At 35.3% G+C, this 72,089-nt stretch overlaps 3 protein-coding genes and 1 long non-coding RNA gene across 6 annotated transcripts in view; 3 read left to right on the plus strand and 1 right to left on the minus strand.

The window, feature by feature from the left end:
- Positions 1-8,267: 8,267 nt before the first annotated feature.
- Positions 8,268-19,244, plus strand: LOC126969206 (BRCA2-interacting transcriptional repressor EMSY). Of its 2 annotated transcripts, XM_050814529.1 has the most exons (6): positions 8,268-8,430; positions 8,569-8,743; positions 10,942-11,236; positions 11,665-11,821; positions 12,947-14,791; positions 14,861-19,244. In XM_050814529.1, the coding sequence occupies exons 1-6, from the start codon at positions 8,370-8,372 to the stop codon at positions 15,313-15,315; spliced, it is 2,988 nt and encodes a 995-aa protein (XP_050670486.1). In that variant the 5' UTR covers positions 8,268-8,369; the 3' UTR covers positions 15,316-19,244. The 2 variants fall into 2 exon arrangements, with proteins under 2 accessions (XP_050670486.1, XP_050670487.1); XM_050814530.1 differs by lacking the exon at positions 14,861-19,244 and having other exon boundaries at positions 11,665-11,817; positions 12,947-13,308.
- A 6,832-nt stretch (positions 19,245-26,076) lies between these two features.
- On the minus strand, positions 26,077-45,368 carry LOC126969248 (aspartate aminotransferase, mitochondrial). Its single transcript, XM_050814619.1, has 9 exons — positions 45,156-45,368; positions 43,278-43,434; positions 42,112-42,255; positions 39,786-39,992; positions 30,024-30,119; positions 29,433-29,583; positions 28,340-28,514; positions 27,310-27,460; positions 26,077-26,369 (listed from the first exon to the last, which is right to left on the minus strand). The coding sequence occupies exons 1-9, from the start codon at positions 45,245-45,247 to the stop codon at positions 26,247-26,249; spliced, it is 1,296 nt and encodes a 431-aa protein (XP_050670576.1). The 5' UTR covers positions 45,248-45,368; the 3' UTR covers positions 26,077-26,246.
- A 1,646-nt stretch (positions 45,369-47,014) lies between these two features.
- On the plus strand, positions 47,015-48,036 carry LOC126969287 (uncharacterized). The gene is made up of 2 exons (XR_007730366.1): positions 47,015-47,587; positions 47,962-48,036. It is a non-coding gene; the product is annotated as an uncharacterized LOC126969287 (long non-coding RNA).
- A 3,727-nt stretch (positions 48,037-51,763) lies between these two features.
- The window catches only part of LOC126969218 (centromere protein I-like), a 22,565-nt gene continuing 2,239 nt past the window's right edge, over positions 51,764-72,089 (plus strand). The window contains exons 1-13 of one of the 2 annotated variants that reach the window (XM_050814555.1): positions 51,764-52,081; positions 52,165-52,317; positions 54,020-54,105; positions 55,088-55,195; positions 58,692-58,838; positions 60,242-60,304; positions 61,932-62,044; positions 63,340-63,500; positions 66,523-66,680; positions 67,704-67,850; positions 68,871-69,003; positions 70,314-70,482; positions 71,312-72,089. The exon at positions 71,312-72,089 is cut by the window's right edge and continues 2,239 nt beyond it. In XM_050814555.1, coding sequence (XP_050670512.1) covers positions 51,913-52,081; positions 52,165-52,317; positions 54,020-54,105; positions 55,088-55,195; positions 58,692-58,838; positions 60,242-60,304; positions 61,932-62,044; positions 63,340-63,500; positions 66,523-66,680; positions 67,704-67,850; positions 68,871-69,003; positions 70,314-70,482; positions 71,312-71,693 — 1,989 coding nt within the window. In that variant the 5' untranslated portion in view covers positions 51,764-51,912 and the 3' untranslated portion in view covers positions 71,694-72,089. Of the gene's footprint in view, positions 52,082-52,164; positions 52,318-54,019; positions 54,106-55,087; positions 55,196-58,691; positions 58,839-60,241; positions 60,305-61,928; positions 62,045-63,339; positions 63,501-66,522; positions 66,681-67,703; positions 67,851-68,870; positions 69,004-70,313; positions 70,483-71,311 lie in introns of both variants that reach the window. The other variant, XM_050814554.1, reaches the window with a different exon arrangement.

A 72,089-nucleotide genomic window follows, 5' to 3' on the forward strand; every position in this document is an offset into this window, starting at 1 on the left:
GAATAAATGTGATTTCTTTCCAATTTTAACATGTTTTTTGTGAAGTGTACAAAAATCTGTAATTTTAATTTCTGTTCCATCTTTTATATTAATTTCTTAAATTTTATATTGAATTTTACTTCCACAATGGAATCATCAATTTTTAGAAAATTTTTGGTTATCCTCGAATAACCCGCTTTTGACATTGTCCAGTCCAGTTTACTACGAACATACAGTAGAACCGTGCATAGTACAGTAGTATAGATTTGGGAGTATAACAATGACTTTTATAATTCCGCAATAATTGAGGTTATTTTTCGTAGCTTACAGACTTTTCCAAAATTTTACGCAATAATACACTTGCGCCTCTCTAAGGATCACTCTGATCAATTGTAGTGTGATGAAGCTGTTCAGCTTTTTAGCTATAAGTTTTACTTATCAGGCTCAAATTCTAGCCGACCTTATTACATTCTTATCATCACCAGTATCAGGTAACTAATGTAAGGTAATAATCAGGTAACAGGTAAGTAAAAAGAAATTTTTACTTTGCAGTCCAACAATGCAGCACCGGGCGCTGAGCTACATACACTTTTATATGAACTTTTGCCCAAGAACCACCTGCACCTACTGCTATCACAGGACAGCAATCTTTATCCACTTCTCTGTTTAAAATGGCATGCCTTTTTTCTTCTATACCTTCTGCAACCACAGAAATGCCAGTGAAGTAGTGGCACTTCTTTAATTGCATATTGGCCATATTAAGCGTACTAAAAATTTCATTTAACAGCTATGAATGTCCATTTCCTGAGCAGAAACCTACCTCAGATTCCTTCCACAAACGCTTTAATTATACCTTTTACAAATTAATTTTTTCACTCTACACTCAGTCAATATTTATGTATATTTTACATTCGTGATTGAATGCAAAATGTATCATCATCACGACAAAGTCGTTTCCCGCTATCTGTCCCTATGTATGTATGTATATAGATCCTTAAAACTACGTAATGGATATTAGAAGATGTAGTGTTGGAAGGCCCCCCACAAGATGGCCCGGAACATGATGATATCACTAGACCGATCGTGATGATGATCTTTGGGGGAGTAATTTGTCCCGTAGTGGACGTCTTCCGGCTGAATGATAATGATGATGATAATAATAGAGAAACACTGATTATTTTAGAGTTTCCTAATGTGATGTCGTAAATGAACCCATTTTTTGCGCATACATTGCAAATGCTGGCTGAACCGTACGAGATAGATCAAAATGTGCTAGAGTATAGTACAACATTTTTGTTAGGCGAAAGAGTGCACGATGATAGGTATGTCTATCTCTTAGGGATAACCCACAATAATCATTTTATATCCTTTACTATTTATGAGAAATAAAGGCTTATTTACGAAGCGAATTTGAGCAATACAGCATTAATCCTTATAAAATTAATTATGCCTACATTGTGCATTTAATGATGAACATGGCCTATTTTAGATGATATTAAGGATTTAAAATTTACATTATATTGATACATAAAATTTTCAGTAGGTAATGAAAATAACTACTCAAAATCCGATTCGCAAGCCGAGCGTGAGCAGAGTCAAAGTATAGCAACGTAACAAATCCGTGTATCAATAGCCAGGGTGAATAGCTAATTATGAGCGAGTACGGAGTAAGTCGAAGTCGATAAATGAAACGGGATTTGTGGCGTGCGCGTAACCCATCATACGCATTACTCACACAATACACGGGCTATTCACGCACACATAGATCTTTGTATTCCGGGCGCGGCGCGACGGCAATAGTTTTTTACAGACTGAGCGTTTGGCGATTAAATAAAACAACTGCTTGACTGTGAGGAATATGTGGAAGATATGATTTATTTGAAAGTTACATGATATATATATACAAAATCCTTAAAACTAGTTACCCAATTACAATTGTTACTTAAAAAATATTTACAAGTTCAGAAAATACACACCAATACTAAAGCTTACATTTTAACCAATAGTAAAACGTTTCATTCAATAAGAATTAAGAATAATATTATGTGTTCTATCTCGCTCTAAAACTAATGCTATCGCAGTAAGCCGGCCAGAGAGCGCGGTTTGCGTAAACTCGCGTCGAACCTCGATCATACGATGTCAATGAGCATTCAGCACCTACGCTGTCGCTCATTGATTAAAATTGCATGAATAGCGATCGACCCCCGAGTCCCGACGCTTCACTCGTCAGTCGAGTTCGCTCGGCCTCGCCGTGCGGTTGTGTAACGCGGAGCATATGACTGATCACGTGAGTATATCTGCGGCCGTCGAGAGAACGTGACGATGCTCGTACATTGATGAGCTGATTACTGGTGATCTGTATGATTCTATGGGTTGATGTACAGCATTATGAAATGGTTCTTATCAGAGCTAATATTACGTTATATAAAATAAAATGTTCTTTTCAGAACGAATCTTTCGGCATACGCTTATTACAGTTATTATGCACGATTACTATTTCTACGATCTATAATGCTACGTTACAAGTTAGATATTAGACATTTGTATTAATTGATATTATTGGTTGTAGGTACAGCTACAGTTTCTTCAAATACCTATTTTTCAAATGACGCTTGACCCGTATATTACCCCCATATTTTATATTTGGCGAGTATTTATTGCACTTTTGTTTATTAAATATTTACTATTCTGCAAAAATCTAACAAGAAAAAACTGTCTAAGATAAAGTCAATACTAATAAAGATTAAAAAAAAATAACATTTGTTCTAAATCTATGTTACATGCACATACCCTAATATGGCACATGCCACAAATAACACCGTAATAAGTTTCGAGGGCCATATCTATACATTTCTGCTTTTACTCCAGTAGTTTAAAATATTATTGGTCAACAGGCAGCAACGTAAACATTTTTTCAGTTTAAGCTGCGTATGTTGAATTTAGAATCAGATGGACAATGACATCAGTGGAGTAACACGTAAAAAGGGGGTTGCTAGAAGTTTTACCTTTGTCAGTCCGTCCCTATTTTCTGATCTGTTCAGTAGGAGGTTTTTTACGTTTCTTTATTGTTGTTTATTATTGGTTTGTGTGTATATTTGTTACACCTTAAAGTTCTAGATGGATTTGGATGTAATAAGTTATGGGCACCTTCATTGAGAGAAACAAACACCCAAATATAATATTTTTATTACTTAAAATAACTCGCTTAATTGGTTAATAAATTTATTCTAAGAACTCAACCTAACACAATTTGTTTATTCTGTCAACCGTTTATTTTATTTTTGACAGCTCACGTCTCACCTCTTACAATTACCGTTTTTTTTTTTCAGAATAATGTACTACAGGATCATATACCTATTGTATACTTGCTCTATGTACAGGTAACAGGATATTAAAGGAAGAGGACGATATAAGTGCTCACCAAAATAATTTTGATACCCTAAGACTAAGTACCAAGAAAAATAAATTAAGGCATAATAAATGAAAACCACTCTATACCGAGGTCCCTAACGTAAAACGTTTTAAGTTCCAATTAAATATGCATAGTACACACATCAGACTAATTTTACGTATTGTTTATGATATTCTTTTTGCTTGCCAAAATGCCTAAATTCCAAATATAATATAAAAATAAATAATAAAGTATTATCTAATAATCTGCGAACTATAATCGACTATGATACCTTACGGGAGCGTCACATATTGTCACGCTTCCTGGGCTAGTGCAATGATATTGTAGTATTAGCGTCAGCGAAAGATATGGTGAGAGATGGTCAAACAATAATTCTATGAATAATAAATCCGTTTCCCAACAACTCACCATTACTTTCAAATAATAAACTGAAGCGTACCTAGCTTTCCTAAAAATCACCAGTCAAACAGACAAGTTAATCAGCGACATACTACAGCTGCTGTAATGAAGAATAATTAAGTGATGATTGGCAACAGATAGATGTAACTGTCCTGCATTTCTGAAACAGTTCGTCTGCAAACATTTACTGGGTTTAGCTATCAGGCTTAAGTACATAGAATTACCTCCCGAATATCCCTATCCCTGTCTATATAGAGAAACAGAGGGTGGCAAGTAAAATCCAAAAAAGCTTTGTTGACTTAGTTTCTTAGACCTTAATTTTTTTTAAGTGAAAACTTCTTTAGCGAGAAGTAACACTATTCTTGGGATGGATGTAAGATGTTAAACTCTTGCCAGGACACACGACCTGATCGAAAAATCCTTATACCGAGGGACGTGAGTTTTTTGTGATAATTATAAACTATTTAAAATATAATTACAAATATATAATTTGTATGTTGAATTATGTAATACAAACTATCATATTTGTGTGCGATAGCGCAATAAATGAATATTGTATGTAACCACATAAATACTAGTACATTTATACTGATAAATTAATTAATTCGTGCGAATTTATCCCCTAACCATTCCAAAATATGCATATCATTAATGTTTAAGTTTTCACTTCGGCCGATACTCCCGGTAATTTAGTTTGTTAGTTTTTTTTAATTTATTTAGTGGCACGAGATGCAAGTCCATGGGCCTTTTTTTGTTAATTTTTTTTTTATATTAATTTTGTGGCACGGGATGCAAGTCCATAGACATTTTTGTTAGATTTTTCCGTGATTGCCTGATTGTAATTATTGTGTTCCTTAAAGTGTCATTTATCATTTTGAAGTACAAATTAATCTAATAAGTACCTACCTATTGATATAAAACTTCATTTCGTTGCATAACCGTGAATTGAATATTTATTTAACTACTTTTTATTATTTTAATTGCCCTGTGCTGCCTCGGGGCGTAAAAAGAATAGGGTAGTCCCAGGTCCAAGGGTGTCGTAAGAGGCGACTACGGGCTTTTTGAAAGTGGGAGAGTCACGCTGCTGTCTTATGACGTCAGCACAATCGGGCCAGACTCGTCCGGGTTACTTACCACACTCGCACAGAATACCGGCGTGAAGTAGCGGCCTAGTGCCGCTATGTTTCGCATAGGTTAGTGTCGAGGACCGGAGGCCAAAACTTCCATCATTTGGGCTTCCCGAGAGCTTATGCAAGTGGACCTCCAGCTTCCTCACTGGGCGCAGCATACAGGTCGTTATCGACGGTTATTGCTCGAATCCCAAGCCCGTGAACGCTGGAGTGCCCCAAGGCTGTGTGCTATCTCCCACGCTGTTTCTTCTGCATATCAATGATATGTTGGACACCACCAACATGCATTGCTATGCAGACGACAGCACTGGTGATGCCGTATACACGGGCCATGCAGGTCTCTTTCGGGAAAACGTCGACCAGTGCCGGGTGAAACTTGTGTCTTCTATCGAGTCCTCTCTCGAGAAGGTCGCGGAATGGGGTAAGTTGAACCTTGTCCAATTTAACCCCCAGAAGACTCAAGTTTGCGCGTTTACCACTAAAAAAACCCCATTTGCCGTATCACCGCTCTTCGAGAACACTTCCCTTAAAGCCTCGCCTAGTAACGGAATACTGGGTCTCGAAATCTCGAGCAATTGCCAATTCCGTGGCCATCTGGAGGGCAAAGCCAAACTGGCTTCAAAGAAACTGGGCGTCATAAATAGAGCACGGCAATACTTCAAGCCGGCCCATATTCTAGCGCTCTACAAAGCGCAGGTCCGGCCTCACATGGAGTATTGCTGTCATCTCTGGTCTGGCGCACCCCAGTATCAGCTCGATCCATTTGACCGCGTGCAACGCAGAGCAGCTCGAATTGTCGGGGACCCAGTACTCTGTGAACGGCTGGATCACTTGGCGTTGCGTAGAGACGTCGCTTCATTGTGTGTCTTCTACCGCATTTATCACGGGGAGTGTTCCGAAGAGCTGTTCAACCTGATTCCTGCCGCCGAATTTCACCTTCGCACGACACGCCACAAGTTACGATATCATCCCCACCATCTGGATGTGTGGCGGTCCTCCACAGTGCGGTTTTCAAGGAGCTTTCTTCCTCGTACCACGAAGCTGTGGAATGAGCTTCCTTGTGCGGTGTTTCCGGGACGATACGACATGGGTACCTTCAAGAAAAGCGCGTACACCTTCCTTAAAGGCCGGCAACGCTCTTGTGATTCCTCTGGTGTTGCAGGAGAGTGTGGGCGGCGGTGATCACTTAACACCAGGTGACCCGTACGCTCGTTTGTCCTCCTATTCCATAAAAAAAAAAAATAAATAAATTCATAAAACAAAACCTTATGTTTGGTAAGCAATATTATATTTGGGTTAAAAAAAAGTGATCCACCGTTGGCTTTTTTGTCTCAAGAAAGTCTACTAAAATGAAATATTGGTAGCATCTATTTAGTAAGTTAGAAGCTATAAAATATTTGGACTGAAATTAACTTTTATGGCATTCAAATATTTTTGTGCCATGCGATAAAAAGCAAAATAATCTTCACTTCTACAACACTTTATGAACCACAATTCGGTGAGCATTTATCCGTTTTGGCAGGTAATTCGAATTTATTAGAAGCGTAGATGTATTTTATATGTCTTATATACGAGAAAGACAGACGAGACCATTTCCGTACAAGCTATCGGCCTGTAACGGCCTGGTGTGTGTTGTGTAGCGATACAAATCTCACTTTTGTAAAAAGACTCCCTAGTAGTAATAGATTAAGTAGAAGTGGTTTCGTGTCTTCATCTTCAGAATTACACATTCCACACGTAAGTACGACTTCAAATATTTAGGTGTTAAATGCAATATTTTAGAATTATCCTTAAATTCTTACAAATTAAAATAACCATTATATACCTGTGTCAAGATATTTTTTAGAACAATAATAAATATTTTTTGTAGGCAGTACTGATGCGCAGATGGTATCTGTAAAATTTCAAGCATTGCAATTCACAGATTGTAATATAACGTCTTATCCACATGCAAATACCAAACGATGGCGAACGAAGGCCATACAAAGGTCTCCCTTTTTTTTCTTTTGATTTCGCTAACTGTTCATACTCTTTCTGTCTAGTTGCCTAGTTTCCCTTCTGCATCATACGTTATTATGTGGATCAGACCTCAACCCAGTTTTGACAATCTTTTGTTCTTCAGTCCAGTATATGATTGGAAATAACTGAATAATCGGCGCTCAAGTCACAGCCGATCGACTTGATTTCGTGGCTTTGCTTAGAATGTTGACTTTCTCTGCATCTTCTACAGTATATATCATGGCGAGTGTCCAGAGGAGAGTCGTAAGGTTAATATCAGATTTCACCAACGGACATCACTTCAAAACGCGAAATTTCAACGGCATCAAATTGATGTCTGGCATTCCGCACCGCCACATTGTGGATTCATCTGCAGGCTGCTTTTACCCCGAATCGATACCATGAGTCTAGAGCGTACTCCCATCTCACAGGCCGAAAACACATTTCTTGACCTCTGGTATTGCTGGGTGGCTGGTTTTATTACTTTCCATCAGGTAAACTATTTGCCTACTTTCACTTCATCTTATATAAAAACTATACTCATGTTCAGTTAGTTGTGCCCACAGTAACAAGCTTGTTCCATAATATACATTGCTAGTGTGCATACAAACAAACTATATTTGTATAGATCGGAATAAGGGCACTAAACTCTAGATTTTATTCTATACGCGAAGAAAATATATATAACTAATCTGGCTCTTGTTCACTAGTTCACACACAAATTTATAGTGTTGATTACAACGTATTGTTGTTTCTCTAATGCTACACTTTTAATAATACCTATATAATATAAACTTGTGCGGCGTAATTAATGTAATAAATATAGTTTGGAACCCGGAAGCAGAAGTCATCAGTGTTATGCATACAGTTTCAACTATGATATACTTGGGTATTGGAACTATAGATAATATTAATTTATTGATACTGTTAGTCCTTAGTAACAAAAACTAGGTTAAAAATAGCACAGACGTTCGAATTTGTTTATATTTTTAATCGAATTGTATTGTATTAAATTGATTTAAGAGTATAAATTTGATAAAACTTGATTATTTTTCCAATCTATTAAAAATGTATAATTAACTACATGAATACTTTATTACTTTTTACTTTATTTATTTCTTATAATTATTTCGCTTTTATGCGGTAGCTGTAACAGAGACATATGTATATTATGTGTATTTTTCTCAGGCTATACTGAAGAATAGACGAAGTCTTTGCTAGCTTTAGTTTTTTTAATGAATATTTAAGGAAAAGAATAAATATATTTGGCAATTATTTAATCCATAGACAATAAATACTCAAGCATCCCCAAATTTTGAAATGTCAAATTAAAATAAATTGTCGTTTGAAGTAAACAGTATGAGTATTAGCCAGTAGGACTTTTATTAAAATATGCTTCAAATCATAAGACCAATAAGTGTTTTTATGGTGTTTATTTCAAAGGAATAATCATGTGGCCCTTGCTGCTAAACATGACCCGCGACGAATGTCGCCGGACGCTTCGGAGACTCGGTATATATTTAGTTCACTAAAGGCACTCATTTTCCCTCCTGCGGATATCTTAAGCTCAATTTATGCTTTATAATGAGCTTGATTGTGGCTATTTCTTGTACTTTATCTAGTCAATTATAGCATGTTCACTGTTTACAGAATTAGAAGCCTACTCGAATATGATGAGTGTGTTTAGAGCACAAGGGGCATTAGAAGAAAATAGAACAAAATTACTTGAAGAGCTACGCGCCGTTTTACATATAAGCCACGACCGACACAGCGCTGAAGCGCGTCGCGTGTCCAATGATGAGTTACTAGCTACAATTGCAGAACAGTAAGTTTAAATTGTGGTAGTTTACAGAAGTTTTAAAATTTATAGCAAGTATCACTAAGTCAAAGATGGCTGTTATGCTTCATATATTAAGAATAAATGTTAATGATTCCTCATAGAGGGTAACCTATTCAATGAGTATAATTCCTGTATATCCTATAAGACTTAAGTAATAGTGAAATGATAATTATTATTATTATAAACATATAATAGTAACAACTAGTAGCACATCTTAGGTATCACAGCCACCTAGATATTTTCAATAACACTTCTTTAATTTAAATAAAATATTCAGATTCTTTTTTTTTGGTAAACATATTTTTCAAATTTAATTGTCATTATAATACGACAGATAACCCTGCTAGATTTTATTAAAGAAAGTAATTGAATCTATTTTAAAGAAATTCTAAAAATAATTTATTCATCATTCTAAACATCTAAATTTTTTATAATTTTTATTGATCAAAGAAAATAGTTTTATTAATTCTATATCTTGAGCCCTACAATATTATTTGTAACTATAATTGCTAGAGGTTTCTATTATACCATTATTTAAGACAATAAATGTGATCAATTGCCATTTGTTCTTATTTGATCTCAATGCTTGTAGATTTTAAAATTTCTGCGTCGTGGCAATCTGTTATTTCAAACAATAAGCCAATTGTTGGGAGATAATGGCTCTCAAGTATGGACACACATGACCCAATAAATTATTTGATATTATCAAACACAAATATGACTATAACTAATCTGAATTAATTATCACACAGATATCCAATTTCGATTTTTTACCAAAAAAGGCTAATTAAACTAGAAAAAGATTTCCTGGAAATGCATAGAAAGGTGATTGATTTTTCGTTACAAACTCATAAACAACCTTACAGACTGACCATATCTTCTCTAAAATATTGGCATTACTGTACCAGCATATAATTGTCTAATAGGTACTTATTTCCCTATATTTATTAAATTTTATAGAATTAACTACAGCTTAAACTTTCCCATTCAACTCATGTGTGGAAATTATAATATGATATTTAACCTATCCATTCTGGAAGACTCAGATTCCGGGGTATGCCTTAGATACCAAATCTGTTTTTTTTTTGGTGCTCACACAGGGTTCTGTCAATGCATATTATTTTATGTGTAGAAATAGAATTTTTTTAATAAGCATGATTTGAATGTAATAGAAAGCTATTCAAACGAGCTATAAGACCATGCAAAATAAACCATCTTATGAACAAAATAAGGGTCAGAGTCTGTCATAATACTGATATTTTTTCAAATTTTAATTTTTATAAACAAACAAGTGTCCTTATCATTAAAAAGATTAAATATAGATCAATACATATTTAATTAGTAGCAAATTTTTTTTTTTTATTTTTCTAAATTGTTTTTAGCATTACTTTTTTAGTTGTATATCTTTAATTTAGATAACATAATGTAAATAGTAACGTATAATTGCTTATCATATTTATAAATTCCTAAATAAATTTTATAAGAAGTAATTATTATTTATAATCTTTATATAATATATTAATATAGCTTGTGTGTAATTTAGATCTTTTTTAAAGAAACTTGATGGGCATTGTAAGTTCATGCATTCTGAAAATTGCTGTATGCTAAATGGACAAACATTGTTACCAATGTCAAATAAATCCAACTGGCACTTCATAGATCAATCAAATCAATATCATTTTATTCAATCACTTTATTATTCTTACACTTATGAATGTCAAAAGTTATATATTTTACCATTTACCATGTGCTAAATGGAGAAAGTTAGCTTTAATAAAGTTAGTTCTTTTAAATCAACATTTACAGCTTCATCATCTATAAATTATTTTAATTACTTACACAAATAAGTTTAAATAAATGTATATTAATAAAGAAACTATTACAGTGGATGCATCAATCCACAGTAAATAATTGAAAGTATTATGCAAGTAGGAATACTTTAATTGTAACAACATGAAGCAGATTCCAAGGACAGTATCAGCCATGAAAGACTTGTGGACCAGCCCCTCTTCCCTCTCAACCACATTTTAGGGAACGAAAGTGCCTCACAAAGGTGCCACAATCAATGATACCTAGCATGACATAGCTTGCTATAAGAATTTATCAGAGTAATCTTATAAACAAGCATTCCCTTTGAATTTTTAATTTAATTACATTTTAAAATCCAACATTATTTATTTTAGCTTAGCTGGCCCCAACACAGGCTTGAGATGGATCAGCGAAGGGCGCAGAAAAATCCCACTATTACCACGTGGTATACCACAAACAATGTACACTGAGGTTGCAGACAAAGTGTCAGAAACAACAGTGCTAGAAAATAAGGAAATTCAAAATAGGATTGAAATTGAAAAACTAGAAGCGGCAAGGACAGATCAGGAATGTTTACAAGAAACAGATGGTCAAACTGAGTGCCCTATGGACATAGAGAGTGGTGAAGATGCATATTCACCTATTGCATTGGAAGACCATACCGCTAAAGTAAGTGAATTTGCCTGTAGTAGTCTACTACAGGCAAATTCAGATATATCAAATACTACTAGTAGATCGCAAACTCACACACTACACCACATCACTTCTAAAATCATAAGTAAATATGTAAGCATTTATATTCATAGATAATGGTTCTTATATTAATTTAAGAAAGGAGTAGTTTACTCCTCTCAAATATTTCATAACTCATTTAAACTCTGATGTAAAGCTTCCTTATAAACCTGTGTTGTAACTTAGTTGTATTTGTATGTTCACTTGTATACCGCTACTCAGTCATGCTTTGTGTGAAAAGTGCTGCTAATTTGTATTTTTATGTATCTGTTTTGTCTATAAATATATATTATATATTTTCATATTTTTCATCTGCAATAGCTAACCGGTGAAATAGTTATTAGAGTCTCAAAAATTCCTTTCAGATTTGGGATACTGAAATAATATGTCGAAAAAGGAAAATACAGGATGAATCATATGACGATACAGCTGTAAAAAACAAAAGAAACATCCCTGTGAATGCAAATCAGAGGCATTTAAATTTATCACAAGTGTACTCAAAGTTCTCTCAGCCTGCAGTCAGTAAGTTATTATTTATAAGTATATAATATGGTGAGACAGCAGTCAGTAAAAATATGAATACAAATGGTCCTTATATATATATATATATATATATATACTACCAGTAGGAGGCTCTTTTGCACAGGATGCCGCCTTGATTATGGGTACCACAACAGCACTTTCTTCTGCCATGAAGCAGCAATATGTTAGCATTTCGGTCTGAAGGGCTCCGTAGCTAGTGAAATTACTGAATAAATGAGACTTAACATCTTATGTCTCAAGGTGACGAGCGCAATTCTAGTACCACTCATAATTTTTGGGTTTTTCAATAATCCTGAGCGGCACTGCATGGTTATGGGGAGGGCATATCAATTACCGTCAGCTCATCAATGAAATTACCTTATTAATTTTGACGTTTCTCGTTTTTATCGGCATAAACGGCCGTATCTTTTTTTACGTTAACTTAGAAGTTTGATTTTGTCACAGCTTCAAGAGACTGTAGACTTGAGTATATTGTTTTAAGTTCAACTCGATATCTCCACACGATTCCCAGATAAAGGGTCTTGAGAGACAGATGGGCGGACGTAAAATAAATAAAGTAATCTTATAAGGGTAACTCAACATCTTCTTACTCTTAGTAATATTTAATTAAAATGCCCTAGATTGACTGCTTGTTCCGACAACAACATATTTTCAGTTTATATTTGGAAAAATAATTACTCTACTAACCACTATCTTATTTGGGCTTATTTATTATCATAATAATAAAAACACAGTGAATTTCCTTTTTGTTGTAATATAAAACTTCCTGCATAATGTTGCCACTGACTGATGAATATTGTATTATATATAATTAGCTGTTATTTTGCAAAATGCCATGTTTATACTGATTACATATTCCTATTAAGAGTCTAAAAATAATATTTTAATGATTAGAAAATATTTATAACTCCTGTGATACAAATTACATAATATTATGCTTTTCCTGCTTACATTCATTCTACCTCTTTGCCCAGTTTTATACATAATTCTTGGATGGTTATTGATAATCATTAAATTTACCAAACTAAAGTACATACTAAAAATGTTATAGTACCATATGATTATTATGTCTCAACTGATTATATTGTAATAACCATTTTACAGGTAAATCATCAAGTCAATCGAAACACTCTTACAACACAGTTAGCAAAGTGTCAACAAGTAAATCGAACCAAACACGCGCACCTCGTACACGCAAGCCTAGACAAAACAAACAACAAAAGCAGCCTAAGTCAACGACTAAACAAAACAAGAAATCTAAAAATGTGGCAATATCTCCCAATAATCAGTATAACCCAGTTTCTTTGCACTTAGATATTTCGGCGAACCCTAACACTTTCCAAGCAAGCTACGCCCAATCTGTACTAGCTAATAAAAATAGAAAAGATTTCACAGATGACAACACTAAAACAATACCGTCGGGAATTTCCAATGATTCACATACTATGCGACTGATCACACAACCGGAAACTATTCCACATGAGCCCGTAGACTCAGAGAATACACATCCAAATAATCCAATCATATTAGAACCCAAAACAATATCTGTATCCAAGCCAAATGTTTCCAAGCCCTGTCAGCTGGTGTTGCAAAAGCGAGATGCTGAAAAAAGGATACAAGTGTCGGATTACAAAATCGTACAAAAATCTAATGAGAATGTTAAGCTGCACTTAACAAGTCGACCTCCGGTTTTCGTTGCTCCGACTTCTACGCCAAGAACTATGAATACACCTGGGAAACTCGTCACTACGAAGGTTATAGGATCAATACCGAAACCCCGAACTACACCTGCCCCTGTTATATCTGAAAAGATGGTGGTTGTATCCAAGCCGCTAGCAGATCACAGAATAACTCATCCTAAAATAAATATCACTTCATCTTCCACTAGCACTCCCATTAAAACCTCATTAAGCGCAAGTTTTCCTTCAAAGACAACAGAATCTTTGACGCCGAAAGGAATACCGGCGACGGATTTGAGAGTGTCGGCAAAAACATTCGTTTTAAATCCTAAGTCTGCACAAAAGATGGTAGTCCTGCCGGTAAAGACGAGTAAGGAAGGTCAGCCAATGTTTCACTTCAAAGGTATACCTACTCCAATGAAGCTTGTCTCTGTTAGCTCGCAACCAAATACTTCGATGTCAAAATCAAACCCACTTTATCCTAAGCCAGCGGTTGTAAATACTTTCCCTACGAACGCTAAAATATTAGGAGTTGAGCCAATAAAAACAGCAAATCTAGCCGATATTGTTCCAGTCAAAGGACTCACCCCAGCTACCCAAAAAATTACAAATCCAATGGTACGGCCGGTCAATCCAAAAGGTAATGTCATAGTTGTGCAAAAGAGTGCGACTATCGGTAAAGCCTTGACGTTCACTAAAAATGGCAATGACATGTCAAAGATAATTATGGGCAAAAATGTGAATAAATTATTGCAAGCTAAAAAATCGGAGCCCGGCGATCCCTCAAAGCCCGGCAACGTGATTGTACTAGAGCTAAATAATGAGCAGTCGGGACGGACGACTACACTGTCGGAGATATTAGACAGTCGGGGCACAAGTACGGCCCGCGAAATGGAACACAGCAGTGGAGCCATCACAGCAGACACCCCCGTACTATTTGATAATCAGATCGTCGAAGCTAATTGCAATCAAAACAGCCTAGATTCTACAACGAGTATAAGTGACATTGTTCCTATGCAAGATGCTATTGAGAAAAACAATAAATCAAACTTTAGCCATAGAGAAGATTTAAAAAATTCTTCGAGTGTTACTGAATGGGAGATGGAATTAGAAACAGTTTCTAGAAAAGAAAAAGATGAAGACGATAAATTGAACTCGCTTCATCTGGATCTGGGAATGTCGAGTGAAAGCGATAGTGAATACATAGTAGGGGGGAAAGGGAAGAGTGAACATTCGTCCCAGGATAGTTTACAGCAAGAGACACAAAGAGGTAAGTTTTGTTCTTAGCTATATCCCCCTTGTCATGCTGATTTTCGTTTAATTCTGATGCCATTTTTAGGGATGAGCAGGGAAATGTACAGCGGCTCGAGTGGAATATCTCTGGCGACGAGAACCATGCTCAGTCAGCTGCAAGACGAAGAATCGAGTAACGATTCTTCGTTCGCGCTCAAAGCGAAAAAGTCGGACGCGAAAGATATTAAAATCGATAAGTCTGACTTGGAGGCTCTGTCTAAAGCGAAAGCGAAGTTGACGCAAAAGGTGGCAGAAGCCCAGTCGCGACAGAAGCGAATTGACGTGTACAGTACAGCCATCACCAGCTCCGAAATAAACTTAGATTCGTTTTCGTATTTAGATGAGGGTTTGATGACCGGAGATGACGTATTCGCACATGACAATAAGCGGGAGAACCGTACGGACGTTCTAGACGAACACTTGAGTTACCTCGGCGAGGACTCGGCGAACTCAACAGACTCACAGACAGTAAGTGAAAGTTTGACAAGTAATGAGCAATAGTCGTGTATTGGTTTGTGAAAAGGACATGTGATGTGAACTAATTGACTGCCTTTTAGCATAATGTCAATTGCCTTGTTTTCTGTGAAAATATTATATAGATATTTGTTTTTGTAAGATAGGTCTGTGTGTGAGTGTCGAGAGGCTATATATTGTCGATTTGTGAAGAATTTTTTATTAATATTTCAAAAGCTTGATATTTTTATAAACTTGTATGTATGTACATTGCGTATTTTTATTGGTTTTTGTATGATTAGTTTAATTTTAGTGTATAAAAATTTGGTACAAAAGTATTTTATTCGGCAAACTATATAGGTGTGATGATCGTTACTGCTAATTATTGATACAAGAAAACTGTAATTTTTGTGCTACAGTTTTAACTGTGTCAGATGTCTTTCGTGTACTTAAAGGGATGGCATATTCAATGAAAAAATAATCAGAATTTGTACTACAATATACCCACCCTTTCAACAATATAATATTATTTCTCACGAAGGCCAAACCGCAGTTTTTATCTGTATGATTTTGTAAGTAGTAACTAACGGTAGCGGTTTTATCCCGCAACTGATTTTAAAATATTAGGGCGGGTCCAAATATAACGCATGAAACCGAATGAATGCTATAGAACGAAAGAGAATGTATAGCGAGGAGAGGAGAGATATGAAAGAAGGGTGGCACTTTTTTGTTATCGTTTGCGTCTTTGTTAGGGGAAAAAGCCCTTCAAAATAGTTTGCGGATAAAAACTCCGCCAAATTTCTGTATACAGAACTTATTGGCACGATAACGCGTTAATTGCAAGCTGATTTTCTCATTTAAGATATTTTTTATGTAAGAGACATCATTCTTAAATGTAAGGGTCTTAACTCTCCTCACTATACAGTCTCTTTCGCCCTCGTTAGGCTGTGGACCCGGGATAAGGTTAGTGAGTGAGTGGTTCCAATACTTGCGAAATTTACATAGATGACATTCTTTTCTCATTGTATTACAGCAAGTTTCTGTCAACAACAATATTTACTGAAACGAAATCTATCTTCACTGTTAAATTCATGGATAATTTCGAGGTTTTTAATTATAGTGTTGGATACACGTCGCGATTAACCATCAGCGGCTATAGCGGTTAACCGCTTGCTGAGAAAGAAAAGCCACAGTGCGGCCGAAACTGTGGTTACCGAAATATCATGTCATATGCATTAAATGTAAAATGCGAATATATATACATATCTCTTTGGAATGTATAAAAATGATTGTTATATCATATTATTAATAAAATACTTAGAAAGTTTATAATGCTCAAGCTATATGGTATTCCTATTATTTATTGTATATGTAAATTATAAGATAATTAATTTTCAGTCCCTGTAATTATGTCAACATTTCTGTCCTTGTACGAGAGTAAGAGATTTTAAATTAAAGTTATTGGGGTTGAGCAGGTTATCGAATGTAAAGTAGATCCTGTAGATGGAGCCACAACCTGAGAGTTGTATCAGACATAGCAAAATTTCGGTCGATGCGTCTCTCGGACGGTTGTCTCGGTACCTAAGAGGCGCGGGTTCGAGACCCGCATCGACCAGGAATTTTGGTACAAATTAAATTTGTAGATTTTAAATTAATAATTGAACGATATTTTTTATACAGAACTGATAAAATAATTCACTTGTTAAAACTAACTTTTGACTTAGCGTCTTAAGAAATATATTATGCTGATAATAAGATATATTAATTATACTGTAAGATGATACTATCAGCAATTTTATTTTTGGTCGATATCAGTGTAGCAGGTCTACATTATAATGTACCATGGGAAAGCCCCCACATAGTTTACAATGAAAATCCAGTTGAGTATCATAATATTAAATTGATAAGCGAACTGAAAGTGTTCAGCAAGTGTTATTTTATGTCAATAGTTCATTCAAATTAGAAAAAAAACATTTTTTTAAATTCAAATTAGCATTTTTTATTCACTTATTGAACGTCCAAAACGACCAACCGATCCATGCCTTCTTAGAAAATTCTTTTCAATTTCGTACATTGTACATCGCCCAACAATAGACTCACTCGAATTAACCGAGTAGTAGGCATAATAAGTTTAAAAAACCGCAAAGTACACCGGAAATGTGTTACATCAATATAATAAAAATATAGTTTTTTTAAACTTTAATTTTTTTTCTTCTTTTAACGAATGTTAGTATTATTATTAACAAGCCTGGTGCTCCTGGTAAGTCTATAAGGGCAACATTGTTTAGTGATCGGTCCTTTATACGTTCAAATTAACGTAGACTGGATGTTTTGAAATGGTTAAAAATCACTTTAAAGGTGTCTGTAACATACATAGATACACGTGAAGCAATAAAGGACTTGTCTGCGAACGAACAATCGCGCACGAAAAATCTCCCTTCTCGTCGCCTCGCCCACATACTTTGTGTCTTTCGCTACATAGTTTTCTTTCGCCTAATTCGTTATATGTGGACCGGCCATTAATAATAATAATAAATGAATAATGTGTTCATCGATCTTTATAATTAGAAATAATCATAGTATTTATATATAATTTAACAAATTGGTATGTAGATACTATAAAATAAATAAAACAGAAATAAGAGCATTTCAACTTTTCGATTAACATAAAATAATGAAACGAACCGTGTGTATTTTAATAAGTATTTTTATATTATGGTGCGTACAGATTGGTGAAATATAACATGAAATGTATCATGCAATGAAAGAATTCGCCGTAGACATCGCTGTAATGCGCGTGTACGGCGAATTCATTGCAAGCCGAACGAACATTCGAGCACGTTCGTGACAGAATGGCGGAAACACGTACGCGAGGTTTGTAGTGAATGTGCGGTACGAACGCGCTATGGTCCACGGGTGCAGCGAACATGCAATGAAAGGTAGAATGATACATTTCATGTTACCTTACACCAGTCTGTACTCACCTTTAAATCAGAAAGCATTTAAAATGTTAGGCTTAGACACAAACGGTATTAGATGTTGTTTGGTCATGAACAGGAATGAATACGTTTTAAGTACAAACTCCGATTACAATATTATGGATTCTTGAAATTCCCTGCGCGAACGATATGTAAAGGTTGTTTAATTCATATACTTACAATATACCGGCGTATAGACGAACTGATAGCCCGATAGTGATGTAAGTAAATGTAAAAAGTACGACAATGTCTATACTAAGGAGCTTATATACAAAATACTAAGGAGCTAATGTCAAGCGTGGCTGGCTGTTCAAAATCGGTCACAGCCAAAAAAAAAATTACTTTCCATTTCTAATTTGTTCCATTCGTTGAATATTTTCTCTCCCGTACCCTTTGTTTGTCTATAGCACGGACGAGTAAAAAACGTAGGACTCCGCTTCGTGATATTAGCAAGTGAAGCACCGTTATGCTAGTGTGTGTGCGGTTACGGGGGATACTAGTTAAACAATTATTTCTCCCTGATATCATCATATATGGCCACAAATACTTATATAGTATCGTTATCACAACGCACGACGGCATTTTTAATAAAAATAATTTATTGAGACGCAAACTGATCTGTCAAAGACGATGACAATTCTCATAATGGCCGCCTTCAGCCTGTAGTAGTGTGAGTGTGTGCGTCGGGCTATGTATTTACACGTTAATCGGCTTGTTTTCGTGCTACACTGTTATGTAAGGTGACACGGAGTCCTTATTTTTTTACTAGTCCGTGGTCTATAGTAGTATATTGTAAGTCTATGGTCTATAACTAAATAAGGTATTTTTTGTGTTTTATTGATTAGAGCCCCTCAAAATTAAATAAGTTATCCTTTACAGCTAATCATCTAGATGGCTGTTTAGCGAAAACACTCGATTGTTTTGCATACAGTTGGGCTATTATGTATTTATATTACTGATATATCTACCAAAAAAAAAGAACATACTATAGTAAAAACTTGTATGCACACAAGAAGTTATATTTCTTTGGCCTAACGAAGCAAAAATCATTAAAATGATTTATTCTTCATGCTATTCTACGATTTAGAAAGAACAATTTTGTAAAAATCTTGCAAAGATGGCTTTGACAATTAATTAATGAATACGGCTGTATTGGCATGAACCCTTTGCCTGTCCTAATTAAAAAGTAAATAACGAATGACGCAAACGTCAGAAAATTTTAGGAACCATCTTCAGGATGCGCGCGCATCTTAAATTTCACTCTCATAATTTTTTCAGAACGCGCTTAAAGAAGTATAACTTTAACAGTCGCCTAATAATATTAGGAAATATTATTTTTCGTATGATGATAAGTTTACTGCAGGGCATTTGAAAATTCTAATCGAGTTTGTGTAAATTTATGATTTGAGTGTATTTATATTGTTGAACTATTTAACATCCTATCTTATATGATGCTAATCGCGCGCCCCCACATTTATCAGCCGAATCTGATAGTGAAAATATGTAACACCTTGCACTTTTTAATAGGAAAGTGTTACAAACTAATGTTCACATATTTTTATATAAATACAAAAAACTTTGCTCCTTATAATATCTAAGCTTAGATGATTTATACGTCTAGATACAGCCTCTTGCTACTAGACAACCGATAAAAACAGGCCAGGTTTATTACTTTAGTGTGTGTGACAAGCTACGTCTTACACTCTTGATTTGTAAGTGACTTTTAGTTAGTGTGCGTGCATTGCTCCAAATAGAGGTTAACTTCCAACCTCAATTTTTTTCAACGTTTTTAAAGCTGTCACAGTCTATCTAGACGTATAAATGATCTAAGTATATAGACACAAGTTATGGATGTGATAAATAGGAGTATGTATAACTATATATATACTATTAACGCACAACTATCAATAGATTAAGTGTTATAAGATTTCAGTGTTTGTTTTAACTACATTTATCATCTAGTCTGCAAACTAACAATTCTGCAACTGTTAACATTTTAAACCGCGTTTGTCGCTCACATGAAGGTACTACAAAATCGATAGCAATAAAAAAGCGTGGAGTCGTGCATGATATTATATTTTTAACGGAAATATACATTTTTAAACCGTTGTAAAACAAGTTTCTATCAAGTATTATAATTTATGGGATCGTATTAAATTATAAAAAGTTGTTCCAAATTCGACACTGACCACATTGTGTCGGTAAATCTTTTATGGCACTGTCTCATTTCACATTTTATTTCAATATTTCTTGCCCTATGTACTTCCTGCCAACCATCAAAATTGACGAACTGTCCATTTAACCTGCAAATAAAAAAAACAAATATTGACATGAACAACTATTTTTAACTAAAAAAAACACCTCAAGGTCATGTGCAAAATTCCAAGTTGAGCGTGAGAACTTTACGGCCCGGTTTGATGAATCGAATCTGTCAGCAAAGTACTTTAGTCCGACAACTTCGCGCGCGACCGTCCCACGGAGTGACAGATGGTGGTGGGGACATGGTAATAACATGTCATCTTAGTACCCCATCCCCACCACCGTCTGACAACCCGTGGGACGGTTGTCGGACGGTAAATTGCTTTAGCCCAGTACCTTATTTCAATAGAAAATTTATTAAAAAGAGCTGCAAAAGCTTATCGCTTACAAATACGCGGTTTAGTACTGACTGAAATACTTTCTCTAAATGATCTTCGATAGTGTTTATTTCTGAACCGTACTCAGTTCTAGTACCTTCATTGGAGAACAATAATTATTTACCCCCTTATTCAGATTGGTCCGCTAACTTAAAACAGCCGCTAAGGAGTGTTTTTTCTCGTTCTGTCTTAGGTCAATAGAAGAAGACAGAGTGAGAATTAGCAATGCTTTAAGCAGACGATTATGAATAGGGGGCTTAGTGTTTTCTGATCTCAGTTAAATATCAAATCACAACTGCATTAATAGCCTTAGCGGGTTTAACAATGGTGCATAAAAAGGTTTGTTACGTGTTAGTCAAATGTACACCTGTTTCTAGTATTATGTTTTAATTGCCCGTATTAGATAATGCAATACGAGAGTGGATTTAGTTAATAGATATCAATACGGGCGTGTGAACAGGGTTGTAACATAATTATAAAATAATATATTTATTACTAGTGATGCTTCGTTATATAACTCGTAATTACGTAATATATTTTGTGAATAAAACATGTCTTATATTTAAATCGTAATAGTAGGTAATTTTTTTTTTCTTAATAACCACGGATCGGCAAGCAGACGTTCCTAAATGCAATGTTTAATAGATTGTAATACAAAATACAGATGCCGGACGAGTCTTGAGCACGCTTGTCATTGGTCGTTCTGTAGCGCACGCAGAGCCGACAAAGCCCTGATTGGCTCACAGTCGATCCTTGTCATCTATTGGAGTAACACGTGCGATTTAGTTACCGTATACTTTCACGCAATTTGTAATTAATTTTAAACGTAACTCCTCCCACCAATTTCTTTTATTAGTGCTTACAACTTGAGCCGCGAGTATACCTACATTGTCCTTGTGAAGTTATGTCTGTACGGCAATTGATGAAAAATAGCAAAAACTCCAAGGGATTAATGTAATTATGTAAAGTATGAATACAGGTGCTTTAGAACTAGATTGATGCTAGAAAGTTATGAATAAATTACAAGCAGATATAAGAGTCTAAATGGAATACTATATTGCTACCTAATCCTGTTATATTTTATATGGTGGCTTTGGTGAACATACCTAAAGATTTCTTCACAAGGCACTCTATGTATGTAATGATAAATAGTGCCATTAATTTTAATGAAAAATTGTAAATAAAAAAGTTGTATCAATAAATACTAATGAATTAGAATATTTGTATCATAGTAGTGAAGCAAATAGCAAATGAATACATTTTGCAGGTGTATATATAATATATTAAAGCGAAATGTGCTGGATTTTGAACGGAGATGCAGGTGAATGCTTAAGATTGTTACCAAGATGCAATCAAATTGTGCGTATTTCAAATTTGTTTAAGCTGAAACACCTAAGGTGTTGCCATTATTGTTATGTGTGTAAATTTTTCTATATGGCAATCTTAACGATTTACCTGCATCAGTTTTGAAAAAAAAAAATAGAATAATTATCATTTCATGTAAGTCCGCTGTATATACGATGCATATATTTATATGTAAGTTTCGTTTTAGAATCATAACAGGAAATGTTACAATGTCCGTGTTCATTGGCATCAAGTTAATTTTATCTACTTAAGTTTATATTAAAATAAACAATTTCAATATATGTTTTTTATTATATATGCACGATCCTTCAAACACTTCGTTCAGTAATGAGTGCCGTTGTCTTATCTGTGATACGAGGTATACTACACGGCCACATTATCTCTGGACTTGGAAACATGGAGCCCCCTCCCGTTCGTCCTGTTGCGTCAGTACGGATTGCAGTTTCATTACCGTTAGGTACATGTTGTGATATTTTCGATTTGCTGTCACTGTTTTGGTTGTTTTGTTTTGACTGTTGTTGTTAATAGTTCTGTAGTTAATATTTTTCTGTGCCGCTAAGTACTGCCAGAAAAGTTCACTGGTTTTTCTTAATTATAATCACAACACAACACCTTGACATCAATCTAGAATACTGAATATAAATCGTTGTTAATCTATATATATATATTTTATTATTATTTCCACGTATATAGTCACTCATCACGATATCTCTGGGACCATCATAGACTTGAAATTTTGTAGGAATATTCTTTTCACCGAGTAGAGGTCAGCTAAGAACGGATTTTACGAAATTCCACCCCTAATTATTTATGTTTCCAATATTTGTTTTGTATGGACATATTTTCTATGAGAGAATTTATTGACGTACGGTTTGACAGTTCTGCCGTGAAACAATTTCATTATAAGATCTGGAAGCATATTTTACGAAATAATAATTGCGAAATATTATTGACAAATTCATAAAAAATCAGTATTTTATTTATTATGTACAGAACGTCTGTCGGGTCAGCTAGTTAATTAATAATAATATTCTAGTGGTGCTTGTTTTGCACACTGTAACTGCTGGCTACCTCATATCAAGCCGCCATTATTTACCATTCTCACTGACGCAGAGTTCTGTACGCCTCCCCATACCATAACTGACCCTCCACCACAATACGCCTTCCTCTACGTTTTACTCCTATCATCTAAACTCATCAACGACTCATCTAAATAGAATTTACTCCAACTCGAGATCGCCGATGGCATGTGGCATGAAGAGGGCCTCGTGCAGGCAAGTGTGAGTTTATACTTGCGAAGAGCTAGACAGGACAATACTAATCCTGTTTCTAAGCATGCTGTTGACGATAAAACGATCATGTCTGGTCAGAGTATAGTTTACGTTACTGTCGTAATAACGTAATCTGTCCGGTCTTCTGATACCCCTTGACAACTCGGTGTATCACAGATTTGGATACTCGTAATGTTTGGGCCATATGCTTATAAGTGTGCCCAATTTTAATTAAAGTAACAGCCTAGCAACTTGGTCTGGAATTCTCAGTTTATTTGCGGTAATGATTAGCACTAAATACGATAAACAGGGCAAAACTTAATAAAATTGCAATAAATAAAATACGTACTACTTACATGAATAGCAAATGCGATTCGTAAGAAGAAATATTATTTTGTACAAAAATTTATATCTACCCACTATATCGTTGAAACATTGTCTGCCCATGCAATGATTATTCTAATGTAATACTTAATACGTGTGTTTTTTTTATAAGTTAGATATTTGGAAGAGGTCTTCAGTTGCTGTGTATGTTTTTTATAGAAGCCATTTACTAACAACGGATTTACACGAATATGTTACAAGAGGATATCTGTGACATTGTTGATTTATTTTATTCTAATGATGACTTTCAATTACTTGATGATGTTGAATATCTAGAGATGTTTTAAAAGTTGGAACTGGGTATACTCTGAGATTTTCTTTTGCATTAATTTTTATCGTATGAGAGTGTGGTGTGTTTTCTTACGGAATGAAGTATAAAGAGCTGTAGAACTTCAGATTCTTTGTAAAGCAAACTCATACAGTACCTACGTAAAAGGTTTACCTACATGTTATCTTGATCACAGCTCTTTGGGCTTGTTCTAGTTCTAGAAAGTTCTTTGCGGCACCTCCCCATATTGAAATGCAATGCAATAGCTAATGATAGACTTGCACAGAGCAAAGTAAATTAATTTTTGTGTAACACTATCAGCGGAAGAATTTATTTTTTTAAATATCAATATTGACTCCAAGATAGTTAATATTATTAGACCTAGATAAAGTTGGGCAGTCACACGAATAAGGTGAAAATTTATTGGTGCAGGAGTGAACTTAAACAGGAAAATGTCTGGTGATGTTTGACCTGGAGATGATTTGGAAAAGACTTTTTAAGGGTCAGAAGATTACTAGAAAGCCAGTAAAATAAGTTTCTGAGAGCTTGTTCCGCTCAAGTAATAGTGATAGGCCATGGACTAGGATTACATAGGGCATTAATATATATCATGAACAGGGTGGGGCCTAAGATAGAACCTTGGGGAATACCCAGTGCATAAAACATACACAAATGAGTAAGTTTTATGCACTGGGTTCTATCAGAGAGATAATCTTTCAACATGTCTAGGACGTGACCACGGATCCCCATTATTTCCAATTTATGTTGCAGATGCGGAACAGAGACAGTACAGAATGCTATGGAAAGATCTAAGAAAATTCCTATGCCTTTCCTATGTATGTCGAGTTTGTTAACAATATGGTCGACAAGAAATGACAGAGTCCTCAGTTGATTATTTTCTCAAACACTCTAGATAGAGTTAACAGCACAGACATTGGCCTATGGTTATTAACATTTTCTTTGTTTCAACTTCATTGATTCATCCTGAACTATTGTTCAAAATGCTATTGCATTTTAAATACTTTTGAAAACTGACCAGTCATAATAGATTTCTGATTACAAATTTTGGTTTTGACTGGGACCAGTACGTTGCAGCAGTAATGTGGTCGTTATTCCATCCCATCTAATGGCAGCATCTTTACGTAAGCTAGAGATGACTAGCCACTTCAGCTTCATCCGTTCGAAGGAGTATAAGAGAATTCAGGGATGTTCATCAGTTATCTTCAAGGAATGCATCACTTTACTGCTTTGCTTTGTGGTTAGTTCCCTGCCTATATCAGCAAAATAGTTGTAGCTATGCAATAGCTTAAAAATGCTTTTAATCACTTTTTAGATTTGTTTGGGGCTTTTTTTTTGCTTTACAAAATTCTTATAAGTATTATAATTCTCAGAAACATTCATGTGAAATGTTTCTGTTGCGAATGTATTTATGCAAACCCTGAGTAAGTACACCATGGTTTTATAAATCTATCTTTAGATGGAACATGTCTTATTGTGTGCTGTTTAAGGATTTCGCCAAGTTTTATGACAAATAGTTTACCTCCGTTGGCACTGGAGGTGCTTAGTACTTGGCTGAAGTGTATGGAATGGCTGTATGAATAGCGGAATATTCGATGATGTCGAAATTATGGAATACACAACATAATTGTGAGCCCGTTGTGAAATTATGTGACGCGTGTAGCCAATAACTTAAGGCATTCAGGCGGCCGTCGAGCCATTCATTATGTATTTAGACGAACAAAATAAGAAGAATAAACACAAAAATATTTATCAATCTATAAATTTAAATGGAATATTGATCTTAATTAATACATTTTTAATAGACACAACACTAGTCTATTTAAAACATATTATTAAAGAACACAGATGTACAATTTCAGTAATATAATATTAATAAAATCTGCATATAAAAATAAAAGCTTTATTAAAAACTGATAAATATTAAAAAACAATTGATTATAATCTCAGCGGAGTTCATAACTACCGTGATATGGCTAGTAAAGGGTGAAATACTTTAATCTGGTACAGTACAGTGTAATATTCACTTTAATCTTATTATTATAAGGTCGGGTATCGTTTAAGCGGTCACTTTGTGCATCGCTTCGGCCACGTAGTTCACATTCTTGGACGAGATACCGGCGACAGAGATACGACCGTCCTTGGTCAAGTAGATGTGAAAGTCCTTTGTGAGTCGCTCAACCTGCAATTATATCAAATCGAATCAAAACGTTAAATAATAATGCGAGATCGAATCAGAAATGATCCGCAGGAGAACCAAAGTGACCGACATAGTCCAAATGATTGCGAGACGGAAGTGGCAGTGGGCAGGGCACATAGTTCGACGGACAGATGGCAGTTGTGCAGTAAAGTCCTCGAATAGAGACCACGTGCCGGAAGTCGTACTGTTGGTAGGCCCCAAGATCGACTCAAGATGGACTGATGATCTGGTAAAGATCGCCGGAATACGTTGGATGAGGGAGGACCTATCGTCGTGGAAATTTTTGGGGGAGGCCTTTGTCCAGCAGTGGTGATGATGAAATCAAAATGTTTATTGAACTCATAACATTGATTAACAATGGCTTAAATTCAGTCATACACTTAATTTCATAACAATAAATAAAGAATATCAAACAGATAAAAGATTTGCAAGTCACATATCTAGACACAAATAACCCATTTGTTATATCACCACCGAAGACCAAATCAAATCAAAATCACTTAATTCATGTCGGTCAAGGAAATGACACTTATGAATGTCAAGTCTTATTTTCTTTCACATTTACCACCACTTTGGAAAAGGTTATGCTTTAACGAGAAGAATTGGCAAGAAACTCATTGCCACTCCTTTAAATCAACATTTAAAGCTCATGGTTGATGATGATGCACTGACTGACATCGTAAAACGAACGTCAAATACGAGACAGCTGATCGATGTCGGCCATGTTTTTTGCCAACGAAGACTTAAAATATGTTTATCGAAGGGTCCTATCTACTATAAGTCACGTCAGCTTTACCATTTTTAACAAGCGTCTTTTAGCGATGTTTTATACCTACGATAAGTCATTAAGAATAAGAGACCGTAACTATATACAAAACATGTCTATGTAGTCATTAGGTCCGGTTCAGATTGACAACAGTACCTGGTCTGGTTTGAGTCCGGTGTAACAGAACATGCCGATCTGGTCGGTGATGTGTCGCCAGGATTGCTTGTTGCCCGCGCCCTCGATGCCGGCTCGCAGGTGTTTACGCATCGTGATGATGCGGTCCGCCATTGTCTTCACATCTGCCAACCTGGCGAGCGAATCAAACAACACATTAGATTCAGTTCGCTTTATATTTTAAAGCTAAGGAGTTTTTTTTTCTCATTCTGACTTAGGTCAATAGAAGAAGACAGTGAGAATTAGCAATGCTTTAAGTTAGCATACTATGAATAAGGGGGTTATTGTTTAGACCAAAAAAGCCTAAAAGGTTTTTACAAGCATTGAAACAGTCACCGAATAAATATTAAATAAATAGTTATTTCAATATTGTCGTTAAGACCTTTTCGGATAACGTTTTCAGGGGGACTGTTAAATAAAACGCTTTATAAAGGATTACAATGCGTGTAATTGTATGTTTAAAAAGTGTTTTATTTCAATGTGTAACGCTCGGGTTAATCAATGAAAATACTAAGAAGTTATATTTTTCAAAAGGTTGTCTAGAGCTGCCAGGCTATGATTCCATAATTAAAATCAACAACTACTCACAATAACAACAAAAAAAAAATAAGAAAACTAACAGCAACGGATTAATAATAACTTAAAATTAAGTATCTTTCTTTCTCTCTCTAACTTTCGAACGCAATCCAAACAAGAATGAACTTGTCCACAAAATGGTGGACCAAATGTTGATAACTGCTGACTGCTTTTCTGTACCACGCAACACGCAATGACACCTATCGTCGACCAACTGACGCCATTACTGCGTACGACCGATAGGGACAGAAATAGTAATCGCTCGCTATCGCAATGTAACTCAGTAACGGTTCGTTTGTTTACATTCTTTATCTCCTCCCGTTGGCCTTAGTATAGCCATAGCAACATCACTATAAAGAAGCTCCGTCTACCCGTGTTTATTTAATGTTGCCATTGTATCTCCGCGCTGTATAATAAAAGGTGTTGTGGTACTCACCACTGCTGCTTCAGGTCGGGTTGCGTGAGGATCTCGGTGACGAGGCGGGCGCCATACAACGGGGGGTTGGAGTACATGGTGCGGATCATGATCTTGACCTGCGACATCACCTTGGCTGCGGTCGCCTCGTCGCCGCACATGAAGGTCAGGGCGCCGGCTCGCTCGCCGTACAGACCTGCCCAGATGTAGCGACACTGGTTACAAAGTATTCGTGTGCGTTTTTGAAGTGCACTACAAAAGTGCAATTAATTAATTAATTTTTGGCTGCAGTGATCATCTAAGATGTAGAATAGACCAAATACTAAATCCTCGGCTTTAAGACGGCTTTACTCACGGTCACCGGCGCACTCGTGCCCCTCGCCCTGTCAAGCCGCGCACTGCGAGCGCAAATCCGCAGTTTGAGACGTCATCACCACGAACTCAGTACAATTACAGATATATTGAGGACCCACGAATGTCCGAAACCTGTCTGTTCATCATGAAACATCGACAAACCGTGAGTAAAAGCCGTTTTAGACAAATCAAATAAGTCGGTGTGTGTCCCATATATATTTGTATATGTATATAGTGTATATTTCAGCTAAAACTTCACACCGCAGGCCCTTAGAGTTTGTAGGTCGCAATAGGTACAAAGCTCCCATCGTGCACCATAGTGCACAGGGAGCTTTGTACGGTATGGTGGTTTGTATGGTGGCTGCAAGTTGCTACTTATGCGGGTGTAGAAGATACGGGAGTTGAAACGTGTGATGCCTAGAAATGTGTGATTATCATTAATCTAAACTGATTTGGATTTTTCTAGAAAATTATAGAATGTTCTAAAATTTTTTAAGAATTATTTCTGAACGATCAAGAATGTTCTGGAAATTTCTAGATTGTGTGCCACTTTTCTTATCAAGATAGAATTTTCTAAAAAATACCTGCAAAGTCGCAAGGTAAAACGTTCCAATTTTGTGGAGTTAATTCAAAAGAATCCTGTTTTTCACATGGTCAACACTATGTAGTTTTTAACGCGTCGGACAACCCAATACTGTACAATTAAAAATGACCCAGCGAAGCGGGTATTCACAGCTAGTAAAGTAACACTGCATCTCACCCATATTCTTTGCGAAGCTCTGAGAGAGCGTGACCTGGTGGCCTTCCTTCACGAACAGCCTGACGGCGAACGCGTCATTGTCGACGTTGCCAGTTGCGAAACCTTGGTAGGCCATGTCGAAAAATGGGAACAATTTGCGTTCTTTGATTACCTGGTGAAACAAAATATATATTTTACTTTACAAAAGTACTTTGGTATGAGAAGTTTAGTAGCAGTATGTAGCTACAAGTACAGTATTCGTAAACGTCGAAACAAAATGAGGTTAACAGTTAACTTTATTTTGAGCAATGCACGCACACTAACACAGTGTCATACAAATCGCGAGTGTAGCACGTAGCTTGTTGCGCACACTAATGTTGTAAACCTGACCTATTTTCATCGGCTGTCTATCAGCAAGAGGTTCTATCTGAAGATCTAAAAGTTTTTACATTATGTATACACATAATGATAAACTTATTATATAAAAAAACATAAGTAAAATATCTATTTGTAAAAATTTTGCTTATTCTTGGTTTATTCTCAGTTATTTGTAAGGCCGTACATGAATTATTTAATTGTTCGATATAAGCTCAAAATATATTTGCTACTTACTTGAGAAAGCTGTTTCCATTCTTCGGGTTTAGGGTCGACACCAGTTGGGTTGTGTGCGCAGGCGTGAAGGAGAATAATTGAGCCCTCTGGAATTTTCTGGAAAATATCAGAACAGATAGAACTTTAGTATTATTCATTGACTAGACTGAACCTTTATAAGTTTAATGGAATGGTTAAAAATTTACTGTCTTATTAACCTCTACGAGGCCCGTGAAACAGTATTCGGTTTCATCATTTTTCGACTAACTGACAAGCGACCAGCGTCGGGTCACTCCTATACCTACTCTTTTGATGGTAAACTATTGCGATATTATTATAACTATCTCTTTTTCACTTATTGCAATGAGCTCGGAGAGAAATAAGATAGCAAGCAAGCTTTAAAGAAGGCGGGGCTTAGTATAAATTAATTAATAAAAGCTGTGTAAAGTTAGTCAAAGTTTAAAATTACTTTTCCCTGTCATGTTATTCTATACTGACAAACGTAAGATATAGACCAACAGTGTTAATACAGAAATTAATTTAAACATGGCTTAGACACGTGGTTTGTCAATTAGTGAGCTAACTATAACGACGTCTAAAATGGAGTTTATCTTTTTGTATCAGTGTTTAGCTAAATTTAAAAGTGTTTATTACAATTAAAGGAACGGAACGCAATTTTTGTCAGCTGTCATCTATCTGTCATCATAATATAAACTAAGTCTTCCATGTGAATACGATGAGTCCCCATTGCTCGAATTTGCAGGTAGTGCGTAATTTTTTTGAAGAAACTAATTTAACTAATAATTATTGATTTTATATTAATATAATAAAAACTGTAAATGTTTTTTCAAACAAATATCGTAAATGTATACAAAAAATTATAGATAAACTTAACAAATCATATATTAAAACCTTTCTCGAAGCCCACGCTATCCATTGGAGAAAACAGCGTAAAAATCGGTGCAGTAGTTTTTTTTATTTTATCGAACAGACAGACAGACGCGGCGGAGGATTTTGTTTTATTTTTAATGAATAATGAATAATAAGGGACGAGACGAGCAGGACGATTAGCTGCCCATTGCAATGCAGTGCCGCTCAGGATTCTTGAAAAACCGAAACATTGTGAGCGACACTAAATTGCGCTCGTCACCTTGAGACATAAGATGTCAAGTCTCATTTGACCAGTAATTCCACTAGCTACGGCGCCCTGCAGACCGAAACACAGTAATTTTTTCACATTACTGGTTCACGGCAGAAATGGGCGCCGTTGTGGTACCCATAATCTAGCCGGCATCCTGTGCAAAGGAGCTTCCCACTGGTTTTATAATATGTAGTGGTAACACCATAGCCAGGTGTAAACAGGTTTCTGTTTACACCTGGCAACCCCTATGTTTTGGCTGACGGAGAGCTGGCAACCATATTTTATTCAATTGTTTACATAATTTCCTTTATAATGACGTACAATTTATTTAAAAAAACATATTGGTGCAATTTACATCAGAAAATTAATTACACTAAAATAAATTACAGGTACTTGCGGCAATTTTTTTATAGGCAACCAATAGCTAATACATTGTATAGTGTTTACGAAAAAAAACATTCATTTAAAATTTCTTTTATCAAAAAAACACCTACCTCCACAATTTAGCGTTGGGATTTTAGGCTATTGTAATCTATCCGTTAGATACACCTTAGACAAGCATCGAATACTGTTTAAATATACTTAAGCAATGTCTAAAGATTGTTTAACGTTAAAAAACAGAAATACACAGATTTGTAGTAGAACTTTTTTGAACGAATGTTCAAGACAACGTTTTTGTGATAACCAAGTTTTAAACTTGGAATAACTTTACTTCGGGTTTATTATAAACACAGAGATCAATCGATCATACGAGATTATTAAAAAAAATTAGTACTCTAATCTAATTACAGTGTTTTTAAGTGTATTTTAACTTCAAAAATTCAAACATTTAATTAAAAATAGGATATGATATCACTTATTGAAAGTCAAAAACTACCACTCATTCGAAAAAGTGTGCCTCAGACCTGAGAAGAACGGGCGTGAGATACTCAACGGACTTCTTTTGTTTCATCAAAATATCGTACCTACAATAAAATTTACTATGTAAAGCCTAAAGCCGGTCACTCCATTTCCCAATCTGTGTCATTAAGAAAGTAATTTATGTTATAGTAACGTTTACCACACAAACATTTTTTAACAATTCTTTTCAATTTCGTTTCAACATTTTCTGGGATCTTGTTGTAAAAGCATATACATCGCCCCACAAAAGACTTACTACCTCGACTTGGCCGAGTAGTAGGCATTACAAGTTTGTTTGTTCCTGCTCGTAACATTATGACAGTTCCTAGCAAATTCCCTTACGTGCCAGATAGATACATAGCTTTATCAGAATATATTGAGCGGCAAGAGTTAAAATGTTTATACGAAAACTTGAGAAAATAATACTTTGATAGTAAAAACATTGATAGACATGTTAGATAGTATTTCTAATCAACGCGATTTATGTGCGTATCAGTGCGATTGTTAATGATAATGTAAGTACGTTAAATCCAACAATGACGGTGTAAATAACTGGAATATTAATAATTTTATTTGTAGGATTGTGATACCAGGCGCGATTAATAGATACGGTACTTATCGAATAGATCATACTTTATCTACTATTATTTTCAACCAATGACCAAAGCTTACAAGAAATTAACACGAGGATCGCTATAGGATGGAAAAAATACAGGTCCCGAAAGACCATTATGGAATCGAAAGACCTAAGCATGGCTTTGAAAGGGAAAACCTTTTAGGCATGTGTCTTTCCATATTTGACTTACGGTTACGAAACATAGGCACTGACCAATTCTTTAAGACAAAGATTAGCCAAATGTCAAAGGGCAATAGAGAGGTGCATGTCAGGCTCGAAAAGAAGAGATAGGGTAAGAAACACTGTTCTCCGATCAAAAACGAAACTCACCGACATACTGGAAAAAATAGACCTACAGAAATGGCTGAAAAGAATGGAACCAGGCAGTCACGGAACGGTATCCAAGGGATTGTATGCGAAGCTGAGGCAGGCAATTTACCAGATGGGAGGATGAATTAAAGTTAACAGCGTGTCCTAACTGGATGAGAGTCACGCGAGATAGGAAACAATGGAAAACTTTAGAGGAGTCCTATGCCAACAGGCACGCAGAAATTAGAGATCTTTTTGTAAATTTGATTTAAAAATTATTGTATGTACATAGTTTCGGAATAAATGAGCTTGATGATCGATATGATGATATTATTATCTACTATTAAGTAACTATATCTACAGGCTCACTATCACATATCAACATAAATTTTTCACAATACTAAATATAAATATTTATGTGAATTATGTGCCTTTTACCGCCAATTTTTAGTATTTAAGGACGTAGTGAGGTACGGCAGTGTACATTATAATATTATTATATCTCAAAGGTTTTAGACAACGTTTTCAATGAAAGCTCCCAGATGGCTTAGTTTTTTCCGACACCTCAAACAAATATCGTTAATGTATACAAAAATCTATACATAAACTTAACAAATCATATATTAAAAGCTTCCTCGAGACCCACGCTATCCATTGGAGAAAACATCGTGTAAATCGGTGCAGTAGTTTTTGATTTTATCGCGAACAGACAGAAATACAGACACGGCGGAGGATTTTGTTTTTTTTAATGAAAATAAGGGACGAGACGAGCAGGACGTTTAGCTGATGGTAATTGATGCGCCATGCCCATTGCAATGCAGTGCCGCTCAGGATTTTTAAGAAATCCAAAAAAGCGACACTAAATTGCGCTCGTCACGTTGAGACATAAGATGTCAAGTCTCATTTGACCAGTAATTTCACTAGCTACGGCGCCCTGCAGACCGAAACACAGTAATGTTTTTCACATTACTGCTTCACGGCAGAAATGGACGCCGTTGTAGTACCCATAATCTAGCCGGCATCCTGTACAAAGGAGCCTCACACTAGTTTTATAATGTGTAGTGGTAACACCATAGCCATAAACCTCAATTATATAATAGCCCCAAAATATTATGATCACCCCATAACAATTATCAGTCGACCGTGACATTACTATGTGACGCAATGACCCAACGACAACATCTAGTAGCTGTAATCTTTATCTGTTATCAATCACGTTGCCGGCGCGTGATTTTAACAAAATCTGTTTGTTTGCTGATATTTTTTGAAGTTATTTAGGCGCGTTATGGAAAAATGATGAGAGTGAAATTTTAAGATGCGTGCGCATCACTGTAACACAAAAGTAATAGGGTGAAGTTGATTCCTGAAATTTTCTTCGTCCATTATTAGGACAGGCAAAGGGTTCAAGCCCATACAGCCGTATTCATTATTTAATAATTAATTGTCGAAGCCATCTTTGCAAGATTTTTACATAATTGTTCTTTCTAAATCGTGGAATAGCAGGAGGAATAAATCATTTTAATGATTTTTGCTTCGTTAGGCCAAAGAAGTATAACTTCTTGCGTGCACACACACACTTTTTTTATTACAGTATCAATCTGTTCTTTTTATGAATAGGTAGAATTATCAGTAATATAAATACATAATAACCCAACTGTATGCAAAGTAATCGAGTGTTTTCGCTAAACAGCCATCTAGGTAATTAGCTGTAAAGGAAAACAGTAATTTAATTTTGCTTAAAGTACACACTCACTTTTCTATGGAAGAGGAGGTAGTACGGGTGACATGATCTTATGTGATCACCGCATCTATTGTAACAGAGGAATCACAAGAACGTGGCCGACTCTGTAAAGCGTCGAACATTCCATTGTTTATTTCATTATCTGTATATTTTGTGCTGTAGATATAAAAAGGCATTTAAAAGGCATTTATTTCCTCAAAATTGATTCCTTTAGAATTCTTTTTGATGTCATTTCTAATAACTACTAGATACTAGTACCGCTTCGGAAACAAATGGCACTCTGAGAGAGAAGAAGCGGCGCAAGAAACTCTCCCAGCATTCTTCTTTGCGCTCTTTTCAATAAAAATATACAATATTGATTTCTATCGCTATAAAATAATCACAATCTAGTCCCAGGCTGTCCAATCATTTAGATATTCAGCAGTGGAGTAATAGGATTTACGACAGAGCCATTTTTTTTATAAAACATTTAAATTTATTTATAGATAATGCCTGAACAGTGGCTGGGACTTTATTATAGAAGTGTATACATTTACCCTTAAAGCTATTATGTATCTATATGTTACTAGGATAAGATTTGACAAATTCGTTGCGCGACAACGATCACTTCCTGTTTCCTGCATATTTTTGGAGTGAAGGCTTGCTTGCGCCGGCGTCGTGTGTCGGGTCGTGCCTATCCCTCAAATCTCAAATATGTGCGAAGGGGACAATGACTGGCGTCAACTCGTGAACGGGTGTTGCTTGTGCTGCCAGGTCGACCCGTTATTGTTTATAAATCATTGTATCTGTTGGATGCAACTACTAAATGTGACAGTAATCACGACCATCATGTTCACGAAGCATCCTTACACAAACAATAAGTTCGAGCTCTAAAGGTTGATGTATCCGATATACGACAATTTTCATTTATACATTTAATCCTTTATTACTTTTCATGAAATAATTTATATTATTTAAACACGACTCATATATTGTATGCAGCACCTTACAAACTAATTTATTATTCATGTTACAGCCATTGTAAAATACTGTATTTGATTGAAAAGAGTGGCCGTTGAGTTTCTTATATATTCTTCTCGCGAGCTCAACTTTTAACGAACATCATATGGTAAATTCAGCGGTGATACTTATAGTGACGATTCAGAAGCGTTTACTTTAAGCCTATTTGAATAAAGTTTACTTTACATTGGATAATGAATGATACTGAACCGTCACCCTCCGCTATACATATCCGGCTCGTGTAGACAACGGTAGCGCTAACAGTCAGAGCAAAATTGACCACAGTAATTTATACACAATTATAATTATATTATAATAATATATTGTAAATGTTATTGCTTTATGAAGATTGAAACATTCAAGGTTATGAAACATCAGAAACAAGAAAGGTATCGACCTTGGGATTATAATAAAGATAACTAGCTGACACGACATACGGTGTTCTGTATATCTATACTAATATATAAAGCTGCAGTGTTTGTTTGTTTGAACGCGCTAATCTCTGGTACTACTGGTCCGATTTGAATGATTCTTTCAGTGTTGGGTAGTCCATTTATCGAGGAAGGCTATAGGCTATGTTTTTTTTTAAATTAGGGATCCGTAATAAAATTGCTATTTTGTAACACAAGGTGTAAAATCGAAAAGCTATTTTTGCGTGCGCTGCAAAAACTATTGGCAATAGAACAAAATGATGTACCTACAGGCTATAATATAGGCAATATTTTATTACTTATAAAACTATCGCGTGAATTAGACTTTATATGGCAAAACAACGTTTGCCGGGTCAGCTAGTAATAAATGAAATACTGTTTTTATGAATTTGTCAAAAATATTTCATTCAAGAATTTTTTCGTAAAATATGCTCCCTGTTGTTATAATGAAATTGTTTCACAGCAAAACTGAACCGTGCGTCAATAAATCTCTCAAATATGTCTATACAAAACAAATATAAGCAATAAAAATACTTATGGGTTCCCTGCCATTAACTCACCTGCGTAATTTAATCGTTATTAAAGAGTTATCTAGCCTAATCCTTTTCCAGAACATAATGTTAAGATTACAACTAATTGTATGAATGCTTTAACAATGTATTATACAATGTTAAACAGAGGTATAATTTCAAGGATATCACAGATAAGCTTATTTATACAGTCAAACAGACATCAATAAAAACAAGAATTGCAATTTATAAAAAAAAATGAGCCAAAGTAGGCTTTATACATTTATTCAGGCCATCAACCTTATAACCGACGGTTAATAAAGTACTAAGGGTTTCTGATAACACATTACGTATACAGACTATTACGACACCTCCGCGGAAAGTTCGCTCATAAAATTGTTGACGGATGCGCAAAAAAAATCGCCCACACTCACGGACGAGTAAAATAAGATTCTTCTTATTACATAACAGTGAGGCACCAAAACAAGCCGGTAACCGTGTAAATACATAGCCCCACGCATACACTTACACTAATACAAGCCGATCGGCCGCCATTATGAGATTTGCCATTGTCTGTGACAGATCAGTCTGCGTCGCAATAAAATATTTTAATGCCGTCGTGCGATGTAATAAAATGAAAAAACAATACTATAAAAGTATTTGTGGATATATGATTATTTAATGGAGAAAAAATTGTGTATTTGGACCGTAACCGCACACACACTAGCATAAAGGACCGCACACTCACTTGCTAGTATCACGGCGGGGAGTCCTTCTTTTTTTACTAGTGAAAGAAGAAGTAGTATGAAAGATGACAATATTTTATAAAATTTACATAGATAAATTTTAATAACTAATTATCAACAGTTGCATACAAGACTTTATCTAAACCCAGAATATGAATCCTCTAAAAGATTCTGAAACAGTTAGCTTTACTGCTAACATTAAAACACCAGTCGTAGTAGTAACCTAATATCATTCGTTACTGATTATATACAAATAAACTAAGTATTAATGAAACAATTATTTATTTTAGTAGTAATTTACATTTTTTATGGTGCAATAATTAAAATTCACTCGAATATAATGTTATTTTTCAGCGTTTAAAATGAATCGCTCATTTTTTGTAAACAAAACAATAAAAATGGCGGGGATTCGAATAACCTACTTTTTTTTTTCGGCGCGCGACGTTCTGGTGGTGTGGAACGCGCGTAAACGAAATGTTATTTTTTTTAAATTCATACAGATACAGGATATACACGTAGGAAAAGGAACTTTAAGAGATATTAGATCATTCAGGAATGAGGAGTCTATACGACTGGTATAGAGGACATGAAAAGAAAATGTGATCTAGATCACATTTAATTTATTCTTCTTTAACGTGTGACGGCCTAAGATGACAGCCAATATTGATAAGCACTGACCTGTATAAATACTACTGGACAGGCTCTTCCATATTTTAAGACAGCAAATTTTTTGTGCCTATTTGAAGCGCCACTCGCGAGCGTCCCGAGAACTAATTTTGACGTATAATACAAACAGATGCGAAGCAACGTACAATATTTGTATACTGAAGTATTTTTGCATTTTGAATTAATTTATTTCGTTTTCAGTGTTATTAATACTTCAAGAATCAACGTAATAAAGTACACATTTTTTTTGTAAATAGTTTCCCACCATATATCGATGTTTGCTGAGGTTGTCATCACTTGTTTTAGTACCGCAGATTCTCACTACATGGCCAACAGCGCACAAATGGCGAATATCAAACTGACACAAAAACACTTTGACAGCCGCCAGTCCAGTGGTATATAGGGTATGTTTCGATATGCACTGCACAGTGCTATCACTGTACAAAAATTCGTTCCGTTGGACTGCCAGTACTGCCTACTGCCGCAGTACCCTAAGGAGATATATGACGTCACAAATCGCCGCCATATTCTACTGTGAGCACTGGCGTTTACGACGTAAGGTACTCGCAGTACTTTGATCACGCGATCAGTCAAAACCATTCGAGTGCCTAAATATTAATTAAAATATTTTTTGATTTGACAGTACTCCAACAAAAGTTTTTTAAATGAACTAGAAAACTTTAATACACTCATTTGAATGCTGCGTCAAAAAATGCGACTGACAGTATACGGGATTGCGTTCCGTTTTAAATAGTAACCAGTATAACTGGCTATAAAGGAACGGCTTCACAGTATACTAAATTGACGTCATACTGTACAGTGGTCGCAATGCATATCTGAACATACCCATAGTAGGTAGAGGTCAGTGTTGGTAAGTCATTACTACCCGGTTACATTATCTCTAGACATGACGTCGATTTGTGTGTGTGTGTGTACGGTGTGCAAAACAAGCACCACTAGGATATTATTATTAATAAAATATAAACAACGACATATTTTGTCAGTATTATAGATTGATGTAAAGGTGTTGTGTTGTGATGCTGATTATTATTATAATAATGATGAAAGAATCTAAGTATAAAATATTTTATTTATATGGTAGAACTGCTATAGCAACACAGAATAACAGAAACTACAGAACTATCAGCAACAAAAGTCGAAATGTATCAATGAAAACTTCAAAAACAACGCAGTGTTAGCACGAAAATATCACGACATATACCTTAACGGTAATGAAAATGCAAACCGTACACACGCAACAGCGGAGCGCGAGGGGGTGAAAGGGGAACGGGAGGAGGAATTCGATGGTTTGTGGAATGAATAAATCAAGAAATGAGGTCTTCCATGGATTCCTCGGATATCGAAAGTGAATTCTATTTAATTAATTAATTTTAACCTGATTCCTGCCGTCGAATCCCACCTTCGCACGACATGCCACAAATTAGGATATCATCCCCACCATCTGGATGTTTTCAAGGAGCTTTCTTCCGCGTACTACAACGCTGTGGAATGAGCTTCCTTGTGCGGTGTTTCCGGGACGATACGACATGGGTACCTTCAAAAAAAGCTCGTACACCTTCCTTAAAGGCCGGCAACGCTCTTGTGATTAAAACTCTTGAATCATGATATATATTTTTCAATAATACATGTAAAAATGCATTCTGTTACTAATGAGGAAGTAATTATTTATATATTTAATATATAATTAAATCAGATAATACTCACATGGATATCTTCAATGGCGCCTTTGAGATCAAAACTGTTGGTAGTTGGGTCGAAGTATCTGTACTTTTTGTGCGCCAGTTTGAGCATGTTGCAGATCTGCGGGTGGTTCCCCCATGTGGGTGTTGAGAGCCAGATCTCCTGGTTCTTAGCGTAGTGTTTGCTTATGAACTCCAGACCCAGCCGTAAAGCTCCAGTGCCAGAGAGTGTCTGTGGTATAAAAAAAATAGCTACCAAAATGATATATATAAGATAAATATATATATATTTTTTAATGACAATAACGGACGAGACAAGCAGGATGTTCAGCTGATGGTTATTGATACAACCTGCCCATAACAATTCAGTGCCACTTAGGATTCTGAAACCCAAAAATTCTGAAGGTCATTTGAACATTTGCAGTTGTCACCTTGAGACAAGATGTTAAGTCTGTTTGCACAGTAATTTCACTAGTGATGGCGTCCTGCAGACTGAAACACAATAATGCTCACACATAACTGCATATACCTATAATCTAACCGGTATCCTGTGCAATGGAGTCATTACTTTAAGAATGTAACTTGGTTGCCAATGAGATCAGTTGAATATTAAAATTGTATACCTATATATACTTTCAAGTGACATAATATGGGTTGTTTACTCAATATCTTTTGTAGCTTGAGCTAAAATACATTAGAGAATGAAATTCCAAATATTTCCTATAGCACTTGGCATATATCCAAATTCATTGGTTGTTAGGCAAAATATTTTTGTAGGTCAGTCAATGTCAAGATTGTCCATCATTGTTGGTCCAAAGACAGATCCAGTAATAAAAGACAATGATGATATGACTATTTTAAGCAAATAGAGGGTGTTTTTTTAACCTAGATAGAACTTTAAATTGTAAAAAGTAACACAAAAAATTAAATTTTGATAAAACATTTTTTTTTATTTGTTTCAGTATACTCTGACAAATCAGCATGAATAGACTCACGCTTGAACAACGCTACGAAATTATCCAAATTTACTTTGAAAATCAGTCGTCGATTCGCGCAACTTATAGACGACTTCGTCATTTTTATGGCGTACATAATCGTCCATCTGAACAAGCCATTCGTCGAACTGTGGATAGATTTCGTACCACATACTCTCTAGAGGATGCAATAACACCAACACGTCGAAGGAATGTGCGTAGTGAAGAGAATATCGCCGCTGTAAACGAAAGTGTGGAAGAAGATCCAAATTTATCGATTCGTCGTCGGTCGCAGCAATTGGGGCTCTGTCCGTCCACTACGTGGAAAATTTTGCGCAAAGATCTCGGCCTACACCCGTATAAGATCCAGCTGGTGCAGGAATTGAAGCCACGAGACCATTATATGCGTCGTTCTTTCGCCGATTGGGCTCTAGAGCAGTTGGCAACTGACCCGTTGTTTTATCGCAAAATTGTGTTCAGCGATGAGGCGCATTTTTGGCTTAACGGGTTTGTTAATAAGCAAAATTGCCGCATATGGAGTGAGACCAATCCACAAGAGACCATACAGACTCCATTACATCCAGAAAAATGCACCGTTTGGTGCGGTTTTCACGCTGGTGGCATCATCGGACCTTATTTCTTCAAAAATGAGGCCGGAGCTCGCGTTACGGTCAATGGAGATCGTTACCGCACCATGATCAATGATTTTTTGTTTGAAAATATGGATGACATTGATCCGGAGGAGATGTGGTTTCAACAGGATGGCGCTACGTACCATACAGCGAACGCAACCATCGACTTATTGAAATCAAAATTTGGCGATAACTTGATTTCGAGAAATGGACCTGTCAATTGGCCTCCAAGGTAGTGCGATTTGACACTTCTCGATTATTTCCTGTGGGGCTACGTGAAGTCACTGGTTTATGCTGATAAACCAGCAACAATTGACGCCTTGGAGGCCAGCATTGTTCGTGTTATTCAAGACATACGGCCAGCAGTGCTCGAAAAAGTGGCCCAAAATTGGACGTCCAGAATGCGCTTCATCAAGAACAGCCGCGGTGCCCATATGCCCGAAATCATTTTCAAGTGTTAATGTCACGTATTGATCTTTCGAATAAAAAAAAATTTTTGATTACAATTTAATTTTTTGTGTTATTTTTTACAATTTCAAGTTATATCGGGCTTAAAAAAACACCCTTTAAATATTTAGGCTGAGATGGCGTTGAATCTCAGATATCTCAGAACTTTAAGTCCATATTTATTTTACCATGCCCAATTACCACATGAAATGAATGACGAAAAAGGCAAAAGATCTATGAACTTGGTACTTAGTTTAGGTTTACTCTAGTTTAAACACTCAAAACGAAATTAACTTACTTGTACTGTGCAGTTTGACTTATCCTTGAAAATGGGGCTGTCTTCTCCAAAAGCCAGCTTGGCAACAGCATCGGTGTATAAAGCCTCACCTCCAATAGGGGCATATTCATGGTTCAAGTTTTTCTTGTGAATAATGTCTTCAGCCTTATTCATAATAACATTATTAGTGAAATATTTTAGAGCAAAAAGTACTTTTTTTCAATGCAGGTGAACCATTATTCTAGTACATCTAAACCAGAGACTATTTAAGTGTCTCGTTGATTAAGGTTTGTACACAAAACTGCGATACGACGCGATGCGAATTCGCAACGCAGAAAATTACGACACGAATTGCTGCGATGCGATTTCGTGCGGCAAGACGTCTCCCAGGGTGACCATTCCTTCGACGGCCGTTAACCGTACTAAACGTATTTTGAATTGAAAACTAGGTCGTGACATGGATCGTAAGAAGAAGTGTGCACTTTTATTATTGCTTATTAGATACAGGACAAAGAAACAAAGAAGATTTTGGGTTCATCCATTTATTACTATTATGAATCCCGATGGAAACTATTTTCTTCAAAAATATAAAGCTTTGAACACCGACGAAAAAAATTTTTTCGAAAAAATGGAAAATGGCGTCAACAAGTGCGACGCAACATCGCAGGAATGCTCGATGCGAATCAATTCGCAAGTTCTTGCGATGCGTAGAGGGAGCTCGCAGATTTGTGTACAAGCCCTTAGTAGATATTTATTGTCTACTGTACTTAAATGATTAATATACTATTGTCAGATGTTTGCAATGTGATAATCAGTTATCCACAAATGACAGGCACAGAACAACCATCATTAATAGCTAAAAAATGGCTCATTGCTCAAATAATCCTGGAATGCAGTCCAGGCAGGCAAGACACTTGTTATTACTATGTGTGCTTGTGTTACAGGGTGGTCTTCGAAAAAAATTCAGATACATTGCAAACATACTGCACTTCGAACTGCCTGTTGTAAAACAAAAGTTGAAGAGGCTTCCCAACTTTTGGTTATTTATTCTTAAATGTCAAGTGCCGACAAATTTAATAGACAATCTGTTCCTAGATTATAAGTCTAATGTCAATTCTTAGGCTTGTAATGCCAGGATTTTTTAAAACAACTATCGATGTGATCAAATGATTAGATTGATTTATTACCTTTCTAACAGAAGGCAAGATAAAAGGTTTTCCCTCATCATCTCTGTAAGCACCAACACCAAGGTTCACTTTTTTGGGATCAGTATCCCTTTTGTAGGCTTCAGAGATTCCCAGAATTACATCGGGTGGACCCATTTCCACATTGCCCCACCATGAGCTGTTGATTTAATAAGATGATTCCAAAAAAAGAAATGCTATATATACTGCCACAAACTATGTACACCACTAGGTTTTAATTACCAAAAAAGAATGTCAGATTATTGAGAATACTTAATAGATGGTAAATAAGCAATCAATTTCTTTGTACTAGAAAACTACAGAATAAATTAATATTGGACTATTTGATAATACACCCAAATATTGGTCAAACTACTACATTGTTTTATTAATGAAAGTGTCACAATAGAAACTACAGCAAACTTATATCATTACAAACTTATTATATTCAATTCTTCCTACTATGGCTCCTGTGAAAGGTATACCACAAGTTTGCCAATGTCATGTTAAAGTAGACCACCAAGCTTAGAGAATTTTTGTATTCTAATTTGATAGGTAGTGATCGGTGCTAAAGATTGAAACAAGTTTTATTTTCTTATTTTATACCTGAAACAAATATACATGCTGTTAAGACTAAAAAGGACATACACAAATATAATTACATAAATTATTGCAAGTACTTAATGATATTTACAACTTAATCTTATTCTTTTTATATTACACAAAATATTTACAAAAGAAGTAAAAACTAGGGAGAGGAGACATTTAAAGGAAGTTGGGCGGGGAACTTCAGCAGGTATAAAGTTGTATAAAGAAGATTGCATTAAGGGACAATTGAAGAACAAATGATCCACATTTCCTTCATCTATACCACATTTTTTTTTATGGAATAGGAGGACAAACGAGCGTACGGGTCACCTGGTGTTAAGTGATCACCGCCGCCCACATTCTCTTGCAACACCAGAGGAATCACAAGTGTTGCCGGCCTTTAACGAAGGTGTACTTGCTTTTTTTGAAGGTACCCATGTCGTATCGTCCCGGAAACACCGCACAAGGAAGCTCACAGCTTTGTAGTCCGAGGGAGTAAGCTCCTTGAAAACCGCACTGTGGAGGACCACCACACATTCACAAAGGGAGTTGTCTCTAATCCTAAGTTTAGCTAAAAATACTGGAGTACAATCGTGGTTAAGGTTTAAACGACAAACAGTTGATATCACTGTTTTTTAAATTTGGAAAACCAAGGTTTTTGAGGGATTTCAGGTAGGAGTTCTCCATAAAATTTACCTTTTGAATATTACAAACTTATATCATTAACTTATTGAATAATGTTTTCTTTTGACTAGGTTGACAAAATAACAGTAGTCAGAAACCATGTTGCAGGAAAAAAAAATTTTTAATCTCATAAGATTATCTCAAGATTATGATGATGAGGAGCTCACAATTTCTCAAATTAAATAGAACAAGTCTAAGCATAATAATGATTATATTTCACTACACATAGCATCTTAATGAAAAAATATGAATATTGACAATCCAAAAGAAATTAAGAATGCTGCTGTTTAAAAAAAATATATAATATAGAAAGTTGATAAATATAAGTAGGTACCTACTTAATGTCATTATAAATTGGAACACCCTATTTAAAAATGAGGAATCGTGCATCGTGCGTTCAAAAGCAAAGTTCTCTAGGATTTGAGTACAGAAATAAAAATCACCAATATTGAATTACGATTTATAATCAACGGGAAGCTTAATTAATTTTGTTAGATTAGCTTTAGAACTTTATTATACGTATACTGTTTCACACATGGTTACGTAATGAGAAATATTAAATAGCAAGTAGAAATGCCGGTTCTTTCTAATTATTAGAAGTTAATCTACCTGTTAGCTCGCACAACTGTTTTACCAATAGCTGCTTCCACATTATTATTTTTGAGCACATTGATAGCTAGATTTCTTAAGGCTTGTGCCATTGTAGATGGATTCCTGACTGACACTAAAGAACAACTAGATATATATCTATTATCACAAAACCACGAACTGCAACTGACGAATCCAGAACTTCGCTACATAAACACTGGTAGTACTAGGTACTGGTAATTGAAACCTCAAAATGATAGTGAATAACCAATGATACGTCACTTTGACATTGACAAAGCCACAGTATATACGCTAAAGCATGTTAACATATAGTTATGTTCTGAGGCTAACTTGTCTATCTTCTTTGCTTCTTTCGTAGATAGAAGAACTATAATCGCTGTCAGCGTATATAAATGAGATAGCGATAACAGAGGATAAGCTTCTTGACCGAGCAAAAAGGCGGGTTGTTACAAAAAGTTAAGATAAATTAAACAAAACATTTTCTTATTGGGTTTGGTCATCGATATTAATTAAATAAAGCTAGATACAAGATTTTTAACATTATAAATAGATATAAGTACAAATTATCTATTTACATAACTTTTATTTTGTAATTTTTGATTTTTATTATTTTGTAACTGTAATATCTAACCTGTAACGTAATACATTCGTAGCATTATAGATCGTAGAAATACGTTACTGTTACGTTACAGGTTAGATATTAGACATTTATATTAATTGATGATGATTGTAGGTTATGTGATGATGATTGTAGGTTTTTTTTGGACCTACAGTCAGAAATTTATTGTTTCTTGGTGTAGTACTGAATCTAATATAAAGTTTTTTTTAAAGAAATCTAGCAGAAAACACTCGCATGGTATTTCAAAAAGACAATCTTTAAACTTTTAAATATTTCAACTAAGATTAAGAAATATATTAAAAGTTTCATGTTCATGTTACTCGCCACTGAAGTTCCCTCGTGAGGAAACCTATCTGCAGTTGCAGTTTATAGTAAAGATCATCTTTGGCAAGCGAAATTAAGAAAATCAAAAGATATCTCGTTCCAGCTTTTGGAGTAAACGGCTTCTGAAGATGCCTTGTGTAGAGGTGAAACACGTGTTAAAGTAATTTTTTATGAAATTTGGCAGAATTAACACTAAATATAATTATTTTTCAAGTCGTGCCCTGCGTAAGTCACCCACTTGGATTCTCAGACAGTTCGGACACACTTCCCGGAAGCTAGCGGAAAACTGAGTACTGCCTACTGAATCAACAAAAACTAAAAAAATTATGAAAAAAAGAAAAGCATAAATAGGGCATACCGCACAATTCTAGTTTATCGATACTTTATTTACAATTACTAACCAACAACCTAAACAAGGCTTAGAGTCTGTGCGTTTGGAGATTGAGTAAAACAACTGCTTGAGTAGTGTGAAGAATATGAAGAATATATAATTTATTTCGGTTACAGGATATATATACAAAATCCTTAAAACTAGTTAGTTAACCAAATTACAATTGTTACTTAAAAATATTTACAAGTTAAGGAATTACACACCAGTACTAAAGCTTACATTTTGACCAATAATTTAAAAAAAACGTTTATTAAAAGAAACGTTTCATTCAATAAGAATTGAGTAATAATACAATGTGTTCTATCTCGCTTTAAAACGAATGCTTTCGCAGTAAGACAGCCAGGGAGCGCTTGTGTAAACTCGCATCGATGCTCGATCGGCGGATGCCAATGAGCACTTACTCCTGTGGCTCATTGATTAAAATTGAATGAATAGTAATCTACGCGCTTTAGTAGAGTACGCTCGGCCTTGCTGTGAGGTTGCGTAACGCGGAGCATATGACTGGTCACGTGAGTATATCTGAGGTCTTCAACGCACCGGCAACTTGATGTGTCGGCCTGTCCTTGACATTTTGATAGACTGGGACGTCAAGTTGTTCGTAGGGTCAGGAGCCCTATTACGAAAATCGAAATACGAAGTTTCGGTTGACGGATCGTACATTTTTCTATTACGAAAGTGCTTCGAATCCGAAGATCGAAACGAAGTTCGAGATTAGACATTTTGTCTTTCGTTTACCTTATTCCCAAATTCACTCGACACTTACGTTTTCGTTGTTTGACATTTTTATGGTCGTAACAACAACGTCACTTTTAACGACAGACTTATATGTTTCGTTTTAGATAAAACATATTTATTTTATTATAAAATGGCACGTTTTCAATGAACGAAGAGGTCTTCTTGTACGAAGAAAACCTTGAAAGAGCAAGAGAGCGACGTCGACTCCGGCAATATTTATTAAATAAACAAATTCCCGATGGTTGATTCCCTAATTTGTTATGAATTATCGCCATAATCATACTTTATTTGAAAAACTTTGTGAAGAGATTATAGTAATAAAGCCACTATAAAAATACGAGAGGGATTGATCCCTCTATCAAGGTAAGTTATATTAGTTATAAAGGAGCTCCATTACAAGCCAGGAATGGTCGCAAAGATCACAATCACAATCGCATGTTGTGTTTTACATAACATGTGTGTTCAGTCGGGGAAGATGAAATGCAAAGCAGGATGAACCAATATGTTACTGGACCACCACGCACACGAAATGAGGTAATACAATAATTACTCAACAGAAATTTAAGAATAATAATCTACTAGATATAACTATTATTGCAATCTGCCTGTAAGTGATAAAATAAAAAGATAAGATGAAGACTAGTCTGTTCAATATTCAACAAATTATATTCTAATAAATCATAAAAATTTGTGTATAGTCGTGTAAACACAAAAAAATATTATTTCTTTTGTTGCAGATAAAGAGAGAGATTTTTGTACATATAAATAAAAAAAGGGATTAAATTTATCATATATTATATTTTTAAAATTATTATTTAGTTCTTTTACTTTCGCCCAGGATGCCTTCTAAATTTTTCTGAAATCTATAAGTAAGTATTTCTTTTAAAAAATAAAGTGTTTCTATTCTATTCTAAATAATACTTACTCGCATATAACTTTCACATTACTTCTGAAAAAATTTAAACTAAAAAACCGCGAAAGTATGTTAAACTACCAGAGACTAAATAAAAATATAATGCAGTAGATGACATGATACGGCAAATTTAATTTAACTAATAAAGCATATTTTCTTGCAGTAAAATAGGATTATTTTTTAAATAGATAACTTAAACGGAATATAAAGCAATTGCATTATTTAAATACATGTTAACACAACGAAAAACTTATTTTTAAATTTCTAATTTGTTATCGGTTTTGGCACGATTTACCGGTAATATAAGTATGTACATTCATATCATCTTTGTACAATTTTTTTATGTCTACGGTTCCGAAACGAATTACGTCCGCACTATTCGGATCCGAAGTACTTTGGTAATAGGATTTAAATCGAAGTTCGTCGTTCTTTCGTTTCGGACCGAAACTACGTATTTCGGTTTTCGTAATAGGTGCCCTGGTATCTTGGTATCTTGTGTATTGGTCGTATGTTTGTGGCAAGGTATGGTATGGGTAAGGTTTTTGGTAACTTGTACAGGTGCATATAATGTATTGTTTTCTTCAGTTTCATTTAATATGCAGGGTTTAAAAGGTCGATTGATGTTTGTTTGACGATCTGGTAACTGAATGGTATAAACTTTACCGCTTCGTTTGATAACACGGTTCGGTCCTTCATATGGTGTTTGTAATGGTGTTTTTACTGAATCTATTCTAATAGATAGAGAATAAACACATGCATGTATCTGCATGTATGTAAGTCTTGATGAACAAATTAGTGTTTGTTATTACGATGTGAATTAGGTGAGTGTGGTTTATTAGCTGCGATATGGGTACGTAATTTATCTACGTTGGTATGATACAATGAGGGAGATAATGTTGGTGTGCTTATGTTGAAGAAATAACCTGGTAGACGAAGGTTATAACCGTATGTTTGTTCAGCGGCGCTAACACCTGTGTCCGATCGTAGAACTGCGCGTAAGCCTAATAATACGGTTGGTAGTTCATTAACCCATGAGCAGGTGTTTGTTAACCTTGAACGAAGGGCTGTCTTCAAGCAACGATGAAAGCGTTCTACCTTTCCGTTACTCTTTGGGTTATAGCTAGTACTTCGTATCCGTTTAACTCCCATAGTTTTCATGAGGCTGGTAAAGAGAGTGCTTTCGAATTGTCGACCTTGATCACTAGTTATTGTCGCTTAGCATCCAAATCTTCTATCATCAAATCCAGATCTAGTAATTGTAGATGATATCTGCAATTGTCTCGGCTGTAATATTGTCGCTAGGGATTGCTTCAGGCCATCCGGTATGTCTGTCGATCATTGTTATCAGATAACGATGTCTTTGAGTATCTATGTGTATATGCTGAAAGCGATCGGTTGCGTCAAAACATTGAATTTTGCTGACTGTGTGGCGTTGTATTTTGCTTTTCTGACAATATATACAAGTTTTACTCCACTTCCCGATGTCGATATTCATTAAAGGCCAAAAGAATTTTTGAGATATTAATTTACGTGATGTTCGGATTCCTGGGTAGGGTGGATCTTACGAAATGTTTCACTGACTTATAGACGGCTGAGAGTTCTCTGTCATACGCTGAGTATTTCTTCTCCGCCTCTGAGAATTTCTTTGAGAAGTAACCGAGTGGTTGCCAATTATTTTCGATGTATTGTTGTAGGACGGCGCCGACTACATTATCAGACGCGTCGCAGAATATTGCGATAGGGGCATCATCAGTGAGGTGATGGGTGAGCGAGTAAGTTAGCTTTAGATATGCTATTCTTGCAGTCTTTGAATGCTTGCGATGCTTCGTCGGTCCATTCGATTAATGTTTTATCACGTTTCTTGACATGGTGTAGGTAAGCGTTTAGCGGAGCTTGTATTGATGCAGCATTCGGTATGTGGTCACGATAGAAATTTAACATGCCTAGAAATCGTCTTAAGCCTTCTATAGGTTTCGGTTTTTAATATTCGGTAATGGCTTTAATCTTCTCTTCTCGTGGCTGATACTGTTTTTTGGTACGATGTATCCAAGAAATTTGACTTCGGTCTGGCCTAAGTTACATTTCGCGGGGTTGACAGTGATTCCGTTTTCTTCCAATCTTCTAAGAACTGTTCTTAGGTGATCGCGATGCTCAGTCTCGTTTGCTGAGGCTATGAGCAAATCGTCGATGAATGGGAAAACGTAGTCTAATGCACGGAGCACTTCGTGAATAAATCGCTGAAATGTTTGTCCCGCATTCTTCAGACCAGGACACATGCGAGGAAATTCGAATAAAAACATTGGTGTGATGATAGCTATTTTCTCTATGTCCTGTTCCCTGGTCTTCAATTGTTGGTAAGCGCGGTTGAGGTCGATTTTGGAGAATATTGTTTTGCCAGACTACTTCATAATTTATAAATACAAATTAACGAAACTGTTTAGTTTTAAATACCTAGGGTAGTGGTATTTTTACAATAATCATTACAGAACAATTTCAAACTAAACCGTACGAAGTTCTGCCTTGCCTTTGAATAGCACCGCCGTCAAAGGGATACCACCGGCACGTGTATTTTAAAAGCCTGAACACAAGGTCGGATTGGTACGGCTCGAACATAGGACAGTCTGGTGGGCGTGGGTAGACACCTCGCACCAATTGGTCTGCCGTCGTACTCAGTACGGTCTGGAATTATTGAAGTTCATTGAATCATTGACCCAGTTACATATTCTACAGTACATTTAAATATGCTCAAAATGAAAAAGTCTACTTTTTGACAAAACCAATGCACTGATTTTGTTAATTTTTGGTATATTGCCAGCAAATATGCTAACATGTACCTATATTCATACATTTATTTCATGTATGCTAGTTCCAAACTGTATATTAATAATTATATACAGTGGCAGCTACCGCGTGCTCATTAAAACCCAAATGTTAACATTTTTCGGTATGGAATAACTTTTTGAATACCTAGAGTATATTGTTCCTTGCTGATATTCTTATATCTTCACATTGCTATGAAAGTAATTTATTATTAGATTTTTTTTTTCAAAAATTAGCCTTAAAGTGGCCCCTACGCAAAAGCTACAAATAAAGTAGCCGTTGATAGAAGATGAACAATAGATGCTAAATTAATAATAATAATATGACAGAGGCACATAAATTAGAATAGTATTGAGAGTAAGCGAGAGTAACTTTTTTGTTTGGACGCAGTTCGTCGTCTCCCAACAAATAATGGTTGCCAAGGTGCAATACTATTTAATTTAAATTTATACCTAATTGAGTGATTTGGCGTGACTTAATTTTTTACTAAAATATGGGACGTTTTTGCCTAATACCTTGTACAAATCGCCCAGAACGAAAACATGAAAACATAACACACGTCACAGACTAATGTTATCTCATTTTACATTTGCTGACAGCGAATCGAGTGTCCATTTTCTATCTACGAGTACTTAGGTACAATTGAACGTAGTGTTTAAATTCTTCACTTCAGTTACGGTCATGGGTCAGTATCAAGTGACAAATGACAAGTATATAAAGTATTTACATCCTCTTTGGTGACAACTATATACCGAGTAGGTAGTTAGTCATTGGGTTATTTAATTTGAAATTTGTAACGAACTTTTGACTTGTTATTTGTTTGTATTTCATTAATTTGTTGCCGCAATAGATCTAGTATATTATTCAGGATTGTCTCATCTCCCCCTGTTGCTGTGTTTAGAAGTGTTTCTTTCGGAAATATTTTAAGGTCCAACTAGTTTAAAATAAAGAAAAAATGTCAGATGTTAGTGAAATACTGCATTACATGAAGTCATTAAGAAAAGGGTTCGACAAAAGCCTGTTTGAGAGTAAAATCGAAGAGCTTTGTGATGTTGTGATGATTGCAGGCCTCAATTCTGATGATTTTCATTCCCTATTTACTGTTTGGTTGAATTTGAGTATCCGTAAGTACTTTAGTTACCGTATGGTGCGTTAGCATTTTAATTAATAATTGTAATATTTTACATGTCATTAATTTTACTTACAGCAATAAAAAATTGGACAAGTTTAGGATTGTGTATTGTTCCGCAAGAGATAGTGGGCCAGAAATCTGTAGAATACGCATTGCGTTGGTTGCTAGAAATTAACAAAAGCTGCAATGATTTTCCAAAAATTGCGTTCCTACTGGATTGGTTAACAGGTCAGCAATATTTTATAATTGGAATGTACCTAAGACATAATCGAGATAATTGTTACACATACAGGTGTGAAGTAACAAAACTTTCAACACTGAAGTTATAGGGTTGGTGAAAACACAGGCAATTGTAATGTCCAGAGAGGCACCTGTGAGGTTTGTATTTGTAGTTCTCTCTTAAACATCGATCTGCTACTCAGAGTTTTGTTTTATCTTGCCAATATAATGTTACAGACAAAGCACATAGTGGGCTCAAATATTGAGATAATTATTGTATGATATCCCCCTTATTCATAATAGTCTGCTAACTTAAAGCATTGCCAATTCTCACTGTCTTCTTCTATTGACGTAAGTCAAAATGAGAAAAAAAACTCCTTAGCGGCTGTTTAAAGTTAGCGGACCATTATGAATAAGGGAATATGTGTTTATATTTGGAGTACCTACTGGGATGATTCAAAAGTAATATTTTGTATGTATTCAATGTATGTTATTTGTGCAAGTTTGTTGACCTGTAAGCAATTATCTTACTACAGGATGAGCTGACAGTAACTGTTTTAACCAAATTTAAAATAAATTTCATTTTTTTATAAGCTTCTAAACTATTTCAAAAGTAGGACACGGTATAAATGTAAATTATAAATATTGAGTAATATTACTCTCATATGGTGTGAAGTAAACAGGCTATGACCATTGCCTCCAGTTCCTTCTAAGTGCTAAATGAATAAAAACTTTAAGATATTTCCATATTTTCAAGCAATAAGTCAGCAAAAAGGTATGTGAATCAAATTCCTTGACTTAACATATTTTTTCTCTTAACCTTTCCGCATTGGATGTGCCCGCAGGCTCTGGAAATTCAAAAAACAAAGAGAGCGGCAGTGCCCCAAGGCACTCTTTTACCTCACCCAGTTTTCACCCTTATAAGGTGTACAAGATGGTTTATTTGCCTAAGCAATTATGAACGAGTGAAGTCCGATACACATTTCGATGCGTTACGATTCAAGGCCACCAATATTTGACGTCATAGCTTTACCGACATAGCATTTTTGTGTTCACTTGTTCCCGGGCGGCGCAGCGAGCGGTCGTTATCAATACTTTCCATGAGGATTGTTCTTTGTGGAGATTCTGGTTTTATTTTATAATGAACATATAATGTTCATTACAAAAACATAAAAGGAAATAAATCAAACAAGTAATTAACATTGAAAATCAACATGTATTTTAAAATATACCACTTATTGTCGAATGAAAAGTCTGTGTGAAATAAAATAGATACACAATATGAATAATTTATACATGGTCTTATAGCGATATCACCCTAGTTATAAGCATTTTACAACTACACGTAAAATAATACGCATGGGGAAAACGCTGCGCGAGCGCCGAATGCTTGCCGATCTAATGATTACATTAAGAGGCTGAGCACGCTGATCCGGAAAGGTTAAGTAAAGTATAAAATAATAGTTTGTAAACTAACATCTGAATAATATTCTAGTCTATTTCTGTACTTGGATTATACTTTTGTTCATATATTATCTGACTATATTTCTCATATCATAACTGAAGAAAAATCCAAATCCAAAAATGAAATTCACTCATGTTTACATTCTGCAGTTTGATGAAGTCATACATTAAAACAAAACAAATGGTGAAACATCTTGCTCACACCACCACACACCTAACAATTTACTATAATGTATATCTATTTCAGCTGCAATGGATTCTGACTCTGTTGATATGAAAGCATTAGATATGGGATATGAGGTTTTTTATGCCCTTTTGGCAAATGAAGAGTTGGTAAGTTGCTATTATCTATACTAATAAATGGAGAGCCGTTTTTTCCTAAAGTTATACTACTAGCTACTGAACCAATCGTAATAATACTCATACCATTAGATGCAGCATGTTTTTTGGAGAAGATCTTAGTACTTATATGTTTGTTGGTGATTTATCCAGAAACTATATTTTTTTGTTTTAGAAATACTTATATATTATGCAATACATCATAATTCAGTCAATGACAGTTTATTACATATGACAATTATTAATACAATGAGTGTGTGTGGTACTTAATATAATAATTTATGTGGCAAAACAATGTTTACCGGGTCAGCACATGTTCATTAATCGTAAATAGCACATTTTTAGCTAAACGTGAGAAATAAAACTACTTTATAGGTACAAGGTTCATAATATATTTGTATCACACTCTTACGAATGATAGTGCCCTAATTAATAAATGCCTATGTAGACAGTAAAAATGAAATTGTTGAGGCACATCACAAGTGCCTCGGGTGAGGCGAGAGAATGAAGCCTCCATTCCCCACCACTCAGTTTACCTAGTACGGTCAACCGTCACACACACATAACCTATCTACAGCAGGACCTCTATAGTCGGAACCCCTTCTAATCCGAACACCTCTGTAATCCAAACACCTCTGTAATCCGAACACCTCTGTAATCCGAACGCCTCTGTAATCCGAACATCCTAATCATTAAATACATGCCTTGAAAGGGCTAACCAAGTAGACATTCCTGTGCCAGAAAAATGCTTCAAATTAAATATTGGATTTCTTTCCAAAAATTAAACGAATTGACATTTATAGGTACAAAATTTCACAATACTATTCGTTTTATGTCATAAAAAATAGCCTAGATTAGAATTTAGAGGTGTTTCCACTGGTTGTTACATAAATTGTAACTTGCCCATATTGTTTTCAAAAAAATAGCTTAAGAATGGAAAAAGCAACAATATCTATTTAAAAAAAATCATTTACAGAGTATCCATGCCCTGAAGCTCATTTATACTTTGACCAAACCAATAGATGTAACAAGGAAACGAGTGTTGGAAATATTAAACTATATTAAAATTAGAGAGCAAAGAATGGTAAGTGGTTATTTGCAATGATATTTTCTTTATACATATATTATGTATATATATCTAATATTGTCTTCAATGAGAATGTATGGTAAAGATAATTTTACTTGGGTTTATGAGATCAATGCCTTATAATATAGGGTCTGGTACAAAAGGGTAATCAATAGGAGTATAGTTTCCTATCGCTCTTTTTCCTTTTTTTTTATATGGAAAAGGATAAAAAACAAGGGTCACCTGGTGACAAGTGTGAAGTGATCACCGCCGCCCACATTCTCTTGCACCAGAGGAATCACAAGAGTGTTACACGCCTTTAAGGAAGGTGTACTCGTTTGTTTTGAAGGTACCCTTGTCGTATCGTCTCGGAAACACCACAGAAGGAAGTTCATTCCACAGCTTTGTGGATTGTGGAGGACCACCACACATCCAGATGGTGGAGATAATATTCTAACTTGTGGCGTGTCGTGCGAAGGTGGAATTCGACGGCAGGAATCACGTGAAACAGCTCTTCGGAACACTCCCGAGAAATATTCTCACTTTTTTGCGTATAACTTTAATTTTAAGTTAATTTATTTATTGAAAAATTAAAGGAAAATAGTGCATGAACATATTTGTAGGCAAAGCGATTTGCTACAAATTATGTCCTTACGAATTTTTTGTAGGACGCATAGTTTCCGAGATATCGCGAAAACGGTGTTTACACCCCTTTTTCCAAGATTGCGGCCGGGGACAAGGGCTGCAAACCCACAAACTTACGGTTAAGCTTCACTTGACCCCCCAGATATGTCCCAAAAATAAAATTTCGTCCTCTAAAAAATGCTATATTCGGTCCTTAAATTGTAACATTTTAATGGGCTATTTATTAATATAGGTAAAGCAAATGACACTTCTGAATGTAAATTTTATTTAAACTTCAGAAAAGGTTGAGCTCCAGTGAGAAGAAGTCGCAAGAAACTCATTGCCACTTGTTGCAGTCAACATTTCCAGCTTCATTGTTTTGCAAATTATTTTAATTACTCTGTACCTACGTGACGCAACAAATATATTCTAATGTCTAACTCTAACGTAAAAAAAAATTAAAAAACACTATATTATTTGCATTGTTGAGTTAAAAATTCTCATTGGTATTCGAAAATTTCCTGATATTATATAAATCGGTTTAAGATTATCTTAGTTGAAATTTAAAATTAACATCATTTCATGCCTTATAGACGATAGATGAAAATTATATAAATTAACAAAAATCTTATTTTTTTTGCATTGCATTTTTCAAATTAATGTATTGTAATCGGTCCGCGTTAAATTTACGAAGCTTGAACGAAATCGGGCCGTTTAAAGTGGGTCAAAATCGCGCCCAAATGAGTCGGTTACAAACAAACATACATACAGGAGAAGCTAATAAAAAGGCGTGTAGAAAAATCTACATACTATGCAATGGTCACTACCGTAAATACCTCCTCATAAGACTATATTCGGTCAAAACCATGTTAAGTGAATCATTTCAAATAGTCCACATGTTGTGAAAAGTAAGAAGTAATTTTAACAGATATCTATGTAGAGTAGAGCAAAAATATAGTTGTAAATATAGCACTTAGTAGAAATTAGTTTCAACTGAATAACTTACTTAAACCAGACTATGTAAATGTATTTTGTTGGATGCAATTACTATGGTATGGTGTGGTATAGGGGCTCCTGTTTCCGCAATTAAACCTAGTGGTTTGCATAATGCTAGTGCATGGGTCCATTTTGCGTTCAGTAATGGCCAGTTACTCCAACCAGCCCAGCTCCTTCCAGAAGTTCAGAACATTCCTGGGCTGTTCGCAGACTTCTTGGAGCGACCTCGTATTGGTTAAGGTTTTTGCCCGTTGGTTGGCCACCCCCGCACATTCCAGGATTACGTGAGCGACCGTTTCGTCTTCGGCCAGACAGCCTCTGCACTTAGGACTGTCCGTTACGCCGATTGTGATGTTGATGCAATTACTAATTCTGACACTAATCATGACCATCATGTTCACGAAGCATCCTTACACAAACAATGAGTTCAACGTCTAAAGGTTGATGCATCCAATGCATGATAATTTATATTTTTGCATTTAATTCTTTATAACTTTCATGAAATAATTTATATTATTTAAACACAACTCATATTGTATTGAAAGAAGAAGAAAGAAAGAAAAAACATTTATTTTAACACTCAAACAAATCACAAAAAGAAGAAACTTAATAATATATACAAATATAAAAAGGTGTGGTGTTTAAAAAGGAGCCACTCAGCATGTGTTTCAACACAAGTGTGCTGCAACGCTGATTTTCTGTGACCCCGCGTGACACATGAACTTCAAGGGCGACACCCCGCCTGAATTAAAGTATAACTTTAATAATAATAATTAACTTGTAACAATTAACTACTTCACTAAACTTAAAAACAATTAACTACTAAACTAAACTTAAAAACAATTAACTACTAAACTAAACTTAAAAACAAGAACAAACATAAAAAGTTATTATAATAAAAAAATCCTAACAATGACAAATAATAAGATCAAACAAAACAAAAAGCTCCTAGTCTCTTTGAACGCAACTAATGCTGGAATACTGATTTTGATATTCATGTAATAGAATTTTTTTCATTTTTAATTTGAGGGAATAAACAGATAATGAGGATTTGAAAGGTGGCGGTATATTGTTCCAGCACTTAGTTGCGTTATAACTAAAACTACCTTTGAAGGCAGCAGTGTGATGCCGACTAAAAGACAGCAGACCGTGTAGCGCCGCTCTGGTGTGGTACAAGGTATTCGTGTTGCTCAACCAGTTCAATTTGTTATATAAATATGCGGGAGCCTTAGATGCGACCACATTAAAAAGTAGAGCTGCGAAATGCAGGCGTCTTCTGTTCTCCATATTTAAAACTTTATATTTTATCAAATATGGAGTAATGTGACTTCGTGGAGGAATGTCCCACATGTACCTCGCGCAAGCATTTTGGACCCGCTGTACAGCATCCCTCGAACGGGCCTGAAGTCTTGGTCCGTAAACATTGTCTCCATAGTTTAATTTGGAGAGTATTAGAGTCTCACAAAGTTTAAGACGCAATGTTTCATTAATATATGGTCTAATCCGGTATAAAACCTTAATTCTATAAAAACAATTGGACATTATGGCATTGATATGTTTTTCGAACCTGAGATTCTCATCAAAGTGAATACCCAGGTTTCGAGCTACAGGAACCCGTTCAATCACCACATTATTTGGACACATATTGGATGCAGCACTTTACAAACTAATTTATTATGTATATTACAGCCATTGTAAAATACTCTATTTGATTGAAAATAGTGGCTGTTGAGTTTCTTGTATGTTCTTTTACGAAGATAATATGGTAAATTCAGTAATAGTTAAATATTTATAGTGACGATTCAGAAGCGCTTAGTTAAAGCCTATTAAAATAAAGTTTATTTGACTTTTAATGTAACAAATTATGCATTCATCAGCTTTGTCGTGATTCCAGAACCTGTGCAGACCACTGCAAGTCCTCCTGGGTTTATTCAAGTCATATAAACCACAGTGTGTTCCAGAGGCTGTGCCCTATAGATCTATTCACACTGCATTCAGAAAAATCAATGTGCTTTTGATTACAAGATTTCAGACTTGTCAGGTGAGTGTATCTACAGGTGTCCCAAACTTATGGGACATGAAGGGAAAGTACCTTAAATATCGAAGATAGGCTATTTTACTGCAAGAAGACTTTATGTTATTTTCAAAAGTTAGTAATTCTGCATTCAAAGATTTTCTCAAAATTACTTGCCTCGTCTGGGAATCGAACCGACTTAAATGTAAAAAAAACATCCCTATTCATTTGATGCCATTCGAAAGAATAATAACTCTTCTTAAGTAAATAGTATTTTTGAAAGAAAGGAACAACGTAAAATGAGTGTTTTCCTACTTGGATTGGTACGAATGGACCGATTAGATGGCCGGCCAGATCCCCGGACCTTACACCATCTTCTATATTTAAGGTACTTTCCCTTCATGTCCCATAACTTTGGGACACCCTGTATAGTATTACATTATACTAGCGAGCAAAGTTGCTCATTATACTCGAGGCCGTGGGTTGCAGCCCGAGCCGTAGTCGAGGGCGTAAATCAGCTGAGTGTCTATTGAGCAAATACTCACGAGTTTCATACGCACTTTTTCGACTTAAAAGAAAATTATGGGAAATGGCACCGTGCAATTTCTTTTTCCATGCGCCAAATGAAATTTGATTGTTACATAAATATACAGACTACTTGAAAATTATGATGGTATATTGTTAGTCTTGTTGTTTATTTTAATAATAAAATATTGACAATATTGACACAGCCTTACACAAATTATCTTGCCCCAAACTAGGCATAGCCTGTACTATGGGTACGAGACAACAATATATTTAATACGATATATTTACTTAAACATACATAAATACAAATAAACATCCATGACTCGGAATCAAACATTCATATTCATCATATAAATGATTGCACCTACCGGGATTCGATCCCGGGACCTCTACAGTTCAGTAGGCAGGCTCACTAACTGTGGGGCTATAGGGGTCGTCAGTCCTCATTTTACGTCTATGATATTGCCCAGATGAATTTTATCTGTAACAACGTTCACTTAAATGATGCCCGACTTCTTTGAAGTTGCGGCCTTCCAGAGGGCATCATAAATCGAATATATAAAATTCTCATGTCGCAGTGTTTGTAGTTGAACTCCTTCGAAACGGCTTGACCGATTCTCATGAAGTTTTGAGTGCATATTGGGTAGGTCTGAGAATCGGACAACATCTATTTTTCATCCCCCTAAATGTTTAGGGTGGACACGCCAATTTTTATTTTTTATTTTTTTGACATTTTTTTTAAATTTGTTTTATTATGAGTCAGCATTAAAAAATACATACAACTTCAAATTTTCACCCATCTACGATCAACAGTTACTTTTGTATCGCGATTTTAATATCGGCAATACAACGTTTGCTGGGTCAGCTAGTGATATTATAAAAATCTGTTCTTTTCTTTTTAGAATAGAAGAAACACGCGCCGTGTAGACAAACAAAAATTGGTATGGGTTGAACCATTGAATATGGTAAGTACTACAATCATATTCATTTAATTATTTTTTAAGAACTTTTACGGCCTTACAAATAAACTTGGTATAAAGTTATACCTGAGAATAAACCAATATGTAAAATGTCAACTATATCACTGACAACACTGTCGATACAATGATATTTCTGGATTTTTCCGAATGTCAGGCAGCCTTGCAAATAAACGCGGGAAACGTTGTACTTCCGAATAAACCAATCATAAGCAAAATGTCTATTTGCAAACATTTTAAATATTCTTGGTTTATTCTGAGGTATAACTTTGTAAATTTTAATTGTAAGCAGGGCCGGATTTAAACTTAATGCCGCCCCTGGGCACCGGAAAAAAATCCGCCCCAATACTGGAATTTTGCTTAAAGTAAAAATATAAAATACTTATTAAATTTTATTAATTCCACAAAATAAAAAAAAATCGATTATTATTTTAAATCTCCAAGGAAATAAATTGATTAAATCTTTTATATTATTAATTTAGACTAAACGTGCCAAAATTATAATGAACAAATAATGGATAAATTGAATTTCTTAAATTATCAATAAAACCAAAAATTATTAATTAACAGAATTAATTAATTATATTGAGCAATCTCGATAAGACTAATTTTTTTTTTCACTTTCTAAAATTTGCCGCCCTGGGCATTCGCCCCAACTGCCCCTAGTGTAAATCCACCGCTGATTGTAAGGCCTTTATAGATGTATATATAATGTGTACAGTATTATTTTATTTGTCTCAGTATTATTATAAATAAATTGTGATGATTTGATGAATACAGTAATAATTGTAGACGAATTTATATTAAAACTCCCTAACAAAAATTATAGTGACTATTCTGAAACTGAACTTTGTAAACATTTCAATATTTACCGGTATTGATGAAATATTTAATTTATAAGAAAACTTTTTCCATACTAAATACTGGGATAAAGTACAACATCCTGTATGCGGGCCGTCACTCGGGGCTGTTTATTCGCTCCGAGCGCGCTCAACGAACGAACGAACGAATACTTACCTAGTTCCTCACCTAATTAATGAATTACCTACTGACGTACGGGACCGTAAAAATCCTCGTAATATTAAGAAAAAACTGAAATCATACTGTTTAAGTCGCATATAATAAACACAATCCCCCTTATTCATAAAAGTCTGCTAACTTAAAGTATTGCTAATTCTCACTCTGTCTTCTACTATTGACCTACAGTCAGTAAGAATGAGAAAAAACACTCCTTAGCGGCTGTTTAAAGTTAGCGGACCATGTTCACTCAGGCACTAATGTTCTGTAATTAACTTTTTATATTTATGTAACGTAATTATATATTTTTTTTAGCATATATTACAAAGCCGTGTGGTTTTCTGATGCTATAAATAATGATAGCTATAAATAATTTCTTTTGTAAACTTTTAAGTATTTAAATAAATAAATTAAAAATATATATTTTGTTAGAAGTACTGTGGCAATAATGACCTATTAAAAATTTACTATATGTCTAAAAATAGGAAAAATACTACTAAATTTATTCATAATTTGCTAAAAATGCTTTTGAAAAGAGATGTTTTCCTCGACTTGATACTATAAATTATTATTAATATATCTTCGTTGTTTTCAGAAGGGAAATAAAAAGGGAAATGCAAATCCTCTTATACCTGAATTGGACTTTATTTATTTAAGTTCATATCAATACTCTGACAAGGTTCCAGAAAAGAATTACTTCGATTTTTCTGAGTACGTATAAAGTTATAGTAAGTTCTTGTCCCATCGACACACACAACTCTTAGACGCCTGTTGCAAACGCTTTCAGAAAATAAATGTTCTACTAATCCAGTACCCACGATTACGATATGTTGTTATTTTGATTACCAGTGGGAGGCTCCTTTGCACAGGATGCCGGCTAGTTTATGGGTACCAAATACGGCCTACCAGTACGGCGCCTATTACTGCCGTGAAGCAGTAATCTGAAACATTACTGTGTTTCGCTCTGAAGGGCGCCGTAGCTAGTGAAATTACTGGGCAAATGAGACTTAATATCTCTTATGATCTCTCTTATCGATTATGTCTCAAGGTGATGAGCGCAATTGTAGTGCCGCTCATAATTTTTGTGTCATTCAAGAAACCTGAGCGTCACCGCATTGTAATACACGGGTCGTATCAATTACATTAAGCTGAACGTTCTGCTCGTCTCGTCCCTTATTGTCATAAAAAAAAAGAATCTATTTCATTAATTGTACGAAGCGGACGCTTCACCAATGCATGACATAAGGGCTGTATTACACTGGGACACCATACATGAGCTTCCTTGTGCGGTGTTTCCGGGACGATACGACATGGGTACCTTCAAAAAAGCGCGTAAATCTTCCTTAAAGGCCGGCAACTCTCTTGTGATTCCTCTGGTGTTGCAAGAGAATGTGGGCGGCGGTGATCACTTAACACCAGGTGACCCGTACGCTAGTTTGTCCTCCTATTCCATAAAAAACAGAGTCATGACGAGTCCGAGCTGGTTGCGCAATCAAACGGATACCAGGTGTGTAACTTCCTATAGAGCTGTATATATTTTGTTGGTAGCGGCAACTGGTTGCGCCACCATGGTGTCCCGGTGAAATGTAGCCCTAACAGTCGATACTGATTATATATATATATATATTTATATATAATCGCTTATAAAATGCTCACAGAATACCTTTATTTATTTACGGTGTGTGTGTGGATGATGCAGCTACTGTACACATTAATTTTTTTGTATCAATTTACATTTACTTTTTTGATTTACTCGTGTAAGGCATTGACTATTTGACGTTTGAGTATATTTTTTTTACACTTTACATATTATATTATATTGTAATTGAAATGATTTTTAAAACGATGAAAATTTAAATCATGCCTATCTTCCCATTATCTCAACCCTTTACGAAGTAGCAGTAGAGCTGAGAATATTTTTTTTTGACATTCATAGTGTCATTTCCGTGACCTACACGAATAAAGTGATTTGATTGATTGATTGATTGATGTTTTAATTGTTTCAGCCCTGTTTCGCTGCTGCAGTACAGTCTCCACCACAATCTGTCTCGCCCAGCTCGCATGAGAGCTGTGTTCGCCAACTCAGCAGGTCGCGCCCAGCTGCTCCTAGCGCCCGCACACATACACAACTTCTTTCTACACGATCTGCATCACGTGCTGTTCAACGGTAAGCACATAATACCAGATTATAACCGAAACTTCCACTGGATAATTACAGATTATACGAAAACATACGTCACTCGAACGGTTGGCTCAGTTGGTAAGAGCGCCCGGACGGAACCCGAGAGGCTTTTGGTTACAAATTTTATTTGTTTAATTATAGATTATATCACAGAAGTTAAGACAACAGTCATAGAAATCGATGTTGCCTAAATTGATACACTTGCAAATTAAAATAAATTATATCAGAATTCAAATATTTTTATTCAAAATACGATTAAGACATAATTTGTTAAAAGTCAAAAACTACTACCTATTTGAAAAAGTATGTGGCCTTCTTTTTTTCATAAAAATATGGTGACAATGTAATATTGTACAATAGAACTTCTTAGGTACTCCTTTCCATACCAACTAACACTACTTTCAAAGCTAAGCTATGTATTATATGGTATCTGCTCAAATTGGATTGTTAGATGGAAAAAATATCCCCTTACCGCTAGTTGCAGAAAGCATCTTTAAAGTTAAATGTTTCATTAAATATAATACCGTCACATTCTTTTTCATTTTGACAGTCAAAGATAACATGTGATTTAATGAAACCAATGACCTCTACGTTCAACCACTGGACTGGCGGCTGTCAAAGTGCTTCTGTGCCTGTTTGATATTCGCCATTTTGGCGCTATTGGCCATGTAGCGAGAGTTTGCGGTACTAAAACTAGTGATGACAACCTCAGCAAACATCGATAGAGGGTGGGAATCTATTTACAAAAAAAACGTGTATTTTATTACGGTGATTATAAATAACACGGAACACGAACAAAATTAATTAAATACGTAAAAATACATCAGACTATTGTACGTTCCTTCGCAGCCATTTGTATTATACGTCAAAATTAGTTCTCTGGACGCTCGCGAGTGGAGTTTTAAATAGGCACAAAAAATTTGCTGTCAAACATATGGAACAGCCTGTTCTGTGGTATTTATACGGGTCAGTCAAAGCAAAAGCATCCTTGAAGTTAATGTGAAACACATAATGTTAATGTGAAAGTTAATATAATCACAGCTTTCAGCAACTAGCGGTTAGTCCATTAAAATCCATCGATTAATCTTTTATATCCACTTTGATCCATTACGTAAAACATTGTACATAATGATTTTTTATGCATTCATCCTTATTGTCATCAAAATTTCATTATTTGGACAATCCGGAAAACAAACTTCTGTAATGGTGACTTTTAATAATAGACCATTATAATGCATCCCAAAATACGTTGGTTGGGAAAAATGTGTCAAATAACTTGATGTTAAATCTCAAATGAAACAACATGTTTGTTACAAATTAAATTTGTATAATTACCGAAGTTTGTCAGTTATTTTGCAATCTTCGTGAGATAATAATTTTATGACATTGTTTTGACATTGTAGCTGATAAAGCAGTTGATAATTTGAAAATAACGACGTATTAGCAGTGTATTTGCACTAAAAAGTAGGTACAGTACTTCTTTCCCTGTCCTGTAGATATTTTCAAATTCAAATATTTTTATTCAAAATAGGAAATAAAATCACTTATTGAAAGTCACCCATTCCAAAACGAATGCCTCAGACCTGAGAAGAATGGGCGCAACAAACTTAGAGGGCTTATTTGTTTCATCAAAAAAAAAAAATGTTTATAAAGTAATATTGTACAATTAAACTTATTTAATAGCCTGAGGGCCATTCCATTCCTAATCCATTGACAAAGTTATTTATGTTATAGTAAGCTTTACCACACAAACGTTTTTAACAATTCTTTTGAATTACTTAATACTTTTGTTTGGAATATTTTCTGGGATCTTATTGTAAAAGCATATACATCTCCCCACAAAAGACTTACTAACTCGACTTAGCAGGCATTATAAGTTTATGGTGTTAACATTATGGTTATGACAGTTTCTAGCAAATTCACTTATGTGCCTATGAACATACATTATCAAGAATATTTATACAATTTCACTAAAACTTTAATTATGTGAATTGTTTAATTCAACGCAGCGTTGTGATAAAACGAATCTTTGGGTGAGTATAATTATCTAAATACTTAATATGTATGTAGGTAAGTATATTTATTAACACACTAGCTGACCCGGCAAACGTTGTTTTGCCATATAAAGTATAATTCACGCGATAGTTTTATAAGTAATAAAATATTGCCTATATTATAGTCTGTACATTATTTTGTTCTATTGCCAATAGTTTATGCAGCGCACGCAAAAATAGGTTTTCGATTTTACACATTGTGTTACAAAATAGCAATTTTATTACGGATCCCTAATTTTGAAAAACAGCCTATAGCCTTCCTCGATAAATGGACTACCCAACACAGAAAGAATCATTCAAATCGGACCAGTAGTATCAGAGATTAGCGCGTTCAAACAAACAGACAAACACTGCAGCTTTATAATATTAACACATGTGTGAAGAAATGTCATTCTGTCCACACTATGTATAATATGTGCATTTGAAGTTGAAGTGCATGTTTGTGCTTTTAAAAATATTAAATGTTTATTACGTGATAACCAATAATATTTTTTTTCCTGTCTCCTCCGGCTAAGGCTGTGATTTCACCAGAGATGAACGAGGATGCGTAAGACCCGTTTTGTTCACATTTTTTTTAAACATTAATACGACTTCCATAAAAAAAAGGCTATTTAACTGCTGAAGTTTTGTCACAAACTAAACAAGCTGTTTCGTAATTTAGCAATTAAAATGGAGCAAACAGACGGACATATTAAAAATTGGAATTTTGTATGTGCTTATGTAGATATAGATCTAGTCTTGCCATAAATTATTATGTGTCTTCTATACCACTCCTGTACTCATTAATTTATTTGGACATTTGCTGGATTGGACAATTTTCACCGAGGTTAACTTTAATTAGTGCAAAAAATTGGATGTTCGCTTCGAGGGGCAAATAGCACTTATCACATTCCTATTACCTTCCAGAACCAACCAAACACATTTTTATGCATAAAAATATTTTTTTAAAACAGCTTTCTTGGATGTGTCCCCACACTCGATGGAAGAGAAGAAGCAATTCTTGGAACTTCTGGCGATCTTCCAGTCGACAGTGATGCAGGGGCTGTCTGTCATCACGACCTTCCTAGCGAAGTTCTTACCCCATTGGAATGAGAAAGATTACTTTATGCAGGTAAGCTTTATACTTCAATCAATCTTTTAAGTCCTGTGTGTACTGTTATTAGTTTCAGAGTTCTAACACATGAGTAAGTTAAACGGTACAGAGACTAAGCTTATTAACAGCATAATTGTTGGGTAACCGATTTTAGTAGGGTTGTCACCAATGTTAAGAGAAATTAAACAAAAAATTGTTTTATTAGCTTTTTTTTGGGTTTGATCATCGATATTAAATAACCCTAGATACAAGATTTCATGTTACAGTTAAAGGGGTCCGCATTAACCTTATAAGCATCTATTAATATAAATTATACCTTACCGTCTAGATTAGGTATTTGGAAGATATATATTTCATGCTATATGCATGTAAAGTAAACAACAAACCAGTACGTGTTTCGCGGCAACCCTGAGATTGTCAACTCTTTCGCAGCGCACGCAACAATCGGCTAGTGGACGCCCCGGATTATTGTAGAAGTGCAACCATTTCGCGTGGTTGTATGAAGCTTAGTCTCTGTACCGTTTTATTTACTCATGTGAATCTAATAAGAACTTTTAGGGGCCTATTCAGTAATTATCTAGCAAAACTAATGAGGTAGTCATTAGCTTTGCGCTATTAAAAAAATTGACGAATAATTTGTAATAAATTATTATTCGTGTGAGACTATAAAAATATTCTGATTGAGTAAATACTGAGAATTGAAAATAAAATTGGAATTGGAATTAATATAATCAAACTAAATTGCAAGTGCCCTGTCTCTGCATTATTCTATTTCTTTATTATTTTTTTAATAATCGGACGAAGTTGGAAGTGTCCGTACTCTAACAGACTCTTGTTTCGATATTTACAATATATTCAGACTAAGTTGTAAGTACTTTTCTCTACGTTACTCTATTTATGTTTCCACTATAGCATAAGTTATACGTGTCCTTTCTCGAACTTAAATTATTTTAATGTTTTGAAGAAATTTGGAAATGTATCATAATAAGTTTTAAGTGCGTTTTTGTGTGTGATTTTGAAGGCAATATGGTTTGTCACCAGATACTGGCGTTGATAGAGTGGCTGCACGTGGAGAGCCATGACCAGGTGCGAGTGATACTGGACACCCTCACCAAGGTGTACTGCAGGGCGCATCCCATCCAGCAGTGTGCCATACTGAACAGTGTCACAAAGGCTTACACTAATCTGGTGAGTTGATAATATGTAACAAAGCGATTGCAATTCGAAATGGGAGCTGTTGTATAATCCTCCTCCTCCTCCTCGCGTCGTTTTCCTCATTACTGATGGTCGTGACTCCCCCGCTGCATCAGTTTCCCCCGTCCTTCCCCTCCATCTGCTGCGATCCTTAGCTTTATAAAGGGCATCATGGAAGTTGATGTTTAGCAGATCGTATTTGGTCCGACCATCTCGTGGGATTGCGTCCTCTGGGACGCCTGCCATCTACCTTGCCTGTCACCATCAGCTGTTCCAGATTATGACCCTATTTACGAGCAATATGTCCGAAGAATTCCAGCATCCTACGAAGGCATATTGTGGATAGTCTAGTTTTGACATTAAGTGCTCTTAGAATAGACACGTTGGTACGAAAGGCTGTTAATGGAATTTGCGTGATGTTACAGTCTCTCCATATTTTGTGCATCTGGGACATTGCATTTTTGGCCATCCCTATACGTCTCCTTATCTCTTTTTCGCATGATCCTGTATTACTCATGTTAGACCCTAGGTAGACGAAGTCACTCACGATTTCAAGGTTCAGCGTTCCCGTTAGTTCGAGGCTGTTGGTACGATCCACTATCATTACTTTGGTTTTTCTGTGATTGATTTTTAGACCCAACAGTAAACTGATGTTCTCAATCCGGGCCGGGAGGTTCACTATCTCAGTTTCACTTGCAGCAAGGAGTGTGGTGTCATCTGCGTAGCGGAGGTTTGTTATTTTAGTGCCACATATTGTGACTCCACCCTCCCAACCTTCACATGCCCGCCTGATTATGTACTCTCCAAAGGCGTTAAAGAGAATTGGAGACAGGATACATCCCTGTCTTACGCCTTTACCGAAACTGAAAGGCTCTAATGTGCAGTTCTCGACCTTGACCATTCCTTGATTGTCCAGGTATAGAGATGTTGTATAATAAGAAGAAGTAGCGAAAATGTAAAGAGAAATATTTGGAAGACTTGGCCCTTTATTGATTATTTTTTGTAATGTTCTAGGTATACGCAAGTACGCGGAAGCGACACTTCTTCTTAAACGTTCAGCCGCCAGAAAATAGCTACACAGAAATGATTGAGCTGGTCGCGTATAAAATAAATGAAATATGCAGCAAGGGCTTGCAAACGAACCCAGGTTAGTAAAAGTAATCACTTATTTGTAAAATAATCCGCAAACTACTGCAAATCAGAAAGTGAACACATGAGTTGACTGCGAGTAGAACTCGAATGATTTTTTGAAGTGAAAACTTCTCTAGCTGCCTTGGGCGCTCTTTGCTAGGGGAAGATCTTATGGGTTCGCGTCACCGACATGCTCATTACTGGCGCACGCGATAAATAAATATATAAATATGTGTATACAGTTAGACACTTATTGGATCGGTGAAATCTCTTTAGACCGTATCACCGAAATGCTATAGCAGTATATCTGTTGCTATACAGCTGACATATTGTGTAACATTGAAAAGTTCAGTGTTACTGTGCATTGCGCCACGAGCGTTTTTTTGACCTAGTTACGACTAGGTAATTTTAAATTAAACAAACAAGTATCACAAGACTTCGAGTTGCCGGTTAAATAGGCGGGAAAAGTATTGTAGGTATACAAATTTATCTCTGGTAAGTGGTTTCATCTTTCCTTCAAGGAATGGCAAGGTTCATAGAACCTACCATACCATTAGTTGTCTGTGACACCAAAATATAGATGTGCTTTTTTGGTGACCATAGAGTATCGATTTTGTCAAAGACTTAATAAAGCATGTACTTATATTACTGATCGTGGCTGTATAGTAAATGACAGATAAAAGAAGATTACAAAAAAAAATACAGTCTGTCAAACTTTTAGCCGTCTAACATTTTTTGTTGTTTTTTTTTATAATTCATTTATTCAAGTAGCCTTTACAAATTTCATATGCCAACCTACGTAAGTAGTCGTACTTTGTCGGCAGCAGCTCTCGTGTCACAATAATACTACCTACCATACAAAACTAAATGATACAGTAATAAACCTAAAACTACTATTAAACCTAATGTTACAGTATTAAACTTATTTAGCAATTGTAAAATAATACGCCATAGTAAAGTTAAAATAATAATTAAATTATATATAAATTAACTTATATGGAATCCATTTCATTTATTTCATGGGTTATATAAGATGATTTTTAGAGGAAACATCTTTTAACAAATCCTGTGGCAGTTCATTTATGATAGTGGACACTAGCCAGCGTTTCTCTCTTTTTCCATAGATGTTTTTAATTTTGGGGATAACTAATTTGTGTATCTTTGACAAACGAGTTGGGTTTGTATGTTCAATTTCTATTTTATAATCATTGTTTTGATAGTGTTCAGTCATCAGTACTAATTTAACTTTTTTTTTTCAATTGGTAGGATTTTGAGATGCCCAATGAATTGAATATCGTTATTAAATATATTTAAAAATGTTTGCAGAAGACATGCGTGTGATGCTCGGGAGTGTATCGTCGCTACGGCGCTGCGTGCGAATGGAGTTGTTAGTGTGCGGGCCGGTCGTATCCACTCCCGCCTTATTGACGGTCGCACTTCCGCTGATATCTACTTCCGCACTAGCAATAGACATGATTGCGGACTTGCTACTGATGTAAGAATTTTTTAACATGATTACTGGCGCTTTCTACAGCCATTAGAGATATCGATACCTCAAATTATAAATGTAATTATTCATATGCTAAAATCTACAAATGTGGTAAAGTGGTAGTGGACGTCGTTTATAAAATGTAATAATTGAAGGTCTCATTTCTTCCCAACTCTTCTCTTTTTATTTTTTTTGTTCATTAATTGTTAATAGTTATATTTTATACCTATATATTATATCGTTTGCATTAAGATGTAGAACCACCACTTACGTGCAAAGTACCACCCGCATCACGTTGACGTCTGGCATTCCACAACCGCGCGTTTTTCGAGAAATTTCTTGCCTGGTGCAGTCACTTTGTGGAATCAATTACCGGCTGCGGTTTTCCCGAACTGATACGACTTAGGGAACTTCAAGAAAAAAGCATACTCCCACCTTAAAGGCCGGCAACGCAGTTCTTGACACCTATTTTTGCGGATGTTCATGGGCGGTTACCTCGCCTTTCCCCGTTGCCCGTTTGCCCCCTCTTATAAAAAATAAACTAAGGGAAAGCTATCTCAACTCCAAATGTCACGAGTGGCTGCTGAAAAACAGTGGTGTGTTGGTGTCTCAAGCACTGACACAAATAAGTTCTGAACCTGAGCAATGAATTACGCTATTGTGCTTTTCTTACTATTTCTTTTTCTGTTTTAATTTAGTATTTATAATACTGATAGATGTTTTTTCTATTTATAAAATTATGTGTGGCGTTATATTATATTTCTAATAAAGTTATTTCTATTCTATTTTAATATTTATTTCAATAAAATAAATAATAGCCAAAGGTATTTTTCAGGTACAAGAAAATATTTTCCGCAATCAAAGCGAAGTATGGACGAAGGGACGAAAAGGACATTGACAAGATGAAAATGCTAAAGGCGTTCACATCTGACATTGTTAGTTGCTTCCAAGAGCAATTTATAACTAACAGAAGTGAAGGGATAATATTCAGCAACATACAACCGAATATAATTAAGAAATTGACATATCTGGTTCCTGACGCTGACTCCAAATTGAGTTTTAGGAATCACGTTGCTTTCGCGCCCTATACTAGTATGAGGCACGAGCAAATGATTGATGATATCGATCACAAGAGTCTGTTTGACGCTAAAATAGCTCAAGCCTTTGTGCATTTGGGCCGGTTTGTTGAACTATCGATGCCTACGTTCAGGAAATAATTCGTGGGAAGTAAATATTAAGAAGTTTTCGGACGGTATACTATATACTTTTATGCTGACGGTACATTTTTATAAATGCAGCTTGGAGTAGTATAGGTAGTGACCGAGACTCAAAGCTGTTTTTTTATTCGGCTATATTAATAAAAAATTAAGACATAACTTTATTAAATTTTATTAATCATAGCAAGGAAAATTACGCTTTTCATAATTTTTTACTGGATTTTGTGTTTTGCCATTTATCTGTCATTCTGACATAATATGTTTGACATTGTTTATAATAACATAGATTATGATTGAATTGTTTTATTTTTTTTTTCGTAATATATGTTACGGTTTTATTTGATTCTGCTCTTCATCTCTGTGTTAACTTTCACCAAATCTGACATACCACCGTTC

The sequence above is a fragment of the Leptidea sinapis genome, chromosome 17, assembly GCF_905404315.1.
Source record: "Leptidea sinapis chromosome 17, ilLepSina1.1, whole genome shotgun sequence".
Classification (NCBI taxonomy): domain Eukaryota; kingdom Metazoa; phylum Arthropoda; class Insecta; order Lepidoptera; family Pieridae; genus Leptidea; species Leptidea sinapis.

Excerpts from the sequence above, each read along its gene's own strand:
- LOC126969206 (XM_050814529.1), top strand. The coding sequence starts at position 8,370 with ATGTGGCCCTTGCTGCTAAACATGACCCGCGACGAATGTCGCCGGACG. Across the intron at positions 8,744-10,941 it reads CTAGCTACAATTGCAGAACA|CTTAGCTGGCCCCAACACAG; the intron begins GTAAGTTTAAAT and ends TATTTATTTTAG. Across the intron at positions 11,237-11,664 it reads TGGAAGACCATACCGCTAAA|ATTTGGGATACTGAAATAAT; the intron begins GTAAGTGAATTT and ends AATTCCTTTCAG.
- LOC126969248 (XM_050814619.1), bottom strand. The coding sequence starts at position 45,247 with ATGGCACAAGCCTTAAGAAATCTAGCTATCAATGTGCTCAAAAATAAT. Across the intron at positions 29,584-30,023 it reads AATGGAAACAGCTTTCTCAA|GTAATCAAAGAACGCAAATT; the intron begins GTAAGTAGCAAA and ends TTGTTTCACCAG. Across the intron at positions 26,370-27,309 it reads CCGGACTCAAACCAGACCAG|GTTGAGCGACTCACAAAGGA; the intron begins GTACTGTTGTCA and ends ATATAATTGCAG.